Below are 72,089 nucleotides of genomic sequence, written 5' to 3'. Positions count from 1 at the left end.
GTGAATGTAGTTTCTGGTGATTTGTAGGTTTTGAGTGAAGAGAGTAGCCTTCAGCATTCCTTTTGGTAAGAAAGCTAGTGCTCTAACCACTCGGCTATCCGCTTTCTCATATATATATATATCCCACTTTCTTATTTATGAAGTCTACCACTCTAGAGATGAAGATTGTGACAGACAACATGTTTGATATTGCCTAAATCATCAGTCCGCTACCTGACATGGCAGGGTGCTTTAAGCTCTTTTAAAGAAATGTTTCCACAGAGAAGTTTTTGCTGATGTCACGTGTCCCTAAACGGCCATATCCGCCTGGGACTCTGCTGCCTTGTTTTTCTGTGAATAATTTTCTGTAACCTTTGTGTGGACGCAACGCTGACGAGCTTCACGAAGCGTCACCAGCAACGGCAGAGGAAAATGGATCACCTCGCGAGATTTCGCTGAGAACATCAACAAATAGAGGAAAACAATGGAGCGGGTGTCTATGGGGGATCACTCTGCTTTGCCATGTTGTTGCAGACAATGGCTACAAACCGCAGCTACTTCAAATGGCCTTTGAAACATCGGCTTTACACCCGCGAGTTTACACGCTTTCTCTCGTGCTTCACTTGCAGGTTGCGACGCATTTATCGCGAGATAAACATCATTTTAACACTATTGCCATTTCGCTCCATCAAGCTAATTACATTGAAAGGGAAACAACCGGCAATATCCAACATTTTTGTGATAATATTTGGTTCCTTGTATATATCCGCTTGCCGTGCATCAACGAAAAAATAATTAAATGATTTGGCTTAACCCAGTCTATCTCATTTTTATCAGAATCCAGAACTATAATTAATATATTATTTACTGCTAATGCTACAATAAGAGTATTTCTTCAATGATTCAGCGCATGCGCATTATACACTCGTCGGTGGTTAAAACGGAAGTGGGGGTCAGTTTTGTTGCCTTTACCGAGATATTTGAGTGTAAAGAGATGAGAGGGACAACTGTTGCAATGGTAAATTAAAAAAAAAGGCAAAAGTCAGTATTATCTGCCTTCCCGATGTCCACAGCGGTCCGGTGCGCAACGGTTAGCGCCTGTCACAATACAGTGAAGGCTGTCCTGAGTTCATTTCTCGTCTCGCACGCTGTTCTTTCTCTGCACGTGTGTTTCGCTTCGCTGTCATTGTTTTGCTTTATTTGTGCCACCCACTATCTAACATTGTTACTTTGGCAGGGTCAGGCAGCCATGAAAGCGATTTTGTGAGACTCAGAACTTCTCTTTGATTGAAATCGCTCTTTATCCAGGTCAACGAAGCTGAAATGGTGTAGCTTTGATAAGTGGAGAAATGCCCTAAGGTGAGCTAAGCCACGCACTTGCTCGACCCCCATTTCCGACTTGCGCACGAAGACAGCTGCTAAATGTTGATTGGATGATTCCAAAGGACACCGATGGAAACAAAAGACCGTCTGAACGACTGGTGAGTTAGTCACTTACAAAGGTCTGCCATTCATTTAGTTTTTGTAACGATCCTACACAACCAGATTTGATAGTTGAGATTGTGTTCATATTAAGGGCAAAAGCTGACGGAGCAATTAATTATGTCATGCCACTAGTATAAAAACTGAGGCAAAGGTGACTTGGAAACTGGGTGTTGTTAGCAACAAAAAAAAAAATCACAACATTTGATTAATACTTTCTACAGGTATTACAAATTCCTTGAGATTCCTTGATCCTTTTTTGCCCCACAGGCTCTCACTCAATTGAGGCAGAAGTGCATTGAGAGGCTCGCTTTTAGTCCCTAATGAATTAATCTCCGGCATCGTGTGCTTTTGTGATTTGAAAAAATTAATTTTCTTTCCCAGTTGATGTGTCTTTATCATTGTTAATGACCACCGGACACAGGGTTTGCAGTGTAGTACAACTTTACATGATCATAGGCAATATTCTGTCTTTTGCAGCAACTGAAGACTTAAGCCGATGAACCACTCCAAACGACCACGTCCTCTACAAGCAAAAACATCCAAATCCTTCACACCCTCTACTGTGCATGTTTTGATCCTTGGACTGTACCTAAAGGCTTTACATCATTGAGTTCTGCAAGGAGAGAATTTATTCAGGTCTGGTGGGCACCGAGTGGTAAACACTGCTCACTCTCCTGCCATGCAGGGGGGAAGGGGAAGTAATATTAAATAATGGATGTGTAGGAAATCGAACAACATACCTTTGAGCACGCCTACCCTGCCTTCACAACTCCATGCGACGCCAGTCACACTACTTAAAGGTTTAGCAGGGTGCACATTCAGTTCAGTCGTCCTTCTACCCCTCCTGTTGTTGGGGGATCACATGGAGACACGTGGCAGCTGACAGGGTCCCACTCTTGTCTATTGTAGACTATGGTCAGCAGGTCCTGTACAGGACAAGTCCTGTCTTTGACATTTGTAAGCCACTTCTTCCTCTGACCACTGCGGCGATGACTACTCTCCAAGGTGTCCCGATGGACAAGTCATCGAACCTTATTCTAAAATAGTGAGTTTGTCGAATCATTGACATTCGTGATATCACAGGTATCACCTTCTTTGAAAAAAAAATGAGTAAATCGAAATAAATTTTCGCTCTTGTACGCCTTTAAAGCAGACAAGGCGTTTATTCAGATGAAAAAGCCAATCGTGCCAGTGGAAACAGCTTCAGAATTCTCGGGAATTAAAGTGTACAGCCGAGAGATCTTCGGAGAGTACAAGCGATTTATTTTGTGTTGATCCTTGTTTGTCAAAGGAAAAAGACCACCGCGACAGTCAACAGCAGTAGATCGATCACGTGGTCGGCTCAGGAAAGGACTTGGTGGGATGGTGACAGGCTCACTGTGGCGATAAGTCACGACTAGTCATAGTGTTTGTCGCCAAAGCTGTCATCACAGATTATTTGTCATATGAACAAAGGCCGGCATTGCGTGAGGTGGGATGAGCCTGTCTCCGCTCTGTCTGGCACCGTGGTCCAGAGATGCTCAAGTCCTCACCACAGTTTTTAGACTGAGGGTGGGGCGAGTGTGACGGGGAGGTTGTTGACATTGTGGTTTTATTTACTGACGTCTGTTCAACGTTAATGTCAAGAGAACGACTAACCCTGATGTGGTCATTTAACTATAAGCATAGACTTAAAGAATCGAACCAGAGGGTAGGTTGGCTGTTTGCTTGCCTTGGTGCTTACATGTAGATGTGATTTCTCAATATGAAGAGAGAGAGAGGAGAAATAAATGTGAGTACACTCACGCTAAACATCCGGTCTTTCAAGAAAAGGGGTTTACCAACAGTTAACACATTTATTGTCGAACTAATTAACTAACTAAACAGGAGACAAAATGACGATGATAGTCGATGGTTACACGACAGTCCTGCGGGGGAGAGATTCGACCCGAGAACACTCTTGCCTTGGTTTGCTCTCTCTTCTTTTTCAGTTGCCCGGCAACGGCACGAGGTGTCGTGAGTCTCCCGAGGCACCGGAGGTGAGTGCGACTCAGCTTGAGTTGGCAAAATCCACTGAGAGACAGATGCAATGTCAGTGCCACTTGTGACAGTCCAGGATTTACAAATGGTTATTATCACGTGACCAGAAACTAAAACTGTGTGTAAACAGAAAATATAGAACAGAAACTTATAGCAGCCACAGGATTCATGTATCCGTCACTATGAAATGTAAGTTGAGGCAGGCAACCCCTCCAAGCGAAGAAACAAACAAGCGAGCAAGCAAGCAAACAAACAGAAAAGCCCAAACAAAATAAAACAAAACAACAACAACAGAAACCAACCAACCAAACACAAAAAAAAACAAAAAAAACAAACAAAACAAAACAAAACAAAACAAAACAGAAACAGACCTTCCCTGTAAGACCATGCAATGCACCTCACGGACATCAAGACAAACAATCACTCCTCCTCTCGCGTCCTTCTCTTAAGAATAAACTGCATAAAATTTACGAAATGTGGTATCGAGAATCAATAATCCCGCGACATTTATTTTCTGGTCAGAGACACCACTCATCCATATTCTCAGTATATTACATCATGTCGCCATGATGGCTGTCGATGAATAGATGATGATGGATGATTTAACAATAATATGTCTATTTATATAGCGATTTCCCCACCACTAAAAGTGAGATTAAAGCGCGTTATTAAAAAAACCACACAAACATCATAATAATGGATGCTGGTCTCACAAACGATCACTGAGAAATAGAAGAGTTACAGCAGAAAAATCATCAGGTTAGTTTTAAATCACTGAGAAATAGCGGATTCTGTTCAAAATATATGTGACCACTAGCTCTATATACAAGATGACTCTTTAATGTTGAGAGTGACCTTCCCCTTGTTTTCTACCTCTGATGGGGGAGGTGATGTCGTAAGACTGAGTTGCTAGTTGACAATCAGACAGCTGAGATTAGGAACAAACACAATTTGTTACTGAGTTGTCTGACATGACTTGTCTGTCCTTCGCCTCTTGTCCACTCTTTTGTAGCTCCTTGTTTTAGCAAGTTGTCTGCCCGGGGCCCATGCTGGGTCTCAACGGCCCTGAGTTCAGATCCAATTTGAAGTTTGAGGGCAACACATTTCTTTTTAACTCTCCGCCACCTCCCGGCTGCTGTCTGTACCTACAGGTGATGGACATAGCAACCAGACTCGTCCTCGTCGGTCGCTTGCTTGATCGCTCCGTCTGCGCCACGAATGTCGAAATCGTTAACGGCTAACGGTTATCTCCCACCATCCTCAGGTTGGACCTCAGACCTCTCTGTGGTCGCCAGTGTTTCACTGGCAAGTGGCTACTTACCTAACCAAGTACTAGCGAGCGAAAAAGCTTATCGACCTTGTTGCAGTCCCTGTCTCCTAGCAACACTAACATGCCAGATTACCTATGGCCACCGACTATTTTAACCGACACATTCTAAGCAAGTCGGCACGGGGCTGTATCCTAATTAATTGTTTAGTTGCCTAATCACATCTTGTGATGACACCCATTACAGAAATTTAAATTAAGATGTTATAACATATACCATATATGGTCTGAAATATCTCATATGTCACGACTTGATACAGTATGCGGAAAGTTGCATGACATAGTCACGTGACTTCTACGAGACTGAAGCAGCAAAATCTAACTGAATACAAATAACTGTCCTGACCTACGACAGATATTAAAATTGTAACCATTTGAGCTAAAACAGTCAGTCCTGTGAATAGGTGTCGCATATAGAGAATGTCCCGAGAAGAGATCCGAACCAGGGGCCTCTCACTGCAGTAGTGATCAGCGAATGTTTTTATTACTACGCCATCGGGTGCCCTGGCATGAGCAACAGGGGGCAACAATAAGAAGAAACAGCAATTGAGGAAGAAGTAAAAAAAGTAGAAGAAGTACAAGAATATTAAACGGATTGGGAGATATATGTGATTAGAAAGCTTTTCTGCTGTTCATAAATCTTTCTTCCTTGAGGTTTGTCTGGAAAAACAGGCAGGTAGTTTTTATTGAGATGCTCCAGCTCATATAATTAATTCCCCTTTTCCCATTTTATCATCATTGTCCTTATCATCTAATTATTGTCATCGTCTCACAGTGGTACATGAACTGAAGAAGAGGGATATTTATTGCAGGTCAAGGTGATTAGTGCACCATCGTGATTCTTTAAAAACTACAATCTGAGAATAGCATGATTCCAACAGTCCCAACTTTTTTATATCACCGATAAAATTCATGGATTCATCCACAAATAGCGACTACTCTCGCGTCCCGGAAACCCTATATGGATACAAACGGACATGGAGCCCTTTGTCTGGGTGTGATTTAAAGTCGTGTGCAGGATGCAAAGGACGTGAAAATGGCAAAAAAACCCGACACAAATCACTAAATGAGGTAAATAGTTGACAGGTACTTCCTTCCCTTCAGCGGCCTCCTAAAAATTCATTTTATTTTCTTAAAAAATAATGAGAGGATCTAAAGTACATCATAAATTAGCCAAAGAAAAGAAAACTACAGCAAATGGAGTTCGAGAGTGCAAGATGAAGCACCTGTTGAGACCCTAAAAATGTTCATCTTTTTTTTTTTCATTTTATTCAAAGTTTCCTGAAAGTTAATTTCAAAATATCTTCTTTGTTATTTCTGCCATGTCCATCGATTTTGCATCGTGCACCATCCAGGATGTGATGCTGAGCTAAATTTAAACTCCTGTCCTCCAGCACATCATCATCTTCGTTATCAATCAAGAAACTTCATCCTCTACATCGCTTTTTTTATCGGCGCAGAAAAATCTGTGATACTTCACAATAATAATGACAATATTAATCCTTGTTTAAACTGTGCATGAGTAGAAGTTGCCAATAATAAAAGCTTCATAAATATTCAGTCACACATTTATTCAAACCAACAAACGATAATAGCAAACCAGTTACTCATCCACTATTGAAAAAATATCAACCAGTAGCTCACCAGACAGCAAACATAATATTAAAAGCAAATGAAACTATAAGCAGGGAGAAATAAATATAAAATAAAGCATCACCTTCATGACAAACCACTGTTTACCAACATCCTCACCATTTTCGGACACAATCTTTGAACTTCATTAAAAGAACCTGCGAGTGCATGCTCCCCACACACGTCACAACAAAAACGAGCAGGAAAAAGGCAGAAAGGAAATATCAAAGAAGTTGCTGGAATATGACCTAAACTTACCTGAAGCTTCTTCAGATGATATCTAAGAAACATAAGTGATTCTTGTCTCCCTGGATACACAGGAAGAAGAAAGCCGCTAAGTGCTGCTGTCATTGTATCTTGGCTCGTAGATGCTCTCTCTCTCTCGCGGGCATCGAATGGCAGGGAGGAGGCTCCCCCGATGAGCTGGCTATAGGTGGACAGAGAAAGTAGAACCTTGTGTTGAATTTCAGGCTGGAGGATGCATCCTTGCCCTCTTGCAAAACAAAACCTCTCCCACAGAGAAGATAAAATAACACTATCGGTGTGACACACCAAACAATATTTGATATATCTTCTATCACAAAATTCTTTGACCCTCATTGTTTGGTTAAAAGTTGATGGAAGAACCTGCAATACTGTTTAAAGTGTGGTCAGTGAGTGCAAAGCAAGGATATTGAAGTAAGTCTGGACCTCGAGCAGATCTTTGTTAATTTGCGGTCCCAGCGTGCAACGGGAACGGGCACCATGACCAAGCCCTGAGGTACTATCAATCAATGGCTGAGCATTGATACAAGAACCATTGACAGACGCCTGGAGGCCCGGGTTATTGACAGACGGCACCTATCTACATGATGGCGCGCCTGTGTAAGTAGGTGTGAAAACGAGGCAGACGAGGCACACCGAGCTTTCCTTTCATAAAAGGAACGACTTCTGGATGAGGGAGTCCGTTACTGCCTTGTCGTCTGCGGCCAGCAGCTGCTTCTGAAGACTTTTTTCTGTGTGTGTGTGAGAGAGGGAGAGACCTAGAACATTTTCTCAACAGAAGAATACTGCAATTTACTAGAGAACACAAATATTTTCCTCTCTCTCAAATCCTGAGAGGTTTGTGTTTAGTCCCTCTCTCTCTCTCGTGCACACGCCATAAGAGTATCATGTTTTATCACCAGTGTATACACAGGTGATCACCTTAGCCTGACACATTTCCCTATTGTTATTGTGGACAACTAGAAAAGATAATTTTTTTCCTCTCTTTCTCTGTTTTTAGTTTGGAGTTTGTTTTGTCTTTTCCTTTCTTTCTTTTGGGGTATAACTAGACAGGAGAAGGACAGAAGGAAGAACTGTCGAGAGAGCAGGAGGAACACACAAAATGGACTAAGTGATCGTCCGACAGACACCTCACACACTCCTTCATGCACGAGTCAGTCCTTTTTGTTTCTGGAATCCTCTTCTCTCGTGTAAACACATGTGCACATGCATACATGTTTGTTAGAGAAGGATGGAGGCAAGAGGCTGAGACAAAAATCTCATTTGAATGAGAATACGTTTGAAGGAGGGAGTGAGAGAGCGAGATAAGGGAAGTGAACGAAGAAATTTTATTTGCTATAGAAATTCTGTTGTCTCCGCTATAACTGTCAGTGTTGCCGTTTAATTTAATTACCTTGAGTTTAGAACTTGTTTCCTGCAGGAGATGCAATACACTGAGTGAGAGGTTTCAGCCCTTTATTTTGCGAAATAACATCAACTCCTCAGCCCCTTTCCTTGAGCCTAGAGTATCCCAAGACGAAGTTCCACAATTCTGGAAAATTGAAATACCTTGTCGAGGTGTAGGCTGAACAAAAGACTGAACAAACCCAATGTTGAAAACTCGGAATGGAAATGTCAAGATGCAAACGCCGAAAGAACGAAAAGTCGAAATCGAAATTCTAATTGAAGTCTTTACTTTGTGTTCGTCCTCTGCAGACTACTTTCGTCTTTCTGCTTTCAGTAATTCCACGAACTTTCCGTAAAGTAACAGACCCTTACACTGTCCACCATTTAACCTAGCAAGAAACAAAAAGTCCTGAAGTATTTCGCATTCAACGGAGGTGGTGTCTTATTCAAACAGAACTAATCCTTCTTAAGGTTATAAATGCAGGTCTGTAGGAGGCGGCTGTACTTTCTTACTTTCATGTTTTTCCTTTTCAAAATCACAACGATCTCCTTTCATGGTTGTAAGCGTCTTTTATGTCATGCCTGGAGGTCCAACACATTGTTCATGTGAATACCATTAACTGCCATCTGACCACTCCTTTCTTTTTGATCAACCTACGCTTCTGCCAGACAAAGAGCTCTCGACAAAATACATTTTCATTTTTGGTGTAAAAAAACAACAACATTGAGCTATTGAGATCCACCGAGTCTTAAAGACGAGAAAATCCCTCAGCAAAGAGCACTTTAAGTATAACATATTTACACAACATATGACAGCAGTCTGACATCAGTCTGTCTGTCCATCTGTCCGTCTGTCAGTAGCGCCATCGGGAGCCTACGCATGCGTTGCTAAGCAACAGGAGGATGTGGTCTTGGCGCTAACAACACTTCTCTCAAGACAGGTGGCGAGTGGTATTAACATGATTCTCAAACCCTCCTCCTCAATCGATTTTTGGAATCAATAACATTTTTATTAAATTGTATCCTCTGTGATGCAATTTGTTACTGTGTGGACAGCAGCGTGAAATTATTGTTTTTGTACAATTTGCGCCTCTCGGTCCTTCTAACAATTATGTTTGTCCGTTTGGCACTGTGCTAAAAATAATCAAATCTTTTAGTTGTTAGCGTTTTGTGTAGCATGCTGATAATGACAATAAGGTAGAAGGGGAAAAAAAGACTTTAAGATTTCAAAATTTGTTTTGGGGTGGGACATTGAGATATTTAGTAAATACACTTTACCAGTAATCCCAGTAAAATATAGGCTAAGCTCTACATAATTTATAATTTTAATATATTAACAAGATATTTTATTTAACATTCTTGCACTTACTGTACATACAAATATGTAACAAGATATTCATACACTTACTAACAAAGAAAGAAAGAGCTCTGTTCTAGAGAAAAGGTCAGAGGTTAGGAGCTGTTAGTGGGTTACATTTTCTGCACGAAACCAAGCCTTTGTAACAAAATAAATCGAGTTCTAAGTTTTTTTCTCTTTCTCTCTCTCTCCTCCACCGCTACAGTTGTCTCCTCCACTGCCGTGTAAACAACTGTTGCTTTTGGTGAGGATGCAATCAAGCGTGTAATTAGCGCTCGTTGTCAGAACCACTTCCAAACATGCTGATCGCTTTTAACTGTTTTCTTCAAACATTTTCTTTTATCTCCGCAGGCTGTGGAAAGAGAAACCTACGTACGTGTAGTTTTGTCAGAGACTTAGTTTCATGGAAACACCTTTGATCTTGGTTATTTTTCTCAACTCATGTTGACGACGATAGAAGTGAACTCTGCAGAATCCAGCTTGAACACTAGGTTATCATCTTTCATCAAAACAGAGACCCGGGTGTGAAAACAAGCTTTTTTGCTGGCATAGAATGAAAATATAATCTGATAGAACTGACCTGACTACATTTGGATACATGTACAAAAGGTTTATGTGATAAAATAAAATGTCAGTGATGCAAACTCCCAATGAGGATGGTCCAAAGAGAACCACATGGATGGGTCAGGGGGCCTGTTATTAAATCTTCTCGACATCAAAGATTGGGCATCACTGATGTAGTATGTGATGAGCTGGAAAAGAATTGGAGAGCTGTACAGCTCTGAGTCACCAGCTCAAGCAGTCATTCCAACCACCAAGGTGAGTGAGGGAAAAATTCTAATCATCTGACATGATTTTAAATATTTTTGTCATATACCTTGTTTTCATTAAAATTAAATAAAAGAATAAAAGAGTCTCTTTCTTGTTCTTTTTGTTCTTCTTTTAGTTGTTTTTCTTGTTCTTGGTTTTCTTGTTCTTGTACTTTTCGTTCTTCTTTTTCTTGTTCTTGTTCTTTTTATTTTCGTTCTTGTTTTTCTTGTTCTTTTTGTTGTTCTTCTTTAACCACCAACAGATATTTCAGATTGCGAGAAGAAAATAGTTTTTAAAGTTTACTTATCACATTAAAAAAAAGTAAAAATAATGTAAAATGTCCGAAATATTGTATTATTGTATTATTATTGTCCATTGCGTACTGTTCATTGTAAAAGCAAAAATATTTCTGCTATCACAAGCCACCTTCATTCCTACACTCTAACAACCTCCATGCATGCGCGCATGCGCACGCAATCATTGGAGAAGGTTTGTTATGTACAACATAGACTATTATATATGTTTGTGTGTTAGCATGAGTGTATGTGTTTGTGTGCTTGTATGTGTGTGTGAGTCGGTGTTGGTGTCATTTCGTGCGTGCATGTGCATTCATCTGCACAAGGAGTCGGCGTCCGTTTAAGATCAGGCAGCTAGACACCGCCTCCTGTAGCACTTAGCTGTCACGTGACAACTGGACGTGACTTCCTCCAACACAAAACTCAGTTATTCAAATCACTTGCCTCTCTCATATGGAATATTTACATGAACGCCGCAAACCATCAGAGACCACGGCCTACTGCTGACCTCCTAGTAACAGAATACATTAACACTAAAAGCGAGACAGAGGATGGGTTTTTTTTGATCCTTCATCACACTCATCTGTCACTAGGCCGTCCGAGTTTTTTTTTGCCCCACATTTTGAGACAAGAACATCTTTATGTGGTGGATGGTATGATATTTGAGTCTTCTTTGGTATTTTCTTGCATCGTTTGTGAAGCAAATCTCAAGAACAGGAACAACATTATTGGTCACCTCTGGGGCTGAACAAATTTCTCTTTGCAAGAGTATTATAAGAGATTTTTATTTACACACAGAATGCTCTGCTTTCTCCCAGAAAAATGTTGTCGCTGTGAAAGATTAGCGATCTTTTACCGGAACATTCTCCGTAGTCTGAAAACATTGGAATGTAGGTAACAGTATTGTCGACTCGTGTTTACTTCTTGCTAATACAGTATTATATGACACACATTTCACTATCCAGTCTCGTGGGGCACAAATGTGTGGAAACACCAGCTCCCATCACTTTTTGCCGACCTCAAGATACCGACCTTCAAGGCTCTTGTCTGTCCTTCAAGGGGGAATAAGTGCGCGACGCAGCCGTCGGTGGATTATGTCCCTTTTATAGATACAGTGGATATGTCTTTACTGCTCCCACTCCCCCCCCCCCTACCCTCCCAGAAAAAAATGCAGAGCACTTTATGTTTCCGACTAATCATTGTCCCTCCATTTATTTCCCTACTTTATTTCTCCTTTCACTCCGCATTGCCAAGAGTGGAGCAGAGTGTCCATAATCATGCTACTCCGACCTAATCGAAAAATGTAATACCACCATCGGCTGCCCCAAGCTGGATGGTAGTCACAGAGTATCTGACACAGTATTGTCTCTCCTAATAAAATCAAAACTAATCTCTTTATCGTTACTACCACTATCGTCCTCAGACAAAGAGGTCTCCCTACTAAATACATCAGCGACTTCTCCAAAGGTAAGAGCACTCCAACAGCCACTTCTCCTGGGTGGCTCTGTATGGAGACCTACTTGCTTTTAGTATGAAAGTTTATCTCATATCTACTTAATAATAGTGTAACCAGTCTGCAAAACACCATTTAATGATACATTTTTTGTGTGTAAAATGGCGATGTAAATGTCTGCAAGTATTTGGCGAGCCTATGAAGCCCTTTGCAGCCATTAGACAGATTACAACATCAAAACTTTTTTTCTATTTGGAGAATCAATCTAAGAGTACAGCAAATTTATGGCGTACACCGTATTCATGGTCTTTTGTAAATAAGATATTAAAATTAATTTGTTTGCAAGTCCGTGGAAACTTGCTCTTACTGTGAACTGTCGGATTCTGTTGGTATGTAGTCTCTACAGAGTGACTTGTTCCAGCCATTTGTAGCCAACAATAAGCTAAAAAAATCTCATTGTAGGCTGCTGGTTTAATGATAGCCAACTGTAGCAAAAAGCAACAGCAGTTTACCGAAGTTTCATTCATTCATAGCCAGCAGCAGGAAGAAGACCGAACAGCACTTCGCCAGCTCCACCTTTGGTGTCCGCTCCTGCAAGGCCCCCAGGGACTGTTTCTGAGTCAGAAATCGTTTTATCTGAAAAATTCTGACAAACAAATTTAGTGCAAAACGATGTCAGACACAACTGATAAGACTAATCAAAAAGTTGTTCACAACTGACCGAAAACAAATAATGCTTTAAAGAAATTACTTGGCAACAACTGACAAAAGTCATCTGAAGGCATCATGGCGGAGGGCGATGCGATGCCAATGTCTGGTGTTTATATTGGAGCCATCTGAACAGGTGCCAGGACTAGGAAGACCACTTCAGGATGTGAATGCAGACCGAGGCTAATGCCATGTAGACGCCGTTGATCGAATTACGAGCAGACGGAGAAGATTACAGTAGGGGGAGCCATGTGCTCGGGCACGAGGACAGCTTGATCTTCATCAGCTGCACCCCGGTGTCCACATGTGTGACCACAGACATCAACCACACAGCACGCGCCTGCTGCAGACGAACATCTGCAGTTAATGATGTGGGTGAAGAAGTAGTCGCTTCCACTTCAATTCATATTGTCTTCACACGATTAAGTTAGTTTGATTGAACAAGAGGAGGACTGTCGTTCGAATTTTGAGGTGGAAGGAACTACAGTGGGTACCTCAGACAGCTACAGGGGTGTTGTAGCAATGAAGCTTTACTGACCTTTGAATCCCAAATGACTGAAGATAATCTAGTAATATTTGAAAGCCATTTTTTATCCAGTGCTGGACAGATAATACTCAAAGATTTTAATGTCTTTACAATGGAAAAAAAGCAGCAAACATTTTATTTTGTCTTTGGATGACACATTACAACGTGCAATCAACAAAGAAAATTTTGTTTTTAATTTGAGCAGAAATCTGATAACAAAATGCATGTGTGAAAGTCGTGGCTTATTATTTGATGAAAATATTTCGCTTGTTATGTAACTCTATCAAAGACATCTTTGGCAAATAAAACATAAAGAAATGTCACAGTTTCGAGTATAAAATCGCTGTGTGTTTTGAGACACTTGAGATTCTTTGTCTGTCGAGTGGTCGAGCTGGCCTGGGGTTTGTTTTCCATCAAGCAGGCAGATGACTTGCTGACCGCCCTCGTGGCTAAACTTCTCGTGTTTCTTTTTAAGGTCGAAGTCAAAATCTTACAACCGAGAAAGAAATGCTTGATTTCAGGAATGAAATGCAAGGACTGAAGAATGGGGAAACAAGTGAGAAATAACTGTATGTATTCTATGTTATGTGCGCTTGACATTCATTCACCCTCTTCTCGTCTACCACCACGACCGCCACTACAAAAAGACCACCACTACAACCATACCATCAACTTGACCATCACTTCTACCTTGACTGCTGGTCTGACTAATAAAATATAAGTTACAAATATTAATGCTTTCGGTGGAAATGGCTTTTGGATTTATAAATAAATAAGGATGGTCAAGGTGGCGACGACGACGACGACGCTAGTAAAGTTGTTGGATGAACATTTGTTGCTCGGCTTTTAAACGAGGTGAAGTTTGTGTGTTCTGGAGATGTAACTAACGGTGTTACAGATTTTGAGTGGCATTCATGTCCTCACTCAATAATGACCTGATCCTCTCGAATATTGCGAGACAAAACCATCTGTAACATTGTCTTTGCTCCTTGAGACATATTAAGCGCCCAGGCGACTGCAGCTGATGCCAGCTGCTTGTAAAACTTTCTACTTAATAGCCTCGCTCTGTGTCACAGACAAGCAATGAAGACAAGCACCTGCGTCTACACGGACACAAGCGCCCTCTGTAACAGCTTCTTTCATATCTAGTCTGTCCATACACAAGGGCGAGATGGTCAAGCGGCCATCACATGTCCCTCTATAACAAGATTGTCGATGATCAGACTTGACCAGATGTGTCCAGACCTCTTCAGGACCTGGTGATGCAGCGAAGGACACGATTGATGCTCGTACATTCGGGCCCCGAGGGTGAGGTAAGAGGGTTAAGGAATGGTGAGATACCTTTGTCTTCCAACTTTCATCTCAACAGGAAAGTTTTCTACTAACCCTTTCGCGTTTACTTATATTTTAAGAATAATTTACTAGACCTTTCGAGCAGAAAGATGGCTCCTGACAAACTTCCGGTGGCTTCAGATTTTGTTACATCACCTGAGTCTTTCCAATATTGCTAAATCAGTGATTGTTCTAAGGTATAAAAGGTAGGCGAAGGCAACTATATCAAGGCAACTCTAAAGGGGAAGTTACCCTGGAGACCAATAATCTCTGGCACCGACATGCACTCGGGTTCGACGCATGCCCAGGGAAGCCATTGCTGTCCATAGAGACAACACACCGACCTGGAGCTAAAGGTCAAGGGTCATAATAATATCACGTGTTTATCAAATACTCACACGAAGGTTGGAGTAATAAAAATTATTGCGTTGACGTCACATCCGGTAGTGGAGTGCAGTGAGAGCAGACAGTAAAACTCCTGATTACCATAGAGTAGTGTGATAGTGGCGCTATTTTTATTTTATTGTATCGCTATTAAAACATTGCAAAGAAAGAGTGGTGTTACTGCCAAACAAACAATTACGTGATCAATAAGCCATTCAGAAGACAGAAAAAAGAACCAATCAGCTGATCGATAACTAAAAGCTCAGCTAATAGCCAGGTCGACTGTATCCCACACTTTGTTGATACACTCCGGCCTTGAATTCTCCACCCGATACCCTTCTGGCCAGTGCCGGCCTCTCTGAGCATCCTCCCCGTTGCCAGGACACCAGGCTGCCTCTGTGAGCGGCTTCAAGCGGCAAATAAAGGAGACACGCCCTCTTCCAATGATTGCCGAATGTTCTCCAGTCCCTTGAAGTATTTCATGGGACCAGTGCTCTACAAGTGTCCTAAACTTTAATTAGCTATTCGTCCGTAGACATTTGTGAGAAACTTCAGTGATTTGGGTTGTAAGCCTGAAAGCTTTCTGTCCGCCTCCTTTAGATACTTTAGAGTTTAAGACCATGAAGCGAGTGAGGGTCTCGTTAATATTGTTTCTGCAGTGTAGTGGTTATCACATCTGCCTAACACGCGGGAGATCCTGGGTTCAAAGACCAGCAAAATCAGCTGCTATTACTTGTAGGTGGTAGGTCACAAAAGTTGAAAGGCTGAATGGGTGTTAGCACAAACCATTGTAAATCACAAGTTCACACGTGCGACAAGTTCGCTGTTTTTCATTACTCACATCTCAAGTCACGATTGTCTCTACCTCCAGTGCTGCAAATATCAGACGATGGCTGACAGCATCTGAGGTCCCTGCCCCCTGACCAGCCTACAAGCGACCCACGTTCACTTAAAACAATTTTAAAAAGAGTGTTTTTTGGTTTCATTCTGCACAAAAGGAAACTTTTTAGACAGTCTTTGCTAAGATGCCAATGAGCATCATTAAACTGTGCATGCTGAATGTAGTCAAGTACATTGCAAAAATTAAAAAATAATTTCCTGCGAAACCAAACACTGTGAGGTTCAAGTGAAGGTAGAACCCAGATAACATGCAAACGTTTTAAAAACGTTTTAAAAACGTTTTAAAATGTTTACATAAAACGTTTTAAAAATGTTTGCAGAAAACGTTTTTAAAACGTTTATCATGCCCATCAAAGTAATGTTTTTAAAACGTTTTTTGCAAACATTTTTATAACGTTTTTCAAATGTTTTTAAAACGTTTTATAAACACTTTTCTGTAAAACATTTTAAAAACATTTAATAAATATTCGTATGTAAACATTTTTAAAACGTTTTTAAAATGTTTTTTAAACCTAATTTAAATGTTTCGCATGACACGTTTTTAAAATGTTTTTTAAACTAATTTAAATGTTCCACATTTCACACATACTTTCTGCAGTTTCACTTCAAACATGGCAAAAAGGATGTACAGAGAAGATTTTCATTTGTTTTAATTAAAACATATTTCGTGTCGTTGGCAATAAACCCAGGAGACATTTACATTATACAATAGCAAGTACAAAATGGTGACCATTTGTGATAAAAATGAATAAATGATACTCAAAAAAGAGAAAAACGAATATGAATTAATTAAACACCGACAAATCAATGCATAGGATTTTTCTTAAATTAATACTTTTAAATATTTCAATTTCAAATACTTAAAGGTGAGGTGGTGCGGCACTGTGCTCCGTGCAGATGCCAAGGAATAATTAAACTAAAACTAAACTTATAGACCTTTAGATTTACAAAAAAACAGTGAATTGTAAATACAATTGGATGATGTACAAAATATACCAAAAGTACAGTTACCTGTTGTAGATAACAACATGCACATTATCATCTCTACCCTTCTACAAGGGACATATCATTCCAATTAATTAATAATATGAGAATTTCCATACCGTAAAATAAGACTGAACAATTAAAAGTTCATGTATGTCTGGTAAAGCGGCTTTACGAAAAATGCACTTAGAACACATCAGATCCACATGCCTTCATTTTAACATACTAAAACCTTCTTATATGTAATTATTAGATATCTCAAATATGAGACATTGTTTCTAAATATCAGCAAGCGTCCCAATTAGGGTCAAGAGTGGCTTGGTGATAAGCCTGATGTTCCTTATGCAGCAAAGTTAGGCATACATGCCAGTGTAGAGGAGTAAAAGGAGGAAAAGCACAGAAGTGTTATATGTGGGAGACAGCTCTTGAGCGTGGAGGAGAGCCAGGGACAAAGGACTGTCAGGACTGCCTGCTGTTGCCGTTGGAAGCGAATGGCTATGTGACCAGTACTGGCATTCAGCGGCTGTAGGTGGCATTGCAGTCATCGTAGACATTACGTGTATATCTCTAGACTTCTCTGTCACTGAGAGAGGAGTCGTCGCTCTCTGATGCGGATGGCAGCTCGGGCGGGAAGGACGACGGACAGGTGGAACAGCACTGTCTGCTGAAGCATTGGTCTCCACTCTGTGATGGCTCCTGCATTAACTTTATTGGAAGCCTCCATACACCCACCGTTCTTCCGTACAGCTTCTGCAGATAGCAAAAATGGGATTTGTAGATTAAAGAAGCGCTACAGGTTTATAGATTAAAGATGGACTAAAGAAGTCTCACACTATACATATTGTTTCAGTTTTATGGTGCTATGCTTGTTCCCATGTCTTTCCGTTTTTACGCTAGTTTCACCCATAGAAGCACAATTAATACTGACAAGAGCTACAAATAATTTTAAACTGTAGAGCTAGCAATGAAAAATGTCAATTCATGTTATACAAAAATAAGCACTCAGATCTGCACTTCTCTTTTTTGTCAAAGTATGTGTAGACAATATATCATATATCTATACCTTTAATAATAATATACACTAACATTTATACATCATCACTTACTGTAGATCATGGCCTGCACCTTCAGTCCCTTGAAAGCACACATCTCTCCCTTTTGTCCTTTCCAGTTATAGTTCCGAGCAACCTTGTCGGTCAGGAGTCGCCGCATGATTCTTTTCGCACAATCCTTTGCATTCGTTCTACCCACACAGGAGAGGCTTTTGACTTGCAAATCTTTAGAAGACAAGAAACATATCTGTCAAAAGTAGGCCACACATCATAAACAAGAAAGGGTGTAGTGAAAATATACATGGCTTTAATTATTTACAATTCAAGGGCCATACAAAAATTATAAACTGTAAACTTTTACAAAAAGCTGACATTTAATGTTTCCTTCCCCAATAACCATAAAGTTTATGAGGCTGAAACCCTTTGAAACTGGATTTAAAATTTGACTTATTGTGTTCCACACTATATATGTATGATAGATTGACAAGAACTGATCATTCTCAAATGAATTCCCTATAAAAACATAAGTTTTTAAAATATGTCAAGCTATGCTTTAAAATTCCCCTAAATTATTACAGATTATCATTTCAATCATGGCTTTAACAATGACATCTGCTTTACATACGAGTAATTCATGAAAGGAATCATCATCAAGGCGTCCATCCAGTTCCAACAGCTCTTGCTGTGTTTTAATCGGAAGGATCAAATCTTCTGGCAACATTCAGGCATCCTTTGCTGGAGCAGGCTGGTCTTTGCTTATCAGTGAATGAATCACCATATCTTTTGCTTCCTGTAACATAAATTTCAATTCTCTGTCTTGTTTCAGAATGAGCCAGGCAAATGCTGCAACACTATGAACATAGCACTGTGAGCAAAAGTGGACAATTAACTTTTATAGGTGAATGAAGCCAATCAACGGTGATTTGTGAGGCAGTAAGAAACTTGTATAACCAACACTATGTTCAACTTGAGATTGTGAAGGGAATTCACAACAAAATTAAATAGGCAAAACAAAAAGCAAGAAAAGTAACCCATAATATAAAATTGTCTTAATTACCTTCATTAGACACTATCTGGGTACCGCCTTTTACTGCTGCAGTTGTGAGGTCTGTCCCCTCTTGTACTCCTTGCTGAGAGTCACTACGTTGGTCACTGGGGTGCTCACGTCGTGGGGGCAATATTCTGGTGGTTAGTGCATTTACCTGTGGGCATAAACGCTTGTTTGCCACTTGTGGTTGCAATGAGTCTGGCAATGGTCCTGCTGGCACTGCTGGATGCACTGATTTCCATCTAAAGTTGTCTTCTTCCTCCTCGTCTGGGCTCTCTAGCCCTAACCTAATTAACAAGCATACCTATTAATAAGTGTGCAGTGAAATGACAATTATGAAAATTTAAGAATTTCTGGAGTAAAAGAGAAATAAAATAATAAATAATTCCTAGGCTATACCTATCATAATATCAATATTACCCTCATGAAAAATTGAAATGAACTGCAATACTGAAAACTGTACTAATCTTGTAAGTTGTTCTCCAAACCTAGGGATTCCCTAATCCCTGTCATTCTATAACTCAAACAAGACACAATGTGACTACTTGTTTCTCTTCCTCTTCCGATCTTTTCAACCTTTAGTGCTGTCATCATCTGTTGTATCCAAGTTTGATGTATACTGGCTGTTATCCACTTTTCGTCTGGCAACCAAATACTCATCTGAAAGGGTTATTATTTTGTGAAGTTATAATAAACATCGAGAATAATGGCATGCAATGCTTTACCACACAATATGAATTTCACATGACAAAATCAGTTAACTGTCTGTTCGCTGAGATGTTAATGGTCATGTGGCTGTATGTTCCAGTCTGTAACCACAATAAACCCTAAGCAAGGTCTGCGTGGACTAAAGACACTAACACTACCTTAAAACCTTTTACAAAATAAATATGAACAATACTTTTAAACTTTATCAAGAGACTGACCACAAAAATATTAACCAGGCTGATGAAGTCATCAAACATCTAATCTCTATAATATACATATATATGACAATGAGTAAAAAAGTATAAAAGTACCCTTTGAACCCAAAATGCAAACAGCTTGAAGAGTCCAGGTATGTCTATCTGGCAGAGCTCCCTCCTTAAGGTGTTTTGTCAGCTCACTTGGTGGCCAGTATGCTAACCGTTTCGCGTGCTGAAAAATAAACAATCCTCTATGAACTCTTACAAGGGGGGCTAACTGTGTGTCTTTATGGGAGTGTTGGACGTTTGACTTCATCTGTCATATTTCCGTCAGAGATTATGACTGCATAAATTTTTATACACTGTTATACTCAAGGAACTATGGTAAATACAGGGAGGATAGCATGAATCTTGTTTAGCTGAGATATGATTGTATTGACTGCAGTTTGCTTCTGTGGCATGCAATGTTATAATGTCACGTTATTTAATGTAAGTAAAAACTCTATCATCCTTAACGTAAATTTTAAGAACATGTAACACAAATTTACACCATAATGAGAAATGATTACACAATACCAGTGGTACCATTTCAGCCATAGATAACGGTTTAGCAATGAATTGAAGCAAGCAGTTATTACAGGATGCTTTTGTCGCAACAAGGCAAGAAGTATTGAAAGTGAACTGTTGGAAATGTTAAATGTTGCGACCCAATCTGCCAACTGTGTGGCCAAATCTGTATCTGTTTCACTGTCGCTGTCTGAAGATATCGCTGAATCAAACTGATCATCAATATAATCTTCAAATTCACTAAAATTAGATTTCACAACATCATCATCATTATTTTCATCCAAATTGTATTTAGTCGTTAAATATTGCTGGCGTGATGTTATCGCTGAGAGTTCTGGTGTCTGCTGGTTCGAACTGTTATTAATTTGACTCTGTAGATCTAAAACTGTGAGCACCTTCTCTACGACAGTGGATCGTGAATGTTTGTATCAGCGTGTATTGAATACATCTGAATTTCTTCTTTCAGTTCTGCCAACTCTGCTTCTACAAGTTTTATTAACTTTTCTCCGTTTCGTCCAGTAGGACGACATGATGTGAACTATCAGCTGCCTTAACGTATTAGATTATGTACGAGCGCTCAATTCAGAAAGTAAACTTTGACACATCACACCCAATAAGCATACATTAAATGTGTGTTGTACTAGAACACGGTATATAGCGTTTTATAATTAAGAACCTGCAGTACGTGTGTGGTAAACAAAGAGAAAAGATTACAACCTTGGTTTTCAAACATACAGTACATCAGCAGAGAAAATGTCGCGCCGCGTGGAATCATGGGAGTACGTGCATCCACAAGAAGAAGAGCAAATATTTAGTTACGTAGCATTGATGTTTTAAAAACTGCAATGATTTTAAACTATCAAACCTAGTCATAAGACAAATATAACAAAGTCTTTAAAAAAGCTTTTTGGTGAGGATTTTCAGTATCTACACCGTGGACTGGCTCTAAAATTCCATAGGAGAAGCGAATGCCGGCGAATAAAATAGTGACGTCTTTTAAAAAATTACGTCATGACGCGCAGCCATAAAGGTTAACATTGTAAACGTTTATAAAACATTTATTTAACATTTTTGTTTTAAATGTTTTATTTTCAAACATTTTAAAAATGTTTTTAAAATGTTTTACTTAAAAATGTTTTTTTGGTAAATGTTTTTAAAATGTTTTTAAAACGTTTTATCTATAATGTAAACCTTATTACAACCATGTAAACGTTTTTAAAACGTTTTTAAAATGTTTTCATGCTATCTGGGAAACTGTTGTCTTCCACTGCCATCGGGGGAGGACTGCTGTGGTACTCGTAGGGTGAGTGGGGAGGGGTAGGACTGGCAGGGTCTGTGGGGAGGGGGAGGGACTGCAGTGGTACTGGCAGAGACTGTGGGGAGGGGAGGAAATGGAGAAATGGAGACTGAGATCAATGAAGGGGGCGCTGTGGCTGCTATTGCCCACCTTGAAGACCTAACCTTATTTTGTAGAGTAAGTTCAACAAAGTTTCCTTCACAAAAAAGGTTTGGTAAAGACTTCCACTGCCCTCAGGCGGGTCAACGGTTGGAATCTGTGTCCCACCCACTACAAGCCTGCTAGAAATAGCCAAGTCTCTTTTTGTTAAAAACTATTTCCACTTGCACTAAGACCTTCATCAAGGTGGAAATTACGGTTTTCTAGCGAATAAACAAAAGAGAAGAGCTGCAGTGGGTTAACCATAAAATTCTGTTGCAAATAAAAAGAGGGGAAGAGAAATCCACCAAGAATGAAACAAATACACATAGAAGAATAAAAAAGAACATTACACAGCAATCGTCACACACCCACACATACACACAGGAACTTTATCTCACACACAGCAAACTGAACAACAAACACACCTAGAAGCCAAACGATACTCAGTCTCTAAACTTAATTATTTCTTCATTTACGAACAGGAGGTAATTTGCACCCAACTGTGCCTTGATCCCTTTCTTGGAAATCTTCAATCACCCCTTTCCCTCTTCCCCCAATCAATGAAAGGATTTTTGCGGAAGGAGCGCGAGAAAAGTTCACGTGACAAACAAAGGACAGCTGAGTGTAAAAAAACATCATGTGTCAAGAAAGGCGACTTGATTGTGCCAGCCTCCACAGGTTTTGTGCATCAACAAGAGACTGAGTCCGGGCCTGACATGCTGAATGAGTTTATTATCATATGCTCAGTGAAGGACGAGAACACCCGGCTGTCAGGATCGTATCTTGACACTGGGTTCCAGTTTAAAACAAAAAGCCGCGCGTTCGGTGCCCCAGTGGGTCAAAGTTTAAAAAAGTAGTCATTATGGAGAACTTCATTGAGCGAAAAATTGACAGTTCGATGTCCAGAAGCGATGCCATCTGGAACAGATTGGAAGCAGCGCTTTGACAGATGGAAGCACTTGGGGCCCTTGACAGACACAGGAGGTAGCTGCTACCCAGGGTTGTTTCACCTTTGATCCCTAGATGTATCCCCATGGAGAAGCTGATGCTGTAGCTATAGACAAAACACAAGTTAACTGCTAATGTAACTACTGACCTCCAAGGTCTGCGCCTATAGTTGCCCCTGAGGGTAGATATAACTGTATCTGGAAGAAAATTATCAAGCACAGGGATGGTAAAATATTTTCTTAATATTTTAATTTATTTTTTTTACAACTTATGTATGCTTAGGTGGGTCGGGGGAGGACAGCTTAGCCCTTAGGCAGTGGAGTAGGAACCAGGGGACAGCTGCCCCCTCAATAAAGAAACTGAGGAGGCAAGAATGTGAGCATCGTTCACTGTCAACATAAAGTTTGTCCCCCACCACCACCTCTGTTCCCCCACCCATGCCAAGGCCAAACATCTTCATACTCCACTGTCAGGTTGTCTCAAAGCAACTTCCCGTTCAGTTGACATCAACATGGCGGCGGGTTTGCTGATAATACTCACTGCACGGGGCGGAAGTAATCCGCCCAGTAAATCACGTGACCACGCGTGAGCGCCCGCGAGACTACATGGGGGACACATGACTCATGGGTCTAAGGGTCCAGACGATGTGTACAGCAGTCTGCCTACATAATACACTGGCCCTGGTGATGTTAACCGCCAAGTGTTGCTTCACACTGGCAAACATAGACATGGGGTACAGAGACAGGATGTGACATGAAAACATAGACAGGGGGTACAGAGACAGGATTTGACATGAAAACATAGACATGGGGTACAGAGACAGGGATGTGACATGAAAACATAGACATGGGGTACAGAGACAGGGATGTGACATGAAAACATAGACATGGGGTACAGAGACAGGATGTGACATGAAAACATAGACAGGGGGTACAGAGACAGGATGTGACATGAAAACATAGACAGGGGGTACAGAGACAGGATGTGACATGAAAACATAGACAGGGGTACAGAGACAGGGATGTGACATGAAAACATAGACAGGGGGTACAGAGACAGGGATGTGACAGGAAAGTAATACTGAAAATATAGACATCACAAAATGTTTGTGTGGCAGGTTATACTCCTATGATATTTATAGTCAAAACAAACATACGTGAGTGTAAGTCGAGAATGTCCTGAATCCTACTCTTGCCATGGCTGCTTAATTATTTATCTTCTCCAGTTACTTCCTTCCTCTCTGCAGCATTGCACTCTTCACACCCAGCAGTTTATTGGAGACAGAGGGTGTCATCAAGAGGCGAATGAATCTGTCAGCCCTCCCCATGCAGCTGGTAAATGACAGTCGGTGTCCATTCTATCAAAGTGATCACGAAGAAAACAGTCGGAATAATTAAACTCAGGCGTTCTTTTCACGAGTTAATAGCATACTCTGCCATGGATATAGAAATCACGAAAGCGGAACAATGAAAAGACAAGAATAAAAAGAGTTATTTTGTCCTTGTATTGTCCTTTTTTCTACAAATTGATGACCAGACAGACCAAAGATGCGTATGGGCTTATGGGTATTTTTCTTTGCAGTTCCTTTCAGTATGAGCCGATGGATTTGCCAAAAAAAAAAAACATCGGTATACAATAAATGTACACACTACACACACACACCCTACCTTTAAGAATAATGACAACAGTGTCACCACTAAATAATGTCTGAAGACTGATTGGCAGTTGTGAACAACCAAAGACCTTGGCCTACACCATGTTTAAACAAAATATCGGAACATGAAGCTGAGTGAAGCCAGGAAAAGACTGAGGTGAAGGTCGGTGATAAATCTCTTGTCAAGAATCCTTTCATGACAATAACGACTGCTTGTCACATTCAGTGAGTTTCGTTCACTGCACTGAGTTCCCAGGATCCTCTGCTCCTCTCTCTGTGCCTATTGCCGTGTGATTTACGCGGATGTTGGTGAGCTTGCACTACGACGGCGTCGACTTGTTCATGGCCTGCGTCTGGCGGTCAAACGACTTTCTCAAGGTTCATACTGTAAAACATTCACAGACATGCACGGGACAGACAGACAGACACACATACACACATATATTAGTATATTGAGGGGACAGGACTGTCGTAAGAAACAGAAGCTACAGGCTACTGGACGCCCTATAGACCTTTAGAGACATTGAATGAGAGTGGTTCATTGTGTGTAGAGCACTGCAGATGGAGGGCTAAGCCCGCCTCCCTGACCTTTAAAAAATATTTTAAGAATTTTAAAATTTATACAAGTGAACAGCAGGCATTGCTTATCTTCATAATGTGACAGTGAGCGCTAATAAGGGCTGACAACCTTATTACATCAGAAAAAAGAATGTGAATCCTCCAAATTCTACGAAAGTCTTTGTTTACTGTTGTGTGCTTTATTTCTCCTGGAAGTACACCACTCACTCATCTCGGGTATACTCGCACCTTGCTTGTCCTGCTGTTAGTCATGGACAGATGCCTGGGCCGAATTTTGTATGAAAACTTGTTTTGACTTCGTCTCCATGATGAAGGTGCCATCGATCCCCATGCAGGTCCAGGTTCTTCTTGTGATATCCTGTAACCCAAACGGATCTCGTTTCCCTGGTTTCTTGTTTGAGAGAGTTCTATTTCCCTGATATGTTCATGTCCACATAGAAGTGGTGTCAGAGTGTCATGGTGATGAATGGCCAATACAGAGTTAAAACTGTGCTTTGTGCAACTGATGTTATATGTTATTTACAGTGTGTAAACATGTATAAAACAATAGTATTGCTTACCGCTGTGCCCACGGCATTTTACTGCATGGTGTGTGCAAATTTATAGTGAATGAAGGTGGTCAAGAACAAATAAATTGATTGTGTGTGTGTGTGTGTGTGTTTGTGTGTTGTCCTCTTGCTCTTGCTGCACGTGGTTGTTCATTGTTTCCTAATGTATTGCGACAAACAGTTTTTGTGTAAAGATGCAGGATTTGTTTTTGGATGTATGTACTCGGTGTTTGATGACAGGTGTCTGATGTGATTTAAATGTGATTAAAATAGTATTTGTATATGTAGCCGAGAGTGGCCATGTTGGCTGAGTACTTTTTAAAATGGAATCTTGTCTTACACTATGTCGAACATTTTTTTTTTAAATCAACGAAGCATACATACACTTAACTCGTTAGTTTATGTAAATATAGTTGTACAATAGCAAAAAGTATGAAAATATTAACTATTGCAAAATGTTATTTTTCTGAAATCCACTCCTATCCCCGGATATCTTACCATTTCCTCTGCCAGCTTTGTTAATCTCAAGTTCAAGCAAACATAGACAAATATTTGACTTGCAGTCCTCATTAGTGAATCATTAGTGAATCCCTCCTACAACTGTCGGGCTGTCTTGGTCCATTGTTTTAACACATGGGACAATTGTCACACCACTCCGAGTTTTTATATATTCTCTACTGTCAAAACATTTGTTAAATATCACCACGAGTGTATGATGCTGAAAGCTTTTTAACATTTCTCGAGTATTCCATCAGGCCCCGCAACCATTTTTCCTTTGCGATGATTTATAGCTGTAATCAGTTCCTCGGGAGTTGGATGATCTATTAGACTATCCATTCCCGTCGGGCATATTACATCTTCCGAGCCTCGTTATGGCATCAACCCTTCACTAAACTTTCTTGAAAAGCATGTTAAAATATTCACACTGTGTTCTGTCTTTGCTACACTCAGGATTAGACTGCGGGGAAATGGCCTTTGCTATTTTTTTGAAAATATTCTTGGAATAGAGAGCGTTCTAACAATTCAGTTTTATTTTTATTTCTTTTATTTCCTACTTAGTACCAGAAATCTGCTTTCTGTGTATGTGTCTGTCATAAACATTAACCATATGTCTGATTTAATTAAAATGCCTTAGTGTTTGACCTTTGGCTTGTATACAATCTAGAGACAACCACTTGCATCATCTTTGTCCCTTCCATATTATACTGAGCTGCGTGACCGAAGTCTGAAACAAATTGATTCACTTGTCAATCATAGATAACAGATTAAATCAAAAATTAAATACTTGTAATCAGAAACAACATTAATTAACAGAATATTCTTTCTTCTCGGAGATACTATCAACTGTATTTCACGGTTTAAGTTAATCTTCTCGTATTGACTAGTAATGACGAGCTTCAGACGAGTTTAATGTCTTGTGTTCTTCATCACGAGTTAGGTTGCTGACGTGTCCAGGACGATGTATTTTAACCAGTTTTTTCTCACTTCCGCTCCCAGCATGCTGAGCGACATTCCTTTCCGCTGGCAACTCTTCCGACAGATTCTTGCGAGGGAGGTGTTTACAGAGTCCAGAGAATGTTCTGTCTAAATGATGAAGCTTCCTAACAATGGGCTGGAGCGGGCAGGCTGCTCTTTGGGAAGCCATCCGTTAACAGAAGTGGCAAGCGTGGGCAAGGGCACACAACCCATGCTGTCGAGGTTTCTGCTTCTGCTCGCTGTTCGATGCTGAAGATATTTATAGCGATGATGAGGTGGTCAGCAAGGCCTGCAGATGTGGTCTGGAGACAAAGGTCTCCAGGGGTGCAATTTTGTTTTAATGACCGGGTACATGTAAGCGCAAGATGGTATGTTTCAGAATCTGGGGGAATATCCACTGGTGCTGAGACCTTTGCCCCACCATGCACATAGAAAGAAAAATATAAATATCAGGTTTGTGTGTAGACACGTTTTTACTCTGGTCTACAGACAATGGAAGAGTTAGGACCATCAGCTCACAAATTTTCTGTGGACAAACGATTTGCCTCTATGTGCATTGTTGTTTCTCTAGAATGGGAGGATGATATTCACCAAGGTTTTACAAACATAATCTTGTACTAAACTCTGTCGATTCAATAGAAAGAAGTTTCCGACATTCGACATTTAATTCATGTTTTTAATTGTCAGTCAGACAAACATTTTCTACGTTGCTGACACTTGCAATGCGTTTTATGCTTTGAGTGGCTTCCCCTTTTTCTCGCTAGTTAAATATAATTTAATTACTATCAACTGCTACTTTAAAGCCGCACCTGAGTCAAACATGCAATTTAGCTCAACACTGGTGTTTAGTTAAAAGAACATCCTTGTCAATGGTTTCTCGCAAAAATGATTATTTTTCCCGAAATTTCTATTTTTGGGGGTAAAATCATAGACAGGTCTTAATTACCATTTTTTGGACCTTGTTTTCATGACGACCAGTTTACTTCTGTGACCTCATGGAAAAACAATGTTTTAAAGCCTTTTCAAAAAGCAGGTGAAATCGAAATTTACTCCAGGTACTGTCTTTCACACTTCTTGCTGACCTGTGACAAGATCAGTGTTCACTGGATGGATCTGCTTCTTTGATTAGGTGGGCGGCAGTTTGCGAGTGGAGGAGTTTGCTTTTTGTCTGATTTTCGATGACATTGTTTCTTTCACGAAGCGATACGGCCTGCCTCTACAAGGAATAATTCTTCTTCAGATTGTCCAATTAGTTTGAGTGGCTTCAGGTTTTATTTTGTTGATGTCGCTGCTGATTTTATTTCGATCAGTCTTTTCGAGAAATCGAGTCATTTTGAAGCCAGAATATTTTTTTCTGCGATTCAGGAACTGCTGCGTTAAATTCAATCAGATTTTTACAGATCTCATGAGACCGCTACTTTGTTGTCTCTTTATTTCAAATTCTTTGCGAACCAGTTGTTGCTTCGAAAATTCCGTTTCGCAAAACGTAACCTTTTGCAATATTAAGGCACACAATCATAGGGCAAAGAAGAACACAATCATAAGGGCAAACAAGTGCTACAAAGACAATGTGAAAGCTACTTTTGAAGACCTTGGCATCGATGCTGCCAGCTGGGAGGCCCTTGTCCTGGACCACCAATCCTTGTCCTGGACCACCAGTCCTTGTCCTCACCCAGGACCCGTGTACCTGAGGCCAGACACGTGATGACAGCAAATCAGATGCTCAACTCTCGAGGCCAAAGTGTCCAAGCCTGCTAAACCTTTTCTTGTATGCTGCACATGTGGGTGACTTTTCCAGGCCCGGATTGGCCTCATCAGACACTTCATAACTTCACTAAACTCTGAACTTTCGCAAACTGATTGCCATCCTCGGCCTCCGATGGACAAACGAATGACTGTATTCAGCAGAAAAAGTAGAAATTAGGAAAATTGTCTGCTATAAGTCTGTTTTATCTAGTTCAGACATTTGTTTACTACACAGAAAGCTGCAATAACAAAATAAACTAAAGTTTTGCCTATTTTTACGAAGCTCACAGCTTCGGAACATATGTGTCCAAGTGTTCACATCTCCATGGTGAGGGAATCAGAGTAGGTTGACACTAAATATAGCGCCAGGACTATATTGCCGATTCCTCTACCAACGCTGCAGTACGAGGAAGAATATCTCACCCGAGAGATCACAAGATGTAAATATGAAAAAAAATATATTAAAAAATGAAAAGCCCTCATTACCACAACCTATCTGTGCACAGATGTACAATATATTCTACACAGGTAGTCATGCATACATACATTGTGTGTGAATGTGTCATTGTGTTCTATGTGCATGTGTGCGAGCGCTTGTGTGTTTCTGAACCCAATGACAGGCCCTGATGTACAATCAGGAGCTAGTAACCCACTGGGACACATTCCACCCGAAGTCATTAGCGAAAACAAGGATGGAAAAAAGGTGCAATAGAACAGTTGTCGCTGCATCCTGATGTTTTATGCCGAATCAGCAGCTTAGACTGTCTCATGTGCTGTAGTCATGTCACGTTACAGAGCACGTACAAGTGAGGAGATAAATATTAAACTTTATTGGTTAGGACTACGTGATTTATTTATATCACATGTATATCAAACATACACGATGGTGTTATATGTACATTTCGCTATGTACATAACATAATTTGATATTATATACAATATATATATATATCCTTTATATCCTTCACGAAGACAGTGGAATGTAATAGGTAGTTCAGACAACGATTTTAATCTAATACACACACACACACAAAAAGGAATTGCCAAGAACCTCATCAGAAATGTCAGACTTAAAGGAAACGTAAACCTTCAACGTGGGCTTCTCTATATTTTATGTGAATGTACCTCTGAAACAACACACCCCTATAAAGAAAAGTAGGTTAAAATAGTCAGTGTCGTCACGTGACTCGAGGGTTGTCGAGGGAAGAGGTGTTAAAGACACCAGTACTCTCCAGATCAGCTTTTTTGTGAGGTGCCATATCCTTGCCCTCTCTTCCTCACCTTCCTTGATCCTCAAGGTGTCGGGTACAAACCCCACAGTAGGTAGAAAGTACTCTCCGTAACACGGGTACCCACCCGGCGTTTCTGCTGTAATTATTAGGTTATCCTTTTGCTTGGAAGTTCATTGGCTCACAACCACCACAAGTACTGAGGACAACAAAGACTTGAAAGTCAACGAGAAGTTGACCTGTAGATGCCATGTAGAATGGTTCACACGCTCATTCATAGTTACTCTACTCCAGGATATCAAACATGCGATCAGATGATTTTTCAATACCCATGAAAAACTTGTCTCACCAGAGAGATGAACACCAGTTAAAAACTATCTAAGTTATTTCTACAAACCTGCATTGTGTGCTAGCGTTTCTTGATAATTTATTTTCTAAAACCTTTACAAATGATTTTCTGTGATCGCTTTCCGAAGTAGACTAGTGGACCAGATGTTCCGTTCAACGATGACTTGCCAGATATGCATCTGGTCATCAACACTGAAAGAGATGCCTGTAGTCGTATTCTTGGGACCTAGACATCTGTCGCCTGTTGGTCATGTGACAGTCTCCCGTTAGGTTTCTATCTCAGGAGATGGACTAGGATCTCGGTGTCCATTCATTTGAAGCATGCTTTGAGAGTCCATCTCCTCTTTGTAAGATGTAACTTTGTGGTCCCAGGAAGCATCCAGGTAATGCAGGTCACCTATGACATACCTACCTCCAACCTATCTTAAATCAATTGCAAAATTAACATATTACTATGTACATATATACAAATAAAGCTATCTTAATATACATGGATCGTATGATTGAAGCAAAGGCAAGTCGTTCCCCTAGTGGTGTACATACCAAGCAGATGATTACTACCCTAACCTCTGATCTGTATTAATAAAGAGGTGGCAAAGATGGTCTGAGAGGAAAGAACCAGAAGTAGTGTCCAATGGGTCGGCGCGTGGAATTGTGAACTACGAAAACAATACTTTTTTCTTGAGTTGCCGACTTTTCCATAGGGAAACGACTTACTCTCGCTTCATACCTATACGGCCACCGGACTACAAAGTCGATTAACTTTTTTTTTATCTATGCGTGCACATCGAGCGTAAAGCGCGATATTCATTCAGAGTTTGGAATATGGTATCCCGTATGGAAGTCAACCCAATCATCTGTTAACAACTAATACTGCAGTCTGGTACACCTTTAACTAAGTCCCAACAAGATTTGTAAAACCATTGGTAGCCGCAAGACTCATAGGACTTGTAAACAGTCTCTAGCAGACGACTGAAGAATGTGTAAACAGCCATCATTCACTTTCTTGTCCGGTGAGCTCTACATGCGAGTGCGACCAATCTCAGCCAAAGAGTCCGACTGGAATGAGGGATTCGACACTCCACCGTCACCTGCAGGTCTTCTCCAGGTCCTCACCTGGTGGCCTCTCCCGTCCTGGCCTTGTCGTCACTTCCGCTCCGTCACGTGATGTGCTTGCCGTGTCATCATAAGCGGCCATGTTGGAGTCGTTTCTTGGGGGTTTACGGGGAGCAAGGTTTTCTCGCGATGACGGGCGCATGAATTCCATCCGGCTGTCATTCGAGTTTCTCCTTCTCCTTTGCCCGGTGGTGCGGCTTCCGCTCTCCTCCATTTCCTCTCCAGTCCTCACGTCGACAGCAGATTTGTTGGTCTCTTGGAAGTGGTCCAGAGAGCCAGGGGACACCACCCGTTCTGTTGTGGGTGAAAGAGGTTTGGGCTTCCTGCTTCGACGAACGGCGAAAATGATGATGACAATGAAGAAAGCTGCGAGAAAGACAGCCAAGAGAACTGCCATGACGATAGCAGCCACGTAGAAAGCATTGGAGGAGGTTGTTGGCATGGAGATTATCTCGGGAGGAAGAGTGGGCAAAGTTCGATTTCGTCCCTCTACCAGCAGCCAGAGTGTCGTCTGCTCAGAGTTCCGCTTGGTGGAGTTTTCGAAAGCCTGCAAACAGACATTTTGTAAGCCATTGGTTATTTTGAGAGGATCTTTATACTCAGAATACACAAGGTGGTAAATTATCATCAGGATTAAAGTTCTTGATGATAGTGCATGTATTTCGAAATCGAAGCAGATGACTGAGCTACAAAGACCTTCTGACAATTGTGGAAACGCATTAAATGCAATGGCCTGTGATTGGAGTTTATACCTCGGTGTTGTTGTGTATCACTGAAAAAAAAATTGTTTTTAAAACATACATTTACTATGCTAAATGGCAGCAAATGTACTCTGTCTCATCTTTATCAGTTTTCGGGACAAGTTTACGATTTTCTGAAAGCTAAACCTTACTCTTTTAAGCTGCCCGTGCTCTGCATTGTCAAGCATCTACAATGTCTGCTTCTTAAGCAAGTTCGGCCAATCTTTCATGTCAGATACATAAATCAGGTTCCCTCATCACCATTTCTGTCAAGGAATCCTGTGTCTGTTGAAATGACATGGAGGTACAAGCGGCGACAGGAGGAGCTGGAAAGATTGTAATGGACGATGAGGTAATTAGGTGAGACACAAGAATAGAGCTGGCGAGATGCAATCCATTCCTCTCTGACCATCCCACCAGGCAATTCGATATGTAATTTCCAAGGGTCTGATGAATGGGACACAACCCTTCCATCTTTTCTGTTAAAAAAGAGCAATGAAGGTAGCCCAGACGATTCTGTATGTTCCAAATGTAGCAAAGTCAGTGCCGGGTGAAACTTGTCTGCTCCACAAGGTCTTCGCAATCTTGGGAATTTTACATCTTCTGAATATCAGACATAAAGCGGTGATTACTGTGTGTCTGGATTGAAAGTTACTGGTAAAACTATTTCCTAACCAGTGATCAGTGAGAGCAGGTTCTATGCTCATTCAATGTAAATAAGACAAAATAAAAAATATTTGGTCTTAAAATACTATTACTTACAAAACAAATAAACCGACGATAATTTATTTTTCATCTGGAAATTTACAGAGTAGTCGGATATTCACCGAGGGACATACATCTGTCACCAAAAGCTAATTGTTTCACGGGAGTCTTAACTCTGAGGTAAGCACCTGGAAATACTGACAAGAAATGTTTAAGCAAAACATCTGAGGTTTGTTTTTCCCACCAAACAGCCTCGTCTCTTGTGTTCATCAACAACTTTTCGTCTCGTCAGCCTGGTCTTCCTGTCTCAGTTGTCTGGAAAAACACGCAAAGCACTGAGTGGTCCGAGGTTTGCTTTGAACTTGAATACAGCCGCCATTTTACAATCCTTTCTTCACCACGGGAAACTTTCTTCGGTAATATTTTCTCCCTTTTATTTTTACTTAAAAAGCGAACAATATCTGGTTACAAGCTGAGATTTGTTTTGCTAGAGGAAGAGGTTTATGACTGAGACTCTTTTGTGCCAGCTAGCTGGTGGCTTTGAGCTCACGAGCAAACAACTTTCTTTAAAAACAAGCAAGAGAGGGTCTGGTGCTGGTGAGAGAGGGGTGGGATGGAGTGCAACGGAGAAACAAAGAAGAGAAAATTGTGGGAAATATGAAAAAAACTCCGATATTCTTTAGTAATGCAGGCTTTCGGCCTTTAATCAAATGGGGTGCTAGAATACAAATTAAAAAAATCTTTGTAAAAAAAAAATAATAGAATGTTTAGACGCATCTCTCCCTATGGAGGCTGCTCAATGCTCTGTTGACTTAATCGAGTGAAAGAAAGGTACGCAGAAAAATAGAAATTTCCAGAGACGTTCGTTCTTTCTTTCTTTGCTCTGTTCAGCGGTCCACCAACACAACACTTACTTTAATATATCAATTTAATGATATACTAAAGAATATCGCCTGTTGTTGGTTTTTGACTGACTTTTTGACCTTTGCTCTGTGTCTGCACGTAGCTGTTGGGTCTAAAAGTTCCACCAAGCAAATGGAAGGCTGAACTATCATAATATTTAGTTAACATGTGGAGGTACTTGCACCCATAAAAGATGAGGAACTTATGGTGCAGGTAGCAACTGTTTGTAGGAGGCTGATAACAGACAGGTTCAGGTTACAAGAACCATCGCTATACTCGTGCTCTTGAAAACCATAGCTCGCGACCTCGTGCACACTACGCACATCAACAGAAACGGAAGCTATCAAATACCTGACAGACACATCAAAAAAAAAAAAGAAAAAAAAAGAAGACAAGTAATTTGTGACCAAAGCTGCGTGCTGGGAGCTTGTCTTCAGTCTGTTCTTATGGCGATGCAAAAACTAAAGAACTGTTGGAGCTTTGGGAAGCTTTGACCTTTGGAGTCTTGAAGATGTCTGTTCGGGAATGTTTGATTTGAATGAATGATATGAATGACTGATATGTTCTTGATGGGCAGCGTAAGAAATTGGAAATGAGTAGAAGGGCGTACACAACGACACAGGCATGCACAGTACGCGCGCGCACACACACATACACATTGGAAAACACACACAAAAATGAAACCAACTTTCAGTTTTGTGTCCTCATTACCTCGATAATCAAGAGGAATGATGTGATGTTACTGTCCTCAATTGGATGAGTGACCGTGACTTTGCCAGATATCTGATCGATGGTCAGGTAGTTGACAAAGGAGGCAGGTTCTCCTAGAATGACAGGACACCAATACTTTATTAGTCTGACTATTTCTAACTTTTTATTGAGCATGAGATTGCATTAACATAATCAAGAGAAAAACAAACCAGAGAATAAGGTGTATGAAAAGGACAAAACTAGTCCAGACGCAATATTGGAGCAGCACGTGATGAAAACAAAGGGCCATAATTCGTGTAATGATTGTTTCCCCTGTGGACACACTTATGGAGCGACAAGAGAGAAGTCGACCCCATACAGTGCTCTAGTGTGGTTTTTTTTAACCGATCGAATGAGAGAAAAATGCGAAGAGTGCAGAAAATGATGAATATAGAATACAGTTAAATGGAGAACAGAGTTATGCTTTTCAAAGAAGTTCTAAGCCGCTGGTCACATTAAAGCATGCATTTAAAGCTAATTAATGTAACAATCTTGAATGTTGTAGGATCTTAATTAGTGATTAATAACCTCAACTGATTACAAGTTGTGAAACCCTTGATCGGATGAATTTCCATCTTACTAAAGGAGGTGTCCATGATGAGCGCATGTATCTTGTACGCAGGACAGAGGTTGGGTTTACTCTTCTTATAAATTTCAGCAGTGAAAAAAACCCAAACAAAACAATTGAAGAAAAACATGGTGTTGGCCACCCAAGCATCATACACGATGATGATCAGAAGAGGTTCTTACCTTGCTTGATGCCGAACATCACCGTACTGCCCAGTGTGTCGCGGTCTCGGGCTTTGATGGCAGCAGGTGCGATCCAGTAGATGAGTCCCTGAGACAGAAGGAAGCAGATCGTGTAATTATTGATGAAGCGAAGGACAGTGGATAAAATTGTCGAAAATACTTAAAGTATCAACGATGAGGAGGTGCAAGTGGTTGGCCAATGACTGCTTGAGTGAACTGTTGTGATGGTTACCTGTCTTTTTGGGCACACACTTATCTACGTGTCAATGCACACGTGGCCAACTGTATGGGGCTGAAGGAAATAAAAAATATATGAAGAGAGAGGTTGTTAGAAATTTTGACACCTCAAGGTGTCACTCCATTCGCTAGTCATTCCATGAAAGATGATTGAGACTTTATAAAACTAGTTTTTGTACTGTCGTCAGGCAACAGGTAGCAACCCTCTCTAAAGAACAGCAGCTCAACGACAGATACCCACATCAGGATGGCGACTGTAATAACAATGATGGAAGGACTGGACAGGATCTGGCACAGCTGTAACATCAGGTTTACTACAAGTTACAATATGTTCAGGTTCCTCGCAGTAACGACCCAGCTTTACGGATGGGATAGTGGAATTTTAGTCAGTCCTTTTCTAAAGAGCACTTGTGGTAACCTTTGTTAATGGCTCTTCCTGAGCAAATGTCAAGTTTACATGGTAATAACAGGGCCAAGGTCTTCTGTAATTAGATAAATTACCAACAAGAAACGACTACGATCCACATGTATAAGGGCAGTTAGGTGACAATCTCAATAAAATATTCTCAAAACACCCCACGAAGGAAAGGCAAATGGAATGCAACACTGCCACAGTGCCTGTGATTTTGGAGGATCAAAGAAGCAGTGGGAAGTTCACTACAACGATCACTCAGAGCTCGCAGGGTGCACACCTCTATCTGGGCAGTCATACAACTCATTCGCAGTTCCCCTTGTGAGGAGACTGTTTAAGGGAATGATCTCTGGAAGCCATGCGGTAAGGACAAGCTGAACACAACTCCTCCGACCCTTCCTGGTCTCTGTGGGGGACGTTCATGTCTAAACTTTTGTTTCCCTTTCTACTCCACATATAAAAGTTAGAGTTGTCTTCAACAAATACAGCTCGAAAATATCAAAGATTTGACAATGGTACACATCAACTGAGCACGAGTTGTCAACCGACAAGCTTGACTTAAATAAAGTGACAATCAAAATGAACAATAACATCCAAACTGAAACACATCCGGTAGAAATCCATGGGTGAATTACTCCTGCCAAAATTTTCTGATGTGTATAGTATATTTAAACAAGATATATATATATGTAAAAAAAACGTGAAAAAAATTAAGAAAATACCATCATTAAGAAAACAAGTTACTGAAGTGCACAGCACGTGTACTTATTTCCATGGCTGAACAATTTATCGCCATAAACTTGTGTCCCAACTAATTTTTTACTTCTCTACAGGTCCTGAACGCCGCCCTGTTGCCAATTGGCCCTCACTTGCATCCTCCCAACAATCAAGAAAAGGGTGCAGACGTGAGAAAATTAAAGACTACAGATATCCTTCTATGATCTTTGTGGTTCAAGAAGTGAAATTACGGGCTGGCAGGTCGTGCAGCCACCCAGCTGTCGGCCGTTGGGTCAGACAAAGGACGCAAGGAGCGAGGTACCACGTGACTCCACGCTCGCTGGATGTGATAGATGGCAGGCGGTCTGATCACACCTTCATTCCGCAGCTCTGGGTTCAACTGCGTCGCCAATTGAGGCCAAAAGGGTTCGAAATGAGTACACACACCCTCACCCCACATCCCCCCAAAACAGTATTGTACATGTCCATATAAACACACAAACACCAGACACACCTACAGTCATTTATACACAGAAGCAGCCACACACTTACTTGCTGGTCTGCGGTATGGGTATTTTTTGTCTGTTGCCTTCAATCCAAGAAAAAATGTTTGCATAATGAGAAAAGTAATTTATTTGTGGAATAATACTGCGTTGACGGGAATGTGAGGATTTTTGAGTTTATTGAGCTGAGCTTAGTTTTGTTTCTCAGATATTTTTATAAGACAAAACTAGCTTGTTAGAAAAACTCGCAGTACAGAAATCAGAGGGATGTTGCCTGCGCATCAAGCAGGAGGGAAAAAAGCTTGAATCTTGACATCAGTAGAACATCCCCGAACCGCAAAAAAAAGAAAGAATAAGAAAAAAAGAAAGAAAGGAAAAAAAGGAAATAAGAAAAAAAAGAGAAAAAAATCTTTACGAGCAATTTTCAGATGGTGCTTCAGGCTGGGGAGCAGATGTGATGGCATATACAACTAACTTCGACAGCTCTTACCTCCATCTTACAAAAAGTAAGTTAATAAACATCAAAGGGGGAAGGAAGGTCGTACAAGTGCACACGTGTAGAGATGGTTAGAGTGTAGCCCGCACTAAAATATTATTTGTAAACTCTGTACTTGTCAATACATTTACCATACACTGTCATAAAGTGACATTGTCTAAAATTTGTGTAGTTTACTAATATACAGCATTCCCGTGATGTCAAGAGTTCACCTTTTCTTTAATTGTAGTTCTCGTCAAAAACCTCCTTCTGGCCTTTAACCGCAGGAACCGAAAGGTCAGAATATGGATCCCTTGCATGGTGATGCCAAGAAAATTAGTACCTGGTGACAGATCACGTGCCTCTCACAACTGATCGACATGAATAAGAAAAAAAAAAACCTGTCAGGCAATATGTATCCTCAGTCCAACACTCCGCAGAATTCTGGAAGCTAATCCCGAAGGACATCTCATTGTTTCTCTAGAGGACAGAAGAAGGTGGGAGGTGTAGGACTTCTGTAAAGATAGTTCCCACAAAAAGCGGGCAGTCTGACCCAGAGTCATTTGCTCAGGCACTACATTACGCAAGGATCTGATATCGAGGCCAGAAAAAGGTCTTTTCACATTTTAGATGCTGAAATCAGGGAAGCCAGATATTGCAATGCTCCTGGAAAAATGTCTGGGAGGTGGAGTGAAGGCTAAAACACAATGGGAGATAAATTGAAAAGCTGCTGGAGAGAAAGGGGCGGATGGGTAAGTGGTGTGAGAGAGGAGAGAAAGACTGGGAGAGATGTAGTGGAGTATCAACAGAATTATCTCCGAATTACCCGAGTTGTCTCCATTCAGGGCTATATCCACAACAGCTTAGATTGACTGAAGACTAAGTGGCGAGGACGGTTGAGACGGTCGTTGACAGAGCATCATCAGACAAGCAACAAAACACTTTAGAGAACTAATAGAGCGTCGATGGTCAGGGGAGATAAAAGGCAGCAAAATGTTTGAAATTTTTAACAAAATAATGAATAATTGTCATTTACATGACAACGAATCATTCCTACACTCAAGCTCAGAAAACACTTAGAAAATACTGATACCACAGGTTACATGCTGCTTTCACACGAAGAAAACTTATCAGTTTCTCTCTGTTAACTCAGTGAAAGAAAAGATTGTACGAATGATCGAGATTTGAGTCGTAATCATTTTTATAAAGAAATATTATGGAGTTTTGTCCATTGATGTTTCGTTGACACACAAACATCGAATTCTCTTTAGTTACAATTTTAAATTTAATCCTGAAGTAAAAAAAATAAGATGCTGGTGATTGGCTTTTAAAATGACATCTCATCAATTTTTTTCTGTTTCAAAAGACTCTGGCGAAATCTGGGTAAGGACTGGAAGTAGGAGAAGTGATGCTAGGCACAGAGAAATCCATACAACGATTCCTTCGTCTATAAGTGTCAATGGTTTTGCGATTATTTTGTATGTCTATCACTTTGAACACTTTTACTAAGAATTCATTCAATACACATCTTCTTTCTCTGTGCGTTTACATGCGTGTGTGTGTGTGTGGAACAGAGAGCATGGGTCTGGGCATGGAGAGGAAGGGGTGACATGAGTATAAGCTCAATTAAAAGTTGACTCAGTTAATAAGGCGACAGACATCCAGCTCCATTCTCACCGTGAAGTTCGCTCTGATGGCGGCAGAGTAGGAGATGAAGCAGGGCGAGGAGCACTTGTCGTCGTAGAACTCCGGCGGCTGGTCGTCAGCGTCCGTGACGTTGATCCTGATGAGGGTGTGTGAAGTCAGACCTTCTCTGTCCTGCAATGTACATGTGTGTTTTGGAAAACAGTTTAGCTCAGATAAAACCTCGAGCATTCTGAGGTCGAAATCTTCAGACTGAAATTTACAGTTATAACTCTATCCTCCAACAGCAAGCAGCAGCAAGCAGCAGCAGCAGCAGCAGCAGCAGCAGCAGCAGCAGCAGCAGCAGCAGCAGCAACAACAACAACAACAACAACAACAACTGTGCATCGAAATGATCTTTATGTATTTTCTGTAACTAACAAACAGCATCGATATTTTTGTGAGGTATGAAATAAAAGGGAGGTAAGTTGACGACAGAAGAGTGCACAGGGAGTTAGCAGCCTTGACCTAGACTATATAACTGTGTTCCCGGTCTTGGACTTCAGCACAGCCGCTATGTGGCCCCTGGTTTTGATTGAGGAATCCTGCACTAAGCCCTGTCTGGGTCTTACTTGAGCACGATTCATACGGAGCCCCACGAGGGTTGATGACGCACTTCATCAACTTCTCTAACTCCTCTCGTACTCAGGGTTAGGCAGTCGGTCATTGTGAAAGGGCAGTTCGGACCCCAGAAGGCGAGCTAGCCAAAACTATTTCTTGTTCTAGATTATGCTTAAGAAATCAGGCGAGCAAGCATGGGGAAAGGAAGAAAGGAAGAAAAGAAAGAAAGAAAGAAACATTGTTTAAGAAACTGCTTGTTCAAAGCACTCTTATACTAAAATGCAAGAAGGATAATTTTTCATCTTTAAACTAAAATTCCATCCCTTGATCTGTTCTTGTTGTCAAGAGATGCAGCCTCTGACATTTGTCTCCCAAAACACAAGAAGGAAGTTGAGCTGTTAAATCTGTTCACTTGAATAAATCAAATTATTTATAAAAAAAAATGCGTATTCAAGTAATTACAGTTGATCGGTTGTAACTGTGAAAGTGAAAAAGAGATTTTCTGTTATGGTTCTACAAACCTAGGATCTGATTGTCTGGAGCATTTATTAAAACCTGATTCTGTTAAACACAAGCGGAAGTAGCAGCTTGATGGACTTGTCTTCACTGCACTAGGTACAAAGAAAATAAAGAAAAGAAGACAAATGTACATTTCCATGTAGAAGCTCAGGATACTCACACCAAAGGAGACATTCAACATGTAATACTTCTGTCTCGGGGGCATAGCCTCATAATCCAAGCTTGATGTGAGAGCGAGGGCGCCCGTTACACTGTCTTCAATCGCAACTTACTTGGTCCGCCCGTCCTCCTGATAACAGAGTTAAATATATACATCACGTGCAAACATGAAAACATACACATGTGATTTGTATACATCACATCTGTCTCATGAAAACCTTTTTGTACCTACAGCAAAAAAAAAAAAAAAAAAAAAAAAAAAAACAAAAAAAAAAAAAAAAAAAAAAAAAAAAAGTAAAAAATACATTTAATGTTTTCAGAGTACATGGAGTTTGTTGTTTCACAACTCTCCTCGCCTTACTTTGGTGAGTGTCATCAAACCGGAGATGTTTACGGTGGATGGGCAAATAGTAAACAATTTAGGATGTTCAAATGTTCTGCTCTGCTATTTCTTTCCTTGAAGTGATTCGATTTTCTACGAAACCTTCTATCACTAGACCCGGGAGGAGCTGTGTTTGAAGGCTTTATTTGTCGGAGAATTTTCTGCTTTTGGCCGACAAAGTGTCTGGAAGTCGAGCTTCTCCAGCCCAATGTCAATGTTGACCAAAGAAAACAATTATTATCTTTGAAGTCGCCATGCAATTCCTATAGGTTCACCTTGGTGTTTGTTTGTTTGTGTTTCTTCGTGCTCATTCTGACAGGAGAATTCTAGTGGGAGGATGTTCTGGGAGACAAAGAAGCAATACTGAACATGGGCATCGTGTAAAAACAAGAAAGAGAGTATTCTTGTAATGTCAAGGATATCAGAGTTTTTAAAATTCTTTTGGGCTTTGTGTCAGGGGCCTTATCAATACATTGTCTGACATTGTTGCGATGTCACAACTAGTCAAAGAACTGCACTTCTGTTTTGCAATAATAAGTTTTACTTTGTACTTCGAGTGAAGGGAACTTCTACTTTTATGGTGATCACAATTTACTTGTATAGTCTTAAGACTTAGCTGTAAACCACCTTTTAACGCTAAAGGATTCAGCTATCTGAATAATATAAGATAATCATACAATTGTTAGAGTCCATAAATGGCTGACTTCTGAGTATTAATTTAAATTACAAACAATTACCGCAGAATTTGAGTAGGGTAATAGTTCATAGTCGAAACCCAGTGGGTTGGGGTGTACATCCTCATCTTTGACATAATCCTTGAGAACCAAGACGGTGCTGTGGACAGGAGCATCCTGTTCGGAGAAATTCAATTGTTTTGTTACTCAATGAAAAATAAGATATTATCAGTAAACACAAATTAACAACATGGTGTACTTCTATGATTAAAGTCGCAAGGTCCTGCATCAAGTGTTAGAAATAATTTTGACAGACTGAAAAAAAGCTGTTTTTTTGAATATTTTCAAGAACGTTTTTTGTGTAATTTTAGTTCAGCGTGTGAAGAATTCTTTTGCCGCGTGTTCGAAAGAACACATAAACAATGTTCTCGATATTCCCCCAAAAAACAATTCTTAAAACATTTAGATACCACTACTGCAATGTAAATTCTCTTGCTGATGAGTGTTGGTATATACTATCACTGGGATGTTGGTATATATCACTGTGATGTGGCAGCAGTGGAGCAATGCAATGTCAACATTAATGAAGTCCACGACTCTCACCTCCAGGATGTTTACGCCGCCACTCGGCAGATTCTCGAACGTGGGCGTGAACTCATTTACAGGCTCCACAAAAGCCAACCACTCGGTATTCTGCAGACAAGAAAGGAAAACATTATAATAATCAAGAATTTTTTGTGGCTCTGTTTTGAGACACATCATTACAAGACGGGAAACGCTTTATCTCCATTTTGTCTGAGCTAATGATTCTGCCCCCTAGCGCTCCTCCTCCTTTGTCTCTAGAAAGTAATGAGTGTTTTCATCAACCTTACTCATCTAAACATCTACAATTCATTCTTTGTATATTGTCCTTGCCTAGAAACTCTCACTACTAAGTCTTTAATGTCGTTATGTTAACTGTCAGAATAATTTGCCTGACATTAATTGTTGAAACATTAGCTTGCTGTCTCATGTCCAAAAATTGTCAAGCCGTCGACTTCAGAAGCCATTGCAAATACTATGTTGAATAATCCGAGACAGTGTTGAGAAAAGGGAGGTAGTCGAGCATCCAGAAAAATATTTCTATCAACGTGGAATCGGACTTCCTCTTGACGACAAGAAGAAAGCATTTGAATACCAGATAGCAAATACTACAGAAGTTTTTACGAATCGTATTTTGCGTGAATTTTGTTGGTCTCTAGGCACTGTACGAAAACAACACTAAAACAAATTTCGAGGCTTAGGTTAGGTAAACATAAAATGTAACTGGGAAAGATTCTAAATAAAGAAGTCAAAAATCTTGAAAAGGTTTTCACAAAATGCGTGCTGAGAAATTATTTGCACAAAGTATAAACAAAACTTATTATGGGAAAAAGAAAAAAGAAAAGAACCAAGTGAAACTCTCACAATGTCTGGATCTCCGATCTGGCGGCAGGTGATCTTCCACCGAATACTGGTCACAACCTTATTCTGTACACAGACGACAGGTGTTAGTACACTAGAACATACATCTATACACACAGACGAGTATGCAGACAGGTAGGCAAACATAATCAATCAATCAATCAATCAATCAATCAATCAATCAATCAATCAATCAATCAATCAATCAATCTTAGAGAGAAGCTCGTGCAAACCAGCTGTTTATAAACTGTTTCCAGGTCAAAGGTCTGATTGAGGACAAGACTGATGTTGTCTCCGTCCGAGCTTTTCTCCAGGTTGAAGTAAGAGTTCAATGTAGCGGACGGATCCACCACGGTAACGGTCCACGAGGTGTTGGCGACACCGTTGACTCTCAGCAATACCAGTCCTGCAAATGGGAACAATATTTATGTAAAGGGACATAACAAGCAAAGAAAAGAAAAGAGCGAGAAGAAAACAAAAACAATTTTGCGAAGTTCGTTAGCTACAGTTAATGAAAGAGAAAGAAAAGTAAAAAAGAAAGAAAATTTGACAAAACAAATTCAAAAATATAGACAACCAGCAACAATGCCAGATAGCGAATAAAAACGATTCCCTTCAATGTCTCTGTAAAACTTTGCTGGTCTCACCTGGCTCTTCAGTCTCATTAAACGTCTTATAGTCAGGTAGGTGGGAACTACATCCTTGGAGGACTGAAACAGAAGACCAAGAAATGGTGAAACAACCAGTTTGCTGTCAGATATACATATCTGTGATTTGTTCAACAATTCACAATAATATGAACAGTAAGGCTTCACTCATGGTAAATTTAAACTCAATTGTGACCTCAGACAGAAGCTGGTCAGCAGCAAACTTCTAAATCGAATGTGTGTGTGAGAATTGAGTTAATATACTCATCATCGTCACTCTCGGAGGTCTTGTTATTGTTTAGAAACAATCACAGACTGCCGCAACAATCACCAGCCCCACGACGACTACCACAGCCACTAACAGTCTCGCATTGGTGTCAGCAGCAACAATAACAATTACCACTCACCTTTAACTGATTACATTTCTACCCTAGTTTCCAAATCATATCGCGAACCTGTATCATATAATTTGATTATTATCGCAGGTTCATTTACCAAGTGAGCGCGCGGGGGTGATGGGGATAGTGTTGGGGAGGGGTGTGACTGGCCAAAATTCAGTGGACCATACGAAGTCCAGTCATGAGATACCCACAGAGGAAACATTTCGTTGGCTCTCGACTTTCAGCAGTTTTCGGATATGAGGTCCCATTACAACTATTTCATGTCACGAGTTAGTTCCCTTCGGAGGCTCTTTGAAAGAAGAAGAGATCTGCTGGTCATCAGGGCCGATAACCAGCTCGCTCTTTGCTGTAGCAAAAATGCATGAACCGGAAATTACGCAAAAGATAAGATTTCACCCTGAAGCCTCCGCAGCATTGCGTCCCTTTGTTCAGCTGGAGAGGAGGAATGGAAGAAGTCGTTGTCATGGCGCTTGACATAAAAGACTATTCACTCAGAAAGAGGCAGCTTTTCTTGGCGATGTCATGAAAATGAAGATCAGTCGCGAATGGCTTTCAATGGACACAAAGATGTACAAAGCTTAAGTATCCACAGAACCCGAGAGGTAAGAAATACAGTCTTCCATCTCGGACACCAGAGGCTGCAACATTTTGTTAGTCTCGCTGCCAGTGGGAAAATATTTTTCTGTAAAATGCCCTCTTACAGCTGTGACTTTTTTTCTGACATTCACTTTAATGTTAAATGACAGAGTTTATAGATGTGAATGGACAAAAAAGATCAAAATATCACATACAAAACTATAAAAAAAAATTTCTCAGAACTCGTTTGAACTTTCAATGCAGTTTTACAATGAGGCAAACGTGGAATGAACACTGCTCCCCCCTGAGCGTGAGAGAAATTCGTGAGCAACTATACATTATCTTGCATTTTTTCCTTAATCTACGACATCGCAAAGCACCTCAGGGCTCTCCTCCTACAACAAAAAAAAAATTAAAAAAAAAAAAAAAAAAAAAAAATAACAAGCGAAAAAAATGACAAAAACAAAACAACAACAAAAAACAAACAAATAAATAAAAAACAAACAAACAAACAAAAAACAATGAGACTATTAGACAAATTAAATAATCAGCAGCAATGTAACCCTCGTGTTTCCTACACCATGTGTAAGCTACGTAAGAGGAGAGAAAGTGTTAAAGGCTGCTTAGGACAGATAATAAAAGTGAACAGCTGGCGCGGAAAGTTATCTTGGCAAGGGGAGGTAATTTCGGCAATGACTGCTAGCTTCTCTGCATCAAGGAAACCTTAAAAAAGAAATAAATAAGCAGCCAGCCAGCCTTGCAAGTCAAAGCCTCGTAAAATCCCAAGGCAGCGGCGATGACAGCAAAAAGGCAGAAGATAGCAGGCGAGCACACGGAGGAAGATCAAAGGAGGGAGCCAGAGCCTCTTACCTATTTATCCACCCATTTAAACATTAAGTCAAAAATCTCGACACAGAGCGACAACAGACCAGAAATGTTATCTTGGCCGCCGGAAGGCTGCTAAATTGGTTACAGCTCGGAATTTTGTCTGTAAAATGTCTTCTTTTTGTAAAGGAAAGACAACTCTTTGATCTCTGCATTTTCTTAGTTTTGCTTCGGTATTAAATGACAGCTTCTTGCTTTCGGCCTCTCCAGCTGAGTTTGGGATGCCGATGGCCAAATCTTATCATCATTCTACCCATACGATGACAAAAATTAAACAGAACTTATTTCACGTTTAGGTTCTAATTTCCAGGTAAACAATGTGATAACGGATAAGAAAGACACTGCCAGAGAAAACGAAGAGAGGAAATTTGAATACGGCGAGGCTAGTTGTTCACCTTATTTTTTTCGTTTTTGATAACAGAAAAGGAAGAGAGGTTTAATGTACATCATACAATTTCTCGAAGACAGAGAGAGAGAAAGAAATAAAGACGGAGGGAGAGATGCAGTGGATCGGCACAAAAGAAAACTCGCTTTCATGAAAGAGAAGAGAATCTTCAACGTGAGCTGAAGTTGACCCGCAAGGACATTTATTTCTGTGAGGAACTTTCTCTTTGCCAAGTCTTGTGCCGAGGACCTGGCGAGAAGAGCTCCTGGTCCTCAAGTTCCCACGCGGCGCTCATCTCCACTTTTGCGTCATCGATCAACGGCAAAACGACAGCAACACACGCAAAAAGATGACGTCACTAGTGTCTTATGCCTCGGACTCTGTTGCCATAGCGCCCCTTGATCGGAAAATCGGCAGGTCGGCATCTTGTTTTTTTTTTCAGTTTGTGGAGATCATCGTCGCCCCCATTATCAAGGCGCACCACTCTCTTGCACATGTAATTGGCGGAACAGCCTCATCGTGCGAGGTCTTTGGCTGATTTTGGCTCCTTTCATCGTCACTCAAAAGAAGAGATGAAAAGCCAGACTGAAATCTCTCGTCGTCCATTCGTGCTCGGTCCACAGGTCGTGTGGAGGCAGAGGTCAAAAGCCAGGACAGCGATGTGCGAGAGAATATTTCCAAATCCTCTTTTCTTGTAAAAAATACTTTCTAATGCGATAAGCCAATGGCTGTAGAATAGTGTTTCCGTTATATCCAAATGCATGGAGACTGAGGTCAAACTTCAAAGCAGTTATAAATAATAAATCTGTGAGTCAACATTTCTACTCCAAAGATTTCGTCTTCTGCAAAAGAAACTACTTACATCGTTGTCAAATTGTGGAAGTGGAAACTGTACCTTGGATGGTGAATGTAACTTTTATTGGCTTTACTGAATATTTGTGAACCATTTTTATATTGTAAAACGATTTCTTGATTTAAAAAATAATATAAGGACAGGGTTCAATTATCTGTGACCCTGTTGTAGGCTCAGTTTGAATCAGGTTCAGGCGGAGGGACAATCATTTTACTGAAAAACACATGAATTCACGCTTTACTTTTTTCAGAGCCAAGGATCGAGCTGTTAGAAAGTAATTGATTTTTATTTCTCATAGATTACCTTTACATTTTATTTGCGATGAACGACATTAATTTGAAACTGTTTTTATTTGGTTAGATAATTCAAGGCGATAAATGTGAGGTTCATTGGTCTCTCACAGTTTTTGTTTGTATGTATTAAAATAAAAACACAGGGCCTGTAGAGGCAGGAATAGTTTGTCTTGGTCTCGTGCGAGAAAACAAGTGATTTCAGACGAGGTACATACTCCGTCTATCTTCATGTCTTCCATCAAATCACCCGATCCTCCCCGCAAAATGAAAATAGTTCCCCTTAATACACCGCGGAATCGAACCGCCTACACAGAATCACGTTGTTGCCAGTTGAGCATCGTCCGTGGCTCTCAATTTCTGCTACAGTAATACGAATGTCCATTAATGTACTATTTGGGGAGCAGTGTACTTACAGACTTGTGGCCCAGTGTATGTATAGATACACGTGTTCACGTGACACACTCGTGTCTGTCGGACTGATCGATGATAAGAAAACAGCTGCTGACAGGCGTAGTGCTCGTCACCAAGGTAGTCATCAGCAAGGAAGGACGGGAATATCTCTACTATCTTGTTTTTAAAACTTTTACACGTGCATCTATTGTGTGGTTTGATAATTGCGGTTTGAAAACATTTTAGTTACAGTCTTGTTAATTAAGAAATAGACATGTCTTAATACACACTAAAAACAACTATATTCTTATTAATTATTATGTCTTAATACTGCTCATGTTTTCATGCTCACTACAATATTTTCACACAATACCCATGTAGATACACAGGTACTCACCGGCGGGTTTCACGGCGAATCTCGCGAGAATGGCAAAGAAAAAACACACGTAGCTTTTGGAAAACATCATCACTTTCAGAGCTTCTTTTGTTAGTCGAAAATAATCACAGGTATCTCGATTTACGAGGATTCTTTAACTCAATTTTTCTTTTGTTTACGAGATTTGAACTTGTGCACTGAGATGGGAATGAAACGTGGAGGACTTCAGAAGACACACCCAAGCTTCACACCATCCAAAGCTTCCTTCTGTTCTTGTTAAAAGTCGGGGTTATGCACAGTCATGCTTCTCTTGGTTGTAGTAAACAAGAATTGAAGCCATTTGCAGTCCAAAGAAACATCCTCCCACAGTAATTATCCGCTCAAGTCTTTGTTCAGGTAATCAGTATCAAACTCTGAACTTCAGATGTACTTCAGGTCCTCAAGAATGACATCCACATTGAAACCTTCCCACATGCTGACACAGATTTTCTTCTTTCGGGTCTCTAACACTTCCTTCGCACCTGTAACCTTTGTTTAATACCTTCCTGTGACAACCTCAAAGTCAAGGAACGGTGTTCTTCATACGTGACTCTGAACATTAATAACAATTCTTGTCCGTGACCAGGTGTGGAACACAAAACATGAAAGTCGCCGACATGTTATGCAAGGCACGAAGGGTGTGGGCCACCTCGCCGCCTACCTGAGGTTGGGTGGGTTGTGGTGGTGGTGGGGGATACAGGTGTGAATGTTTTGTGGGATAATCGAGCGACCGGCGGTCGTCTGCTTCGTGGTGCAAGCTGTTTACACATACACACGTGTCATCCGTTCAAGACAAGCCTATTGATTGCTTGGTTCGAACCCTGGCTTGGCCTCAGTTTCTCTTTAGTCCAAGTGTTGGATTAGAATAAGCTTTGCTGATGGTTTGTACATTTTGAGCAGCAGTGGTCTCTGTACATGTCAGCTAGTGACCAAGATATCTCAGGAGATGAGTGACTGATGTCTGTATATTAAAAGATCTGCTGTCAATATTTATATTCAGAAGCTGACCTGTACATCGATGTTAGCGACAGCTGTCGGTGTCAGATGTTGCTCCCCTCGTCTGATCTGCATCTGTGTCGTCGGTGATCGACAGTCCTATGTCTGTGGTATGACAGATCATATTTTCCCTTTGGAGATAAATGTATAAATAAGGAATTTTTATTTGTATATGTGTTAAGATTATGTCTAAAAGGATGTTAACATAATAATTTTATCGTTGCATAACAAATATTACACAGTTAAAAACGACATAAGTAATCTAAGAATAGGTTCTCAAATTTTATCTTTATTTCATGGTTTTTGCTTCAGACACTGGGGGCACAAAGAGGTTTATATATCTATCTAGCGATTGATCAAAGGGTGGAGAGAGGAAAAACAAGAGAAAGAATGAAGCATAATGACGAGAGAGAACGAGGGTAAGAGGGGATGAAAGACGATGTAGTGAGTTGACGAGAAGAACTGATGTCAGTAGGAACACAAGTCGTGGAACACCATCATCCAATGTATATTTTGCTTGTGTACTGTCGGGAGCCATGACAACCCACAGAACCCGTTCCTCCCTCCTTCCATGGCAGACGTGAGGGTGTACACAAGCTGTTGCATGTACGTGTGTGGATCACGGGGCGAGTTCACATCGATTGCATGTTGACTCATTGTGGGCGAGACTCCAGTAAGTGCCACCACACCTCACCTCACCTTGCCACAGCTGTCCTCAAACATCTGACGACAACGGCGATAAGTGAAGTTTACTCAGTCCCCTGCTACATAGTTAACATCAAAAAGAAAAATCAGAGGCGGTGTGTGTGTGTGTGTGTGTGTGTGTGTGTGTGTGTGTGTGTGTGTGTGTGTGTGTGTGTGTGTGTGTGTGTGTGTGTGTGTGTGTGTGTTTATGTGTGTGTGTGTGTGTGTGTGTGTGTTTATGTGTGTGTTTGTGTGTGAGTTTGGAAACTTCACTCCAGTGCTGTCAATACAAATCTCGCGAAAAGGTCTTTGAGTTCATATGCAGATATTTCAATGACTTCCTCTATTCTACCCTTCATCCTTCATTTTTATTAAATGCTTTCATGTGTCACTGAGTGACAGATTGGACAGAGAAAAGAAATCTGTTTCTGATTAAAAGAAATTGATGAAATCATCATTCGCAGACGATTTCCGCACGTTTACACTGAAGTGGCAGATAGAAGGCTAAAAAGAAGATAAGATGAAAGCTTTTTTCAAAGAAAGTCAAATTAATAAAAGATGATAATAATGCACAATTCTTACACCTCAAATCCCACTCGAAATTAAAAACGTGTTCAGACATCTAGAATGAAGTGAGTTTCGAGGAAGAGAGAAAAAGAAAGTAAGGAAGTTCAAGATGAATACTTTTTCTAATACAAAATCTCTTAGTTTTGTTGAACGTAGCCATGCGTGTTAGAAGAAAAGAAAAAGGGAATAAAAATAGACTGAAAGTGAAAAATGAAGAGCACTTTAATGGTATTTAAGCTTGACATATAGTTTAATTATGGCGGTGAAGGAAATGGTGGTAAAGGTCCCTCCTCCCAGTAAGAACTCTACTGATGCTGCAGTCCCCAGGATGCTCCCACTGTTCCTGGTCCTTCCCTGGCTTCCAATTTCCGCTGTATTAATACAAATGCCGGTGAATGTACTCATCTGTACAGCAAATTGTGACCGAAATGTAGCGACTTGACTTTTACCTTGTTACCGAGTTCTTCTCGAGGACATCTTAGACACACAGCAGGCCACAATATTGGACAAGGACGGGAAATGGTCTGCGATGCCATCCTGAGGAGCTTTATGGATGGAATGGAATGTATTGACTCTCACAGAAGAAAGGGAAAGGCGAAGATGAAGGATGAATGGATGTATTTGGGGGGACCACCCTGGCCAGCTCTACACTTCTTAGGACATGCATTGTGCAGGACTCAATTTGTCGCCACTATTGTTGTAAATGTAGTTTGCATTTTTTAACGGAACTCTTAGACAGGAAACTTATTTCAATGTTGCAGTCCATGAATCGTAAAAACTGTCGAATGTGTTATCACGAATTAGGTGGAAATATGCATATGAGTCTTTGAAGAATTTTGAATCGGTCATACGAACTGTACAGTATTTCTTTCGACCAACCTTACTCTTTTTTCTTTTGTTTTTTTCTCTCTTTCTTTGTGTGTGTGTGTGTGTGTGTGCAGGTGCATGTTGTGTGTTATGAGTGTGTGTGTGTATTGTCACCACCTTTTGTTCTTTGTTGTATTTATGCAATAATCTACAGACGTAAACCATTAATGCATCTTTCAAATGTTTTAAAGTGTAAACATTAATGGTCTTCTATTTTAAGAAAAATACAGTCTTTGTAATTTAGTAGTAACAACCTATATGAACCAACATTTTAATTCAAAACATTGTGGAAGTCAAGTTCCATGCAATGATAACGAGTGACATTCGCAGAACCTCGACAGGTCGTTGCCCTCCCAGTTCCCTGCCCCCTCCCCTAATGATGTGAAAACAGTGCGGATTCAAATAAAGCCTCTTCAAACCAGAAAAGAAGAAAAATAAATTTTGCGTGTGTGGAGCACAAACGCAAAAACACAAAAGCCGAGTGAGAAGCTGGCGGGTTAGCAGTGCCAAGAGGAGACTGCAAAGGCCGACAACTCGGTCTTAATGCCAGTGAGAGGTTGTCTTTCCTGCGGCTCTCAATCGACACGGGCGTAGAGCTAAGGAAGGAGGCATAAAGGACGAGGTCGATAGTTGAGGCGACGATTAGAGGAGATATGGTGCAGCTTGCACCAACTTGTGGTTCGTTTCTCATGCACTTAAAGTATCATCCTCAATAAAGCATCATTATGGCGGAGCCTGTGTCCCGTCATCCCACCCTGTGTCAGCATGCAGGTGATTAGCAGCAGGATCCGAGGACCTCATCCTGTCCACCATCGAGCAAACGATGCGGTGTGTGATCAGTGTTCACTGTGGAGCGATTGGGTTCACTTCTTGGAGCTGATCTCTTTTGTGTAGATTTATGTTGCATGTGTGTTTGTGCGCGTGCCTGCGTGTGTCGATAAGTTTATGCTAACAAGATATTCAGATACTGTGTACAGTTTGATGCATGCCATGTTTTCACGAGTGTTCAAAGTGACAATCTGACACGTGGATTGAACTAACTTGGGAAGGAGGCGGAATACAATCCAATCGTGTATATATATATATAAGTAGAAAAGCGTGTAAATGCCTACCTGTAACAAGCATTATTTTTATAAAGATTGAAAGCATTTGTATGTTTTGATGCTCTTGCCCTCCTGTCCCTAAGCATTTGACGGTTAAGTTCCCAACAGAGACCAAGTTTTAGTTGCGAGGAAAAGAGGGAAAAGAAAATATCAAGTCCTGCCTGCAGCTACTGAAGTTTTCAGGCAGAATGTGATGTTATTTTCTCTAAAAATATTTTAACAACTGAATAATTTAATTTGCAGATAAATAGAAAAAAATCTCCAAACAAAATGCGAGTACCTAATATTGGATACGGCTTGGAGAAATATTTGTTTTACACATCCTCTTTCTGCTCATGTGGTCTCGTGCAGCAAAGACTGTTTGAATGTTGTACAGGCACGACATGAGTCCATTAGTCACTAGCAAATTTTATTCTTTCAGCTTCGAGACAACTTTTTTCGCTTTATTTTCAAAGTGAAAGTAACTCTGTGTATCAGTGGATAAGACCGGATCGCATCCCCCATCATCGTAGGGGAAGTCATAACCGTGTGTTGGACGACAGGGTATAAGGTTCAAACTTCTGATCCCTCATTGGTCTGTTTGTAAGCTGAACAGTTGGAGATGCTCCACCCTACAGGTGCCACTTCCTGTCATGACGTGTCGGGTACAGCGTGTCTAGTCACGTGATCCCAGCGTCAGCGGAAATGCACCATCGTGTGATACCTGCCTCGTCTTTCATCTTATCCGCGTGAAGTGACTGCCGTCAGATCTGACGCCGGGTACCTGTGCTGCCACCCACTGAGTGCATCAGGTTCCGTCACCCTGCAGCCAGCAGCCATACAACGCAGTTATCGGTCTTGCTGACAGAAATTCGTGGGTGGATTTGAGAACAAACCTCAGGTCTGCAGCTTGTCATTTGATGAGCAGATGAATGGTCCGACATGTCTGGTGTTTGTCAGTAGACCAGTTGATGTATATGTCTGCATGTCTGGTGCTCATGTATTAAATATCACCATCTTCTTCTTTTGACTAGACTTTTATATTATTTTAGCAGTTTACTAGCAATCCTTTCTTACTTTAAAGTGAGATAGAAACACAAGCTCACTTAGCTGTTCTGTTTTGTATTTAGTACATTTCACTCTGTATGTATATTCTGGAAGCTCACTCGTTTTCAAAACCTCTCCTAGCGGCCCGAGATCGTATGAAACTCCTGATTAATAGGTGTGGTTAGCAGCAGCAGACTAGTCCCTACAACAGCCACCGTATTTCACACCAGTTATCTGAGTTCTGTAGACTTTTGTTATGAATCACTCCCTCAGGGTGTCAGTACTTTAATCTTGATAAAGAGGAGCAGTGAGTTGGAACCCATGCCTCTTGTATTACATGCCCGCCAAATGGAACCTGTTCAGTAGGTGGGCTGTCTTCCCTGCCTTCCTCTGGTCTACAGAGGTTTCCAGAACTGTTGTCTACTGTCTGATTCCACAGAATTAAGGGGTGAGGTAGGAGGTGCTGGAAGGCAGATAAGAAAGCAAAAGAGAAATAAAAAACTGGAAATAAAGTCCACCACTTAAGACACTCACGTAAAGACCAATACAATATTATATAAATACAATATTATATAAATACAATATTATACCAATACAATATTACCAAATGCGCAAAGAGCAATGATGTTTCCTTGACAAAGATGTAAACAACTGTCAGTTCCTGATGACACTCCTTGCACTTTGGCCTCAGGGATGCAGTGTCGTCAAGTGGACGCAGTCATGCAGTAAATATTTGTCAGAAAAAAAGAACCACTCTAAGCCTCTGATTGTGAGACACTGGAAGGCAGCAGAGACAACGAAATCCAAGGGTTATTCATTCATTTATCTCTTGTCTGATGTCAGCCGACAGACATTGTATGCCGGTTCTTGCCGAGAGCTGCTGGTGGACAGACCCAGCGACAGTCACCTTGGTGAGCGACGATGACAAAGTCCTGACTACAATGACCAGTCCACTTCTTGACATTTGCTTGCCAGCTTTTTTGTAAATTTCGTTGCCGACCCCCTCCAAGATACCCGGAAGGAAGGGAAGAAAAAGCATCTTGCCAGGTCACGTGACCAGGCCAGACCAACTTACGGCCTGTCGCTGTTGCTCGAAGGGGTTCCTGGGGTAGTCCTTGATCTTGTCTTCTACCCAGGAGATTCGAAACAGTTTGGTTAAGGACCATGTGTCATACTGAACACGAACACTGGCAAGACTTTGAAATGTTACTTTCCATGTTTAAATTTTGTCCACTTTGCATTTTCTATATTTGTCTTTTAGTAGTCATCGGTACTGTTGTTTATCCTCCCGTCCTTCTTAGGTTGCCCATGTCTCTTGTCTCAAGTACTCAAAAAACTCTTTTAGTTCTAGTGTATTATTAAATATTTTATTTTATTTTAGCAAAGGGGAAAACAAATGAGTGCACAGTACAAATCTTTTGCAGCGAGTGTCAAATTAATGTATGCAGGATAAATTGTTGCTTGTAATATAAAAAATAAATTATAAATGTAATATAAAACAGTAAAATAAACTATCAGAGAGAAAGAAGAAGGAAATTGAAAGAAGAACTAAAAAAATGTGAAGGCATAAAAGTGGGAGAACACATGACAGACAAAATAATTAAGAGAAAAAACAATTTTTGATAATGAAATTTTCTTCTCATTAAAGACTCGACTCAATTGCCCAACAAACAACATTAAAAACTCTGTTAATGAACAAGATACGACACGAAATGGAATTTTAGTAGAAAAAGATTGATAGATAATCCAGGCTTTGTAGAGTGGACAAGACAGTGAGGACCTCGGCATCTGTAACAGAAAACCTTCATTACCATCCTTCACACAATCAGTAACAAGGGAATGGCAATGCCAGGAACATCACTCAACACCAGAAGAAAGTTCTAGAAATGTTATGCTTGATTTCTCTGTCATCTAAGCTTCAATTTCTGCCTGCGGAGATGGACAAGGACAGATTTTTGTAACTTAATTAGCCAGATAATGTTTGTATTTCGCCATTTCTTTGCTAGCCATAAATATCATGGAGACTGGGAGAAGGACCCATGGTGGAAGGTTAGAAGGCCTTCCATGTGCACCAGAAGACTTCGGAAAAACATGCCAAGTGAATGCCAGTATGAGGTCTGAAATTAATAAAACTGGATAATGCAACTTATCGCTGCATGGCAGCATACATCAGACAGAAATGTCTTCCCAGTTATTCTGTAATTTTCTAAGTTTTAAAGTGAGTTTTATGTCGACTTCTTTTTCTTTTGTGCAGAACATTTCAATTCACTTTTGTTTGTTTTGTCATCTTGATTAAAAGCTGTAGCTTGAACTTGATAAAACACTCACTTGCTGGAGGTTTTTGGATATACAGATAAGCTGGTCGAATATTATTTTGGAGGAAATTAATCCCCAGACACTTCATCCCCGGACACTTAATCCTTTATAAAGCATTATGTAATGCTTCTGTCAAAGCATTGAATTAGAATACGTCATCCCCACACACTTATTCCTGTATAGAGCAATGTGTGATGTGTGATGTGTGATGTGTGATTTCTAATCACTGATTCTTCTATAAAGCATTGTTTAATGCCTTCTATAAAAGTATTGAGGTGGTAAGATATTTTTATTCTTCGTTGAACGCCAGTTCTGTAAGCTTGAAATATCATAACCGTAAGAGAAATGCCTCTGGAGTTCATAATAAGTAGTAAAGGTAGATCTATACTAGTACATGATGGATATGAACTCTGGCTCAAGAAGAAGGCGCTAAACGGAAACAAACTGGAGATGTACCAAGCATCAATCACTCAAGTGTCCGGTCACGTTAGTGACAGCTGAAAATGAAATCATCAAGCAGTTATCTGCTCACAACCATGAGTGCAACAAAGAGAAGACGATGGCAAAGAATGCAGTGGGGAAAATGAAGGAGAAGATGACTGAATCAACAACAACGGCGGGGGCTTGTCAAGCTGCAGTAAGTGTCAACTTACCTTCATCTGTTCTCATGGCTCTACCAAGTAAAGGTACTATAAACAGGACTCTTAACCGACATCGTGAGAGACTCAGAAATAAAGATGTTGGCGGAGCTTTGCCACCTCTTCCTGCTGATGCAATGTTTGAAGTACCAGCATTATACAAGGAGTGTCTATTATACGACTCCATGGGGACGAGCAGCAATAGTCGCTTTCTAGTTTTCGGTGACAGACAATTACTAGATTGGCTCGGACGCAGCAACTGCTGGTTCGCTGATGGTACTTTCAAAGTTGTCCCCAGTTTATTCTACCAACTCTACACAATTCATTTCCAGTTCGCGCAAGGAATGATTCCGCCGGTGCTGTACTGCTTGCTTCAGGACAAATCAAGTGCAACCTATAATAGAATGTTGGAGTCCAGATACTTGGAACAAATACCAGGATGTCATAGGCGGTGTTGCACAAACAAACAACTCTGTGGAGGGTTGGCATCACGCCCTTCAATCTCTCTTCTCCTGTCATCACCCAACGATGTGGACATTCCTTGATGGTCTACGTAAGGATTGTCTGCTACACAAGGCGTCTGTTCTACAATCATGCGCCGGCACAGAGAAACGTGCAAAGAAGAAATACGCTGAGTTAGCAACATTGTAGAGAGATATGAGTCAATGGATCGTCTTCTGTACCTCCGATCATTAGCTTACCTTTCATGTCAAACAGCAATTACCTCGCGAACACTCAAGAACAATTTTCATATCATGTTGTTGAAGAACATTAAATTTACTAACTTATATGAACTTTAACTAATGTTGTAGATGTTCAAATGACGTTGAAGTTAATAGCATGATTTGAATTTGAATTATTTGAATTTCAATTAAATTTTTCGCTGACTTCATAATTTTTATAGTTAAGGATTTAGTTTAGTGATTAAGTGTCTGGGGATGAAGTGCTTAGGGATTAAAAGTCTAGGGGATTAAGTGTCGGGGATTAAGTGTCTGGGAGCCCTTGGATCGACTGCGTGTTCATAAAATATATTCATAAAACCTGCCTTAGCCACGAAGCTACTGTGAAACCGAGCTTATAGCATCTTTTAAAAGCATTGTATAAATTTGGATTAATCTTAGGCTTGTAGGTAAAATCCATCCTAATAACCTAAACCTTAATGTTTTCACCATCCTCGGGACATCTTCGCTCGGGTTTAAAATGAGGGCAGTACACAAACTGTAAACAAGTCAGCGATAAGTAACTTTTATGTGATTTCAGGGAAAGTTTAAAAGGATGAGGTAGCTCACATCTACAGTCGTTCCTTGACGGGTGTCTGTGTCTAGGGTTAGTAAACCTTGCTTCATGCAGTCGACTCCAGCCGCCGTCTTAGCGTTGTCTCCCCTGCCTTCGTCCACCATGGAGGACAACATGTCTCAGGACGTGCTTGGTGTCTTGATGAAACTGTTCTTCCATGTTATTGGGCTGACATGCCAATCTTCCTTGCCGACCAGCGGAAAGCTATTGCTGTTGCATGACAACATGAGTTGTGAATATGAAGGGTGACTGTCGTGTTTTGTGTGACCCCTGAGTTAACCTTGTTTGACAACTGTAATGTTGTTAGTGTCCTACGATCAGCGCAGCTCACTTTTCTTCTCCTGCCTAGAGTTATCATAGAATTAGTCTTCTCTTTGCAGCCCATTTCTCGTCAATGTTTAAAACAGTTATTTATAACAGGTATTATCGAAGTCTGAGATCTTGCGAGTATCTTCAATACAGTTTAAAAAATAGAAATAGTTTTTGCTTGCTTTTACAAGCAAAACGGGAACATCGCATGGATCCATGCTCAGCCCTTGTTACAGTTAGTCTGGAGATTGTTAACAGGCATTGGATATGTTTCCCTGTCCCACAATTATTTCTGAGGTCTCCAGTGATTCGAAGCTGTTGCGAGGAAAAGAAAGAAACTATTGAGATAGGGGTTTGGTTGCAAAAGCAGCCAGAGCATCTTCTGATATGTTTTCAACTAATTTATTTCATGCCCAGTAATATCTGGCAGCGATAGAATATATTTATCTTTATCTTGATATTACTAGTAGTCGAATCTTTAGAGACAATAAACAGGCCACAATCTATGACCGTGGCCATTGACAAACATTGAAAGTAAAAGTACTCGTCTTCTACAGACAGAAGAGACTGGCACCAGAGGCGGAATATCTTCTCCAATGATGCTTTCAAGAAACCGCCATTCTGCAAATGGAAAACTAGGAAGTCGACATCGAAGACAGAAGAAAGCTGATCACACTTTCCAAGTTTTCGGCATAAGTTACTGCACTTCCATAGCCTCTGGACACAGACTTTGCTAATACACAGACTCGAACAAAACTGGAATTTGATATCCCAGAGAGAACCTGTGTCCAGTGTAACTAATCGGGCTCGAATCGCCTGTAAAGAAACAGAATCGCCTTTGTGAACGTAGAAAAGATAAATAACAACTTGTAAGGCTGAACTAGTTGAAGGAGGGAAAGCTTGGGTGGTCTCTGTAAGAAGCAGCTAATGACAAGTACATGTACTGCTGTACTGCTTTCATTTACATTGTCATGTGCTCACTTTAAAAGGAAGCAAAACTCGCCCCAGTGAGGGTATCGGGTGGCTTGCTGACAAGCCTGAGATCCCTTATGCAAGAAAGGTGGGCTTGTAGGCCAGCGTAGAGGTGGTGTATGGGGTAGACAACGAGCTCAGAGTGACCTGCTGGCTGGTAGAGGCGTCAATGACTAGGAAGACTGACACCTGAGGTGACCTCCCACCTGTCTGCCAGGAACAACAGGGGTAGGGGCTCGTGAGCCGCGGAGTGAAAACTGTGATGGAGGTGTGATTATTGTAGGTTTATGTTGACGTGGGTAGCAGGAGTTCAACCCTATCGCCCACGTGCCCAGTTCCCAGGGGTCAGAGTTCACAGTTGGTGTTAAAAACGCAGGAATACATGCATTAGTTTCAGATTATTCTTCTTTAATGTCCCCAGGTCTGTTTCTCTTTGTGATAAGTATCGCACAGTTCTGTATTACACAGGAAAAGCAGAAATAAGTTTAAAGAAATCCACGACATTTTAGACACGAATTTGTGTTTGCACAGAAAATGATTTTAAAAAGTGGAATCCAATAACCTTTCCCCAAAACCCAAAAAGCAATCATAGTTTTCCTCTCTAATTAAAAAAATTCGTCTTCTTCAAAAGCTGTGGCGGTTATTCCATTTTGAACTAAAGAGAGACTGTCTTGAAAGTTCCTGGCAGCCTGAGACTAAACTTCACTAAATTGTGTTTCTAGCCCCTGGATTCCCGGCTTAGAAAAACTTTCCCAAAGGTTTACACCGGGTCTGTGCCTAAGCCACCGTAAACTCAATTTATAGCACATTGATTCCAGATTCCGAGGGAATTTCACCCAAGTGACACAACTGAGCTATGTGCTCCAGGGTAGGGTCCTTCACCCCAAGCACTTTGACCCCTAACCCCCACTGATACTTGGGATGCGGTGTCTGAAGAGGATGAGCTCCATGGAGGATAACCAGCACGAAAGAAAGATTGATAAAGAGTTGCAGACCCCTGGCAAGGCTGTAAATATTTGTAGAAAACTTGTTTCTCATCAGCATACAACCTCTTCTTTTTTCTTTTTTTAAGTTATTTTGTTGTTGCTGGAAAGAGTATCGTGGCTCTGATGATAGTCTTTCTAGAATGCTCTCTGTAATTTAATGGGACATAAGTGTCTGCGGGGAAAGACAACGATAAAACACTTTTCAACAAGCTCTCGAGTGTCGACAGCAATCAAGCGAAGGACGAGTGAGTAAACACTGAGACAAGGCAGAAGAAATATTTTCAATAAACAAAGATAAAATGAGCATCATAAATCAAGTCCTCTAGAGCGAGCATTATTCAAGTGGACAAGTGATCCGAGCTCGCCGACACACTTCTCTTTCTTGAGAAGACGAAAATGTGGTTTGACGAGAAGATGCACTGAAAGTCTCACACACACACACAAGCACACACACACATAAACACATACACACGCACAAGACAGTTACACACAGCTGGTCCTTGGTCTCTTCGCTTGTTTATGTTGTTGTTGCCTCACTTGTTTGTCTTGTTCATGCGATCCTACTAATCACCTGGAGCCGTTGTCAAGAGGCAAAGGTAAGATTGTTTATCCACACATATATTCTTATAACAAGTCTGTATTGATAGCGAGCAACTTAGAGCTGCATTACAATTTGAACAAGTACCTGCATGAATGCATTTGTTTTGATTTCACTGCGATTTAAAAGTGTCATGTATATATACACCAGATTTCAATGGCGTGCACACCGCGAAGGGAAGATAATTCTTTTCGAGTACTTTGAGGATTGTGTGACGATTCTTTCCCTTTACGAAAAGCTCGACACGTTTCTGATATCAAACCTCACTCGAGACTTTTTGTTGTCTTTGCAGGAATGAAAGCTGCACAACTCGTTCAACCGACGCTTCAGCTTGTCGGCTGCGTTCTGCTCCGTTCTGCTCGGTGCTCCAGGCCCCAGGCGCAAGGCGATCTCTTCCGGGTCAAAGGCCACAGAGGAGACACGGCGAGTCTGGTCCACCAGGGACGACCCGAATGCCACGGAATCCACGAAGTCGAGGTGAACTGAGGACGGGGAAGACGACGACGACGACGATGATGTAATGTCGGAGTTGCTGTCGTCGTCCAGGTGATGGTTTCCGAAGACCGTGGTGCAGGTGGTGTCTGTGGACCCGCAGGACATGATGGAGGCCGTGGTGGTGTCTGCCGATTCTTTTCTCTTTGAGCATCTCATCAAATTCCCGCTTCTCGTCAAGGGACTAAGGGACGGAACTGTTGTCTGTTCGGAGAGTAACTTCCCTTTCAAGAACTTGAGAACGACGAAGGGAAATACCACAATGACGAGAAAAAAGACGATGACAGTCGCGGTGAAAAGAGAGATCGGGAGGGTAGCAGTGTTTTGAATGTCGTCCTGGCTCTGTGGCAGGCTGGTGACGTCGTTGATGGGGACGTTGCGGAAGCGGTCGTTGTAGCTGGTGTACAGGTCGCCGATGACTTGGACTCGCATCGTGGAGGTGATGAACCGCCGTGCAGCTGAGTTTTCCTCCGCCTGTCAATGAAAAGGAAATACTATTATGGGACAGAAGTTCTTGCACACCTCTTACGAACTAGAACCGTTGTAATTTGCAGGAAGGTGAAAAGATATTTTCTAAGGTTACTGTTTGAAGAACAGAGGTTGAAGATTAGTAATGTGATGTTCCCCATTTCTTTTTGATTTTTTCTTTCTCTTCAGACATTTATTAACCTTTCGATAGACTCTTATATGTTTTGGGTATGTCACCCTGAGTGTCCAGTCACCTGCTTTTATGTGTCTGTCCATGCCTATTGAATCAGTCATCGTACGCATGAAACTTTCCGAAAATACATTAAAAGTAATTTTTTCCAGAAATACTGACTCTTGGGTGCCAATATCTATATATAAATATATGTGTTGTACGCGCGTGCTGTTTCTGGCTGGAAGCTGGTGTAAAATTAGAATTAATTTAACTGTTTTTCTTCTTGTTATTTGCGTAACCGTTTTCCTGAGAATGTGTGTGAACTAGTCCCCACCACCATGTGCATCGCCACGGTCTTCAAAAAATCATGAACAAATACCATCGTGAACTTGAACTGTACAAAGTACCCGACCTTGACAGTCACGTGAATGGCGTCGATGTCGTCTCTGTCAAACTCCTTGATGACCCTGACCTCTCCAGACATTGGGTCCATTTCGAAGTTCGATGAATATTCTTCTGGAGCCACTGAATGAAGATTTCAATAGCATTCCATCAGAACAAAAAAACTATTGAAAGTAAGTGCAAACAGTGCAAGCATCAATAACAGTGCTGACCAACTACAAACACACTTCCGGTGTGAGTCCAGCCTCACACAGACCAAGAAAAGCTTGCGATGGGAGGACGACCTGCTAATCTGTGACTGACCCACTATGCGTCCTGACGACTTATTGATATTGCGACCCAAATCATATAATCCACCCGTAGTCAGCTTGTCTGGCGCTGGAGGATATAGGCGTTAGCTGGCTTACACAGGGAGGGGAGAGCAGAAAGAGAAGGAGGAGAAGGAGGAGAAAGAGGAGAAAGAGGAGGAGGAGGCAGTTAGTCGGGAGGACCACTGGGCTGGTGTTCAATCCTGCCGTTCGCTGCTTTGTTCCCCGACTGCCTTGTCTTCCACTCTCTGTGATTGATATTTCGCGAGCGCAAAATCGTTTCAACGATTTGCAGATCTCTGGGAGTTCGGGAGTGACCACACAGGCGAGTGGCTCATCGGTCAAAAAGCTTTTAGAAGTAGATTGCAAACTGGGTATTTGGGGAACGATTTAAGCATGAATAGAGTGAATAAATAAATGGATAATTGAATGATGGATTTAATAAATCATTCAATAAATTATTATAATTAAAAATAATATCTAACGAATATTGATTTCAAGAGGAGAGCACTTCCAATTTGCATGCATATCTTTCTCGAACATCTTTCATCCATTATTTAGATATTAAATATTGTGTAAAGATCTTATTTCAATCTATTACAGCTAGTTATGACCATAGTAGATATCGTATGTAGCCCTTACCCCAGTCCCTATCAGAAATTGTGATATCGTTTTACCTGAGACGATGACATATGTGATAGAATTATTAAGAGAATCCATGTCGACAGCTTTGATGTGGCCTGGCCATATTTTCAAAACTCCCTGAAAGTAAAGAAGCAGGTAAATATTTTTAAAAATTGTACAGAAATAGAGCGAAAGGATTGTTCTAACATACAAGACTATTTTTAACGATGGTATTTCAAAAAATACGGAACAGAAAAGGGGAGAAAGAGGGTCGGGGAGGAACAGTTACACACATTAGTGTAGAGGACTGGTAGAGAACTAAAGGAACTTCACTCACCTGTAGATGCAGCAGCTTACCTTGAATGATTTCTTGAGTGCAGCTTCATAGAGCGGGGTGGTACAGTAGCCATCCAACATGGGGCAGTCCGGGTACAGGAACGCAGGCCCCTGGTCGTCACTGTCGCTGATGTTGACCCTCAGGGTCATGTGAGCTTGCCGTGGTAGTGGGAACCCGTTGTCCTGGCAACAAGAGGCATTGTACTCGATATCACTAGTCATTGTGATCAGTACCTCCGGCTACACACTCAGTGGTCGTATTCACGAAGCCAGGCTAAATTGCTGTTCCGGGAAATAAGGGGCAAGCGTCTTGTCTCTCGATTTATAAAGCAAAGAACAAGATTCCGCGGATGCTGCTCTTCCCACGAGGCCATTATTATAAATCAGAGGCAAACATCTCCTGGGGGCAGAGTAACATAAAGCAATATCCGCGAGGTCACATCGAGTTGTAACTACAGAAGCGATTTCCCCATTTTATGTCTGGGCAACGATTTCATTAATATGGCCTCTGATTTATTGCTGTGACTAGTCTTCGAGCTTTCTGGAAGACGGGGAGACGGGAGAAGGCTAACTTGTAATGTAAGTATGAAAAGGAAGAAAAAGGAAAAGAATGACGGAAAAACACAGACAATAAAAAAAAAATTAACAATAGAATTAAAAAAAGGAATAAAAACAGAAAGAAAGAAAAAAGGGAACAAAACAAATAAACAAATATTACTAAAACAAGAAAGAATGAAAGTGAAAAAGGAAAGAATAATAGAAATAAAAAATAAAAAGCGAAGTATTAAAAAAGGTAAACAGAATAAACAAAAAACAAATAAAGAGGATAAAAAGAAAGAATTAATGAAAGTAAGTGTGAGACGTACTGTTGGTCTTTGACAAATATTTGGAAAACAAGGTTTCTAAAGAAAAAGAGAACAAATAAACCACCGTGGAGCTAGGCCATGCAATGTCCACTGGTGTTATCAACTCACTATTGCTGTGAGGTTGAGGACATAGGACGAGCGATCCATTAGCCGAAGGAAATCGAAGTCCACAGGTTGTCGCAGCATGAGTTCATTTCCGTTTCCCGTAACACCAAAATATTCATAGCCATCATTCTGAACAGATTGACATGTGTTAGCCACAATCAGCCTGACAACTGCAAGCTGAGGAGCTCAGGTGGTAATAAAAATATATAACAAACAAATTAAAAACCAGTGTCTAGTAAACTACTAACAAGCAGTTAATAAGTCATTAACAAGTAACCAATGATTAACAAACAAATGCATAATTTGTGACACATCAACAATCGTATGTATTCTGAAAAATTCCCATCTATTATGACAGTCACTTATGTGGTGTTCAGAAACTTAAGGATTGTATAAAGAAAAATGACCTCTGCATCCACGTGGCGCGAGATGTTGTAAGAGTTCACCACGCCCGTGATGTCCCGGTCTCGTGCGTAGCCACGGAGATGTAAAATGCTGGTGCCAGGACTTGTATTCTGAAACATTACATGACAAATTACCCCTAGTCCTGTACTCTGAAACATTACATGACAAATTATCCCCTAGTCCTGTATTCCGAAACATTACATGACAAATTACCCCTAATCCTGTATTCTGAAACATTACATGACAAATTACCCCCTAGTCCTGTATTCTGAAACATTACATGACAAATTACCCCTAGTCCTGTATTCTGAAACATTACATGACAAATTACCCATAGTCCTGTATTCTGAAACATTACATGACAAATTACCCATAGTCCTGTATTCTGAAACATTACATGACAAATTACCCCCTAGTCCTGTATTCTGAAACATTACATGACAAATTACCCCTAGTCCTGTATTTTGAAACATTACATGACAAATTACCCATAGTCCTGTATTCTGAAACATTACATGACAAATTACCCCCTAGTCCTGTATTCTGAAACATTACATGACAAATTACCCCCTAGTCCTGTATTCTGAAACATTACATGACAAATTACCCCTAGTCCTGTATTCTGAAACATTACATGACAAATTACCCCTAGTCCTGTATTCTGAAACATTACATGACAAATTACCCCACTGACACTACATGAAAACATGGATGATGTTAATGACATAAGGTAATGAATAAAAAGAAGGCGGGGAAAACTGTTGGTTTATTTATGGAAAATCTGTTAGTAATCAAAACCAGTTTTGTACCTCATTCACGGTTACTGTTGCCGGAAGCTCGGGGTCAAACTCAGGGTCATTATCATTGACATCAATGAGAACAATTTCTTGCTTGAACTGTAACAGCAACAGAATATCACATTAATTCATGAATACTTTAATTGAAGTGCAAAAATAATCCTGCTGTAATGTACACATGACTTTACTGACTTGTACATGATGAACATGTAAAATTAAACTCTTTCCCGTTCTATCTTTCTCTATCTTTCCTTCTACCCCAACCTCTCCATCCCATCTTCTATCGACGATTCCCTATGTGTCTCATCTACCCCCCCCCCCCAAGTACAGGCATCATCCACCCGACACCCGCGCGGGGCAGTTACTCGTTCAGTTGATGCACCTGTTGACTTGGCGGTACCCGATGCCTTAACAAGGAATAGTAGGGAGGTAAGGTAGCGAGGGGAAGATTAAAACCCCTCGTAGTAAAGGTGTCTCGGAAAAAGAGATGGAAAGACTAGATAACCACATTGCCTAGGGCAGAGACAGTGTACGGAGTGTGAACACAGCTCACCACATGTTTCCAGCCATCGTACGAACATTCCAGAGTAAAGGGGAGAGACTCGCGAGTCAGTGTCTGCAACACGCGAATGTTGATAAAAATTAATAGCAAAAAAATAAGTTACTAATTTTAAGCATATCAAATAGGTTCTAGTTTAATGTAATATTAAAAGCATAAGAATGGCTTCAGTGTGTCGAAGATGAAGAGTTCCCCGACATTGTTTTCGTCCAGCCGTCTTAGAAAGAGGAGTGGGGGAGAGAAAAAGAGAATTAATGAACAGACTTCGCTGTAGAAAACAATTACATGATTAGTCAAGAGCTAAATGTTAGTCGTTGCAGAAACACAGACATGGAAAGTAATGGACAAACACATCAAATGGTGGTCACACAAATGATTACAAGACCTGATTACCGTGAGTTCATTCAGGTACTCCAGGTCGGGCTCCCTGGCGAAGTAGAAGACAACTTGGTGCTGAGAGGCTCGCAGCTCAATGAAACCACGTGGTCCGTCCTCTCGGAATGCCCACTGCTCGCCAGATACTCTGGGTATCTTCATAATGACTGTACCTACAGGCCACAACCGACAATTCCATGTGACCAACGGTCTTCCGTATTTTTTTTTATCACATTTGTAGTAAGGCTTTCTGACACAAACATGCAAAGACACGCCCGTACATAAATTATCATTGATTCTTATTCGTACTTACTATACATTTCCCATCCTTTACATGAAAAGTCTTCATGGGGTGACATCCATTTTTTATATCAAAGAAATAACAGCCAATTACAACTTTTACAAAAGAATAAAATTATTAGCATCAGTAGACGGAAATCGTGTTTACACAGAGGACTGAACAGCTTACCTGGGGGAACATCTTCTCGAAAGGAGATGATGGAGGTGTTTACCTCACATGCTGCCTCCGCTGGAAATAGCAGAAAGGAAGATAAACATGTTTAAAACACGGGTAATTGACCAGAAAGTGTTTCACAGGGAATCAGCAGCTAATGATTTGTCATGGCGAAACCAATCTGCCCTTGGACCCCACCTGCATGGAACGATCAGAATGTGGTGGTGGTGGTGGTGGTGATAATGATGGTGCAATATTTTTTATATACGTGGGATTCTTGATGAGTTGTAAACAAACAATATAATTCTTGCACTTCAATAGACTTCTGGTTTAAGTACCGTGTGAGGTGTGTGTGTATGTGATGGGGGACGGGTTGGTGTTTTACACCGAGCCAGCAACTAAGACTGTATCATGACAAGGCAGCCAGCCCTGTAAACAGATGTCACGTGCAGAGAAAGAGAAGCGAGCCCGAGACGAGAGTTGAACCTAGGCCAGCCAACCCTCACTGTGTTGGTGACAGGTGTTAATCGTTGCTCCACCAGACCGCCTAGTATAGTGTGATGGCATGAACCCAAGTCCGTTTAAAATAATGAAGTAACTTAGATCATGTCACCGTTGATAAAAAAAAAAAGCCGGTCAAAACACGCTTACACACACTTTCACACACACACACACAGAGAAAGAGAGAGAAAGAGAGAAAAAGAGAAAAACTCGTCTGAAGGTTTGGAGACAGCATAAGTGTTGTTCTCTACTCTTTGTAAAAAGCTTGCTCAATATTTCATAGCTCAGCAAAGAAAGAGAGTGGTTGTGTCCACATGGTTCATAAATGGCGAACTAGATTCTGTTTTTGTTGGGAAGGAGCGTCACCGCCATGTCTGTCCGTTGAGAGCAGTTAAAAGCTGTCCTGCTTCACCCACAGAAAGTGCCAGCTTTCAAATTAATATTTATGTGCCTGCTGGGATACAACACGTTCTCAGTGCATTCTGACAATCCAGAGAATGAAAACTCCACTCTCTCCCCCACACACGTCCAGCAGCCTACAGGATCCACTCTCAGACCTCCGCGTGATGGCGGCACCGACAGCAACATTTTGTGCTCACAACCTCCCTCGGACCCTCCAGCATTTTTTTTTCTGTCAATTTTGCTTGGAAAATTCATCCGATAGCAACCCATCCTCCATCCTTCGCGCCTTCGCCTCGTTTTGACCAGCAGGAGGGTCACTTGAGGTCGTTTAACCTTTTGCATGTTGTCCTAAGCTCCCTGCAGTGATCGCACATTAACATGGTTGAGCTTCAACTCTGACCTAACCGCAGACATTCAAAGTGAGATAATAATGGAGATAATAGGTCTTTGAAGGTAGCATCACGTTTGTAGTTCGTATCTCCCATCCCCTCCTGACTCGCTAGTTGTTTTGTTCTTTTTGTTCTTTTTTTCAGTTTTGTGGATCGAATCTACTTGAAGCTCTTTTCGCAGCTTAACCCCACGATTTGACCCCAACATAAATTTTCTGGGTGTCAAAGAGTTAAAAGGAAACATAAAGGACGCGCGCCGCTCGCTCCACAAAAGGAGAAATATTTTGAGAAACACGCGGGGCGGACGGGTCGAGGAAGACACACACACTTTCTCTCTCTCCACACTCGGTGTGTTTGCTTGACCATCAGGATCAAACACGTGGAACACGGCTTGAGATAACAAACTGCACTCTGAACCCCATACCGACCTTTCTCTTTCTCATTCCTTCATTCTTTATCTCCATTTATTGTTTCTTGTTTCTTTCTTTATTTTTTTGTTTTTATTGTCTCGCTATTTTATTGACATTTACATTCTTGCATGAAAAAAAATCACCTTTTTATGACTTCTTACTGCTAGCTGTAAGACAAGCAAATAACAGTCACAGTCTGCACGTAACGGGTGAAAGTCTAACGAACATTCTAGACGCTTCAAGCCTCTCGCATCCCTTTGATGGAAGTTGAATCGCCAATATTCACAGCTCTGAGTATATATATATCACTCTTCATCTCCTACAGACAGACCAGAATTTACCCCAAGTGACATGCCAAGGATTGATTCTTCCATTATTGAAAATCTGCCTGTAGACGCATAATAAATGTAATAAAACGTATAAATAACCGTCATTTTTCGAAAACAACAAAATACCCACGCGAAGTATGATCAACAATTGCCGAAGGCCATTGTCAAACAAATCCAAATATAAAATTGTTAACACAGAGGCGGCAACGATTCACAACAGCAATAAAATTCTCAAATGCACAGGCACTTAACGAATTGTTTACTCTACCTGAAAATAAAAACAACAAAGAGAAGCTCTAAAAGATAATTATGATTCATTTTGTTGACTGGTTTTATTTGTCTTTTCCTTCCTTGTTCCTGCCACGTGTGTTTGTGAAGGACGGAGCGTGCAAGATCACGTGTACGCATGCGTGTGCTCACAAATGTTCAAGGTGTGCAGTTACATAAACACATCCCCAGTCGCCTTCCCTCCTGATATCCTCACTCCCTCCTTCAAACGGTCAGGGTTACTGGTCCACTCGCTTCACTCTGTCTCCGAGGGTCTTAACTGTGGATGTTTATAATTGACAGTTTACATGTTTACATTGTCAGCTCTCGTTGCAGCAAAAAGTCGTGTGCTTATTATTCTTTTGTTTTATTTTAATACTTTGTACTTTTTATACTGGTATCTTCAACACTTTGGAGGATTTGTTCTTTTGTGGGTGGATGGGTAAGGTGCTGAAAGATAAACCTTAAACATAGTTTTCAGATAAACCAGATTGATTATAGTTTACAGATAAGTGTGAGGAACGTTTTCTGTATTGATTTGACCTCTCAGAATTTTAAGACGTTTCTATTTCTACAAAAAAATGTGGTTTGAAGCAGTTAGGATCCAATCCTCCTTCCTGTCTCTCTCTGTTCTGTCTGTGCATGTCCCCAATTGATATATTTTCGTGCTTGCATACGTGTGTTTACACGTGTCCGCGCACTGTGCCTGCATGTTTGCACGTGCCAAAGTCTGACCTGCAGACACGAAGCACCAGTGAGTGGATGAGTTGAAATCTGTCTTCGTGACTTCAGTCCATCTCTGGCGGTCACGTGGTGCCTGCCTCCACCGAGGGCTTACAGATGCCCAGGAGATGGTCTCGACTCTTGTTGGGGCTTAAGTGGTCGATGTCGCAAACAGCCAGTGGCGAGAACGCTGGCTACTGTCTGTGTTTTTCTTGATGTGAGAGTGCTTTTCTCTGGGATTATACTACTTTCCATGGTAGAGTAGTGCTCATCTCATGGGCGCCTTTTTGGTGAGCTGGGTCAACAGGTCACGGCTTTACCTTTGCGAGTGTGTTTTGAAATATATTCCATGAGGCAATATTATAAAACATCAAGGTGCTAATACTAGGCATGATATCTGTTTGAAATTACAGAAGGCAATATGGTTTAAAGCCAAGCTAATAAACCGAATTTTTAGGAAGTTTATTTGTCTTTAAAGCCTTCCAGTTATAAACGTGATAGCAAAGTATTTTATTTACACAGATTTCTTAAATCAGGGGACTAACTATATTTTTGTACAAAGATAATCAAAACTTCTTGCAATAGTCCTTTGTATTTTTATTACATTTATTTAAGTTGGACTCAGTCTGATTTCTTCTTTAGTGTCTCATCTTGTCAACTTTCTTATTTATTTTTGTAAGCACTTTTCCCTCGATTTTCTTCTTAGACGCTCACATCCATCAGTCGTATGACAAGATTTGTGATTCGCTTGATAAAACCTTTCAGTCAAGTATATTTTGCTGTCAATGTTTGATGTGATTGTTTTTTCGAATAGTACTAAACTATATTGACCTCTTCTCATCTGCTATCTCACTTTAGTTTCAGCTTTTATTCTTATATTTAAAAATTGTATTCCTAAATAGAAAGTAAAATTCACTAAAAATCAAGAAATAGCTTTCTTTTCTTTTAGACAAACGTTTTATCTTCTCTAAGTTTGCAAAGTTTTCCGAGTAAGTGGTGTCTCCTACAACATGGAATTCTTCGGGGAGCAGTAGCCAAGAACTTCTCACAGAGCAAGGTCATTGCCCTCAAAGCATCCTAACAGAGATGCTGGGCAGCAGCCAGGGCTGCACACAAAAGTTGTTTGTGGAACATACACCACTTCCTCTGAAGAGGGTTGATGCTAAGGTTACTTCTTTGTTGAGGAAGACCTTGTCATCCGGAGCAGAGAAAGCAAGTGTCGGTCATTGTTTGTTATGGGAGAGGTTCTGTACCACGGACTGTGTCCGTGACATTCCTCCTGTCCTCACTCCTTCCAACAAAGGGCCAAAACCAGTCACGTGATATAAGCTTTTGCTTAGGACTTTTGTATGCACCGTGTGAACATTGAATTGCCTCTCATGTGTTGTACAGAACAATTTCAGATTATATCTTCCATATTCAGCTTTGTCGTATTTATTTTTCTTTCGTGTTTCAGAGACATTTAAGAATTTTGCTGTCCTCAAGGATGTCCTTTTTCCTTTAAACTTCACTCATTCTTTTTTAAATTACATTCATAATTGAATTCGAAGCTGGTAATAAGGGTGCAAATAGAATTTCGCCTCTTTATACCTTCACTTTCCCCTTTTGTGGGACGAATTCCAGACTATTTGGACTCTTTCCTTAGCGGCTCAAGTGACAGATGATGAAAGTAGGGCTCATTACTAATGTCTATGTGACTTCTGAGAGTTTGTGATAAGTGATGACCCCAGAGCCCACTGACCAAGATCCACTTTTGTTCAATAGCTCTTTAAACCAGGTCGGTATCAATCCTGGATTTTCCGAACTATTAAATTTCCAGTTCATTTCCCCAATTCGATATCTTATCTCATTTTCGGAAATCGCTTGCAAAATCAAAGTACTTCCACCTTTGATGAAAGGATGGAGCAAAGTGTCATGTAAAGAAAACAGTGCAGAGAGGAGATGGGGGAGTGGGCAAGTGTACAGAAATATTCTAAAAAATATTAATTGAACAATTACTAGTTCATCTTTGATCTTTTCAAAAACCTGTCTCCTCAAAGCCTTTTTATTCAAATAAATGAAATTCATTAACTTACCTTTAGGTACACAGGAGAAGAATGCACAGAAAGCCACCAGAAAGAAGAAAGAACTCTGCGTGGTCTCCATAGGAACCTGCCACACACGGCACACCATCTTCAGATCCTAATTTATTTTTTACAGTTTCTCCACTTGTGTCCTGTCACACTATCCTATCATGTTCACTCAAGCAGCTAGGCGGAAATGAAAGCAGTCATGCGTTGTACAGAATTAACAGCATTCATAACTTACAACCGTATTAACAAGTTTTTATTTGACTCCAATTATCAGTGTTTTTATTTTAGCCCACAAAACTGGAAGATCAGGTTTTAGGTCTT

General features: G+C 40.8%; 3 protein-coding genes across 4 annotated transcripts; all 3 read right to left on the bottom strand.

Annotated features, from left to right (window-relative positions):
• Positions 1–30,928: 30,928 nt before the first annotated feature.
• LOC112572783 lies at positions 30,929–48,732 on the bottom strand. 2 transcript variants are annotated; one of them, XR_003101068.1, is made up of 9 exons: positions 48,100–48,732; positions 47,937–48,010; positions 43,757–43,819; positions 43,343–43,515; positions 43,113–43,175; positions 42,270–42,359; positions 41,730–41,843; positions 40,612–40,740; positions 39,369–39,506 (listed from the first exon to the last, which is right to left on the bottom strand). XR_003101068.1 is itself a non-coding variant. In XM_025252672.1 (6 exons), exons 2-6 carry the CDS (start codon positions 40,654–40,656, stop codon positions 31,468–31,470), a joined length of 963 nt encoding a protein of 320 aa, XP_025108457.1. In that variant the 5' UTR covers positions 40,657–40,740; positions 41,730–41,843; the 3' UTR covers positions 30,929–31,467. The 2 variants fall into 2 exon arrangements, 1 of the variants encoding a protein (XP_025108457.1); XM_025252672.1 differs by lacking the exons at positions 42,270–42,359; positions 43,113–43,175; positions 43,343–43,515; ... (1 more) ...; positions 47,937–48,010; positions 48,100–48,732 and adding exons at positions 30,929–32,043; positions 34,556–34,668; positions 35,345–35,432 and having other exon boundaries at positions 39,366–39,506.
• An 11,564-nt stretch (positions 48,733–60,296) lies between these two features.
• LOC112569793 lies at positions 60,297–63,593 on the bottom strand. The gene is made up of 4 exons (XM_025247713.1): positions 63,136–63,593; positions 62,832–62,916; positions 61,857–61,969; positions 60,297–61,278 (listed from the first exon to the last, which is right to left on the bottom strand). The coding sequence occupies exons 1-4, from the start codon at positions 63,334–63,336 to the stop codon at positions 60,541–60,543; spliced, it is 1,137 nt and encodes a 378-aa protein (XP_025103498.1). The 5' UTR covers positions 63,337–63,593; the 3' UTR covers positions 60,297–60,540.
• A 305-nt stretch (positions 63,594–63,898) lies between these two features.
• LOC112577274 (protocadherin Fat 1-like) lies at positions 63,899–71,868 on the bottom strand. The gene is made up of 7 exons (XM_025260330.1): positions 71,772–71,868; positions 66,691–66,750; positions 66,240–66,394; positions 65,841–65,903; positions 65,300–65,386; positions 64,493–64,600; positions 63,899–64,214 (listed from the first exon to the last, which is right to left on the bottom strand). The coding sequence occupies exons 1-7, from the start codon at positions 71,866–71,868 to the stop codon at positions 64,080–64,082; spliced, it is 705 nt and encodes a 234-aa protein (XP_025116115.1). The 3' UTR covers positions 63,899–64,079.
• Positions 71,869–72,089: the final 221 nt, after the last annotated feature.

The sequence above is a fragment of the Pomacea canaliculata genome, linkage group LG1 (genome assembly GCF_003073045.1).
Source record: "Pomacea canaliculata isolate SZHN2017 linkage group LG1, ASM307304v1, whole genome shotgun sequence".
Classification (NCBI taxonomy): Eukaryota; Metazoa; Mollusca; class Gastropoda; order Architaenioglossa; family Ampullariidae; genus Pomacea; species Pomacea canaliculata.
Note: the sequence above shows the minus strand (reverse complement) of the source record. Positions and strands in the feature narration are given on the sequence as shown.

Coding starts and splice junctions, on each gene's coding strand:
- LOC112577274 (XM_025260330.1), bottom strand. CDS start 71,868: ATGGTGTGCCGTGTGTGGCAGGTTCCTATGGAGACCACGCAGAGTTCT. Junction 66,751..71,771: donor CTTCTCCTGTGTACCTAAAG/GTAAGTTAATGA, acceptor TGCTATTTCCAG/CGGAGGCAGCATGTGAGGTA. Junction 64,601..65,299: donor CAACAGTAACCGTGAATGAG/GTACAAAACTGG, acceptor GTAATGTTTCAG/AATACAAGTCCTGGCACCAG.
- LOC112569793 (XM_025247713.1), bottom strand. CDS start 63,336: ATGACTAGTGATATCGAGTACAATGCCTCTTGTTGCCAGGACAACGGG. Junction 62,917..63,135: donor CACTCAAGAAATCATTCAAG/GTAAGCTGCTGC, acceptor CTTTACTTTCAG/GGAGTTTTGAAAATATGGCC. Junction 61,970..62,831: donor CACATATGTCATCGTCTCAG/GTAAAACGATAT, acceptor ATCTTCATTCAG/TGGCTCCAGAAGAATATTCA.
- LOC112572783 (XM_025252672.1), bottom strand. CDS start 40,656: ATGCCCCCGAGACAGAAGTATTACATGTTGAATGTCTCCTTTGGT. Junction 39,507..40,611: donor TGTTGAATGTCTCCTTTGGT/GTGAGTATCCTG, acceptor TGTACATTGCAG/GACAGAGAAGGTCTGACTTC. Junction 32,044..34,555: donor CATTCCTCTTGATTATCGAG/GTAATGAGGACA, acceptor GTCTGTTTGCAG/GCTTTCGAAAACTCCACCAA.